Source organism: Tiliqua scincoides, chromosome 1 (assembly GCF_035046505.1).
Source record: "Tiliqua scincoides isolate rTilSci1 chromosome 1, rTilSci1.hap2, whole genome shotgun sequence".
NCBI classification, from domain to species: Eukaryota; Metazoa; Chordata; class Lepidosauria; order Squamata; family Scincidae; genus Tiliqua; species Tiliqua scincoides.
In genome coordinates this window covers 210661106-210733194 of record NC_089821.1, presented here as the reverse complement: position 1 = coordinate 210733194, position 72089 = coordinate 210661106, and positions in this window count along the sequence as shown.

The window sequence follows — 72089 nt, the reverse complement described above, 5'->3', positions numbered from 1 at the left end:
AAAAGTGGTGATAAGTTTAGACTTTTGAATTTTTTTATCATTGGAAGAAAATGAATTAAAAGATTGAGTTTTGGTAATGGCTTGTAATTTCTTTTGCACGATTGAGCCGATCCCCTACACACGCACAGCCTTCACACGAGCACAGTATACTAAGGAAAGGACTTGGCATAGGGCAGCGGTTTTCAAACTCTCAGGGAGAATTTGAGCCGTAGTGTTTGCAGGGGTGGGGGGGAGCCAGCGACGCAATCCCCAGGATCGTGTTGCTAAGGGAGCTGCAGGGACTGGGATGCACTCACCAGTCCCTGCAGCAGCCAGTCGGGGGTGTGGGGAGCCCTGCGTGAGTGTCTGCAGGGCTCCCCACAGCTTAAAACGAGAAAGCGCAGCGATCGTGCTCCACTTCTGCAAAACTGGAAGTGGAGCGCAATTGCTGCGCTTTCACTTTTTAAGCCCCGGGCAGCCCTGCAGAAGGTCACACAGGGCTCACCGCACCCCCGACAAGCTGCTGCAGGGACTGGTGAGTGCATCCCAGTCCCTGCAGCTCCCTTAGCCTCCCCCTGCCCCCGCCCCTTAAGTGGCCAGGGCTCTCTGGTCGGGGTGTCGCAATACACTAGTTTGAAAAACACTGGCATAGGAGAATTATGGTGCATGGAACTTGGGGGGAAGAAGGAAGGGAAAAAAAAATGACTGGATCAGCCAGCTAGACAGTGTGCTATTGCACTGAGTTATGGCCCTATACGGTTGCCATGAATGGGAGTATACAGTCCCATGTAATTGTTTGTAACATCCGCTTAGTGTGTAGAACCAGTATGGAAGATAAAGTTGTAGGTTATCTTGGGAAATAATCATATCATATCTGAAACATGGTAATGGGACTGCCAGTCTGCCCCCAAGAATCAGTTATCAATTCCATGGGCAGGTCTATCATGGACTACTTTAGTCAAGATGGTTTATAATTGAGGCAGGAGAGGGTCGCCTCTTAATCATGGGGATCTCCTTTTCATCTCCCCACAAAAGGAGTTCTACCTCCAAAGGATTACAAAGTGACTTACTGCCCAATCCTATGCAGACGTAAATCCCATTAAAGTGGCTTACTCTCAGGTAAGTGTAAATAGCATTGCAGCCTTACTCAGGGCCGAGAAAAGGGATATAAAACAGGCAGGATGTAGGAGTTGATGCTTCTACTGTCTTCTATTCAGGGACAAGTTAATATATCATAAACCAGGGTGGCATTCCACCTTTGAGCAAATCCCCTCTGCATTCCAGAGTTCAATAATATTCTTTATTAACTTCATGAAAGATGTTATTCCTGAGAAATGTTTTGACTTAGTGTTAAATGGTAGCAGCAAAGCTCATTTCTGCTAAGTATTGGAAAGCATTTAAAAAAAACAACAACCCTCCTAACAAGTGTTGTTTTATAGAGCAATAGAGTTCATTGTACTTGTGAAAACAGCAGCATATCAAAGACCTGTCCCCAAATTTTAAGAATTAAGTGAAGTATGTTAGCCTGTGATATAGTATATATAATGAACTCATTATCTATATCAGATCGTAACCCGACCAACCTGGATCTGTTCGAATGCTTAATTCAAAGCAATAGCACTCAAGTGGTGTTGTTTATAGGCAACTATTCTTGAAGTCTGTCCTCTTTATATTTGCAACTATTTGTATTTATAGTTGTTGCATTTATTATGTGTTTGTTTAAACTTTGTGGTTAATTGAGAAGAAGAGCATGAGGATCAAGCCGTTTCATGTTCACTTTTTTTTTTTTTAGTCAAATAGGGTAAAAAGCTGAAGCTCAGGAAACAGGCTACTTTATTTTATTAAATTATGGTTCCAAAACTGAAATAATTGCTCTCCAGAGTAGATTAGAGTGAAAAATGTACAGACCTTGGCAGGATACTGTGTTTCATGAAATTAGAACTTTCTCTAAAGAAGAAAAAACAAGAGAGAAAGGAAAGGGACGTGGTCTAGAAGTGCTAGACTGCAAGAGTCAACCATGAAGAAAGATTTCTAAAAGGATCCAGATCCACAATTTTTCATGTAGTATAGACGTCTCAGTGGATGGATGATACAGTCTACATAAAAGAATTCTGAAAAACTGTCCGTTATTGAGGTAAGAGAAAAAGAGGAGGAGGAAGTGGGAAAACAGGAAATGGGACATGATGTTCCCCTGAACAGAAGTGGTATGGCATTCCACCCCACTTAAAGCCCTAATGATTGTTTGCCAGAAGATATGTAAGCACAGTATCATTTGAAGTATCTCTACAACCAGCAGCCCAAACCTATCTGTGAGTTATGACAGCAAAAGTCACTTCTGCCATTGTAAAACAGCTGTTGGTGTCCATTTTGCATGCACTGCCACAAGGAGCTCCATCATCAGAGCCTACTGTGGTGGGGGCAGGGAATAGGCAAGAAGGGAGAGGGAATGGGTAGAAAGGGGCATAACTGGTTGGGGAGGGAGAAGGAACTGGGGGTGGGAAGCAGGCTGGAGTGGGTGGCTCCAGAAGCAAAGGTGCACCCTGTATCTTATCCCACTGTTCTGATGCTCCCCACCTCTTCTTCTCCTTGGACATATGCCACCAAAAGTGGAGACCCGTAAGCAACCCCAGGGCTTACTGGGAGATGAGTATAAATCATTTATACTTGCTTCCTGTTTGCCCTTGGGTCGCCCTCCCCACCACTGGATGCAGCATGTGCCTTTTTGGCATTGCTGGCAAGGAATAGGATTGGGTCCCCAAGTGTATCAAACCAGGAAGTATAGGGTTGAAATGAGGTTCCACTGAAAATTCTCAACATAGAACTTGTTTGAGTTGGGAGGCTTGTTGGGGGAGAAGATCAAGGAAGTAAAAGGGGAAAATCCACCCATCTTTTTAGCTAGGTCACTCTCATCAGTTTCATAGTGGCAGCAGTCCTCTCAGCAGCCACTCGCCTCCCATTTTCCCCTTAGAATGCCCCGGGCGTGGTGCTATGCCATTATGTAGAATAATTCACAGGAATTTCCAGTGGTGTAGCGAGCAGGGGTGAGGGGGGTGGTCGGGGTGGCGGTCCACCCAGTGTACCAGGCCAGAAGGGGGTGCTTTGTGAGAGCTAGCCAAAATTGCAGCAGCACCAGCAGAAGCTTCAAAATGACTCAGCGGAGCTCTGCTCAAACTTGGCCATCCTTGGTCACACTGAGCTGCTTCCTGTTCTCGCAAGTTAGGCTTGTGAGAGCAGAAAGAAGAGACTCAGCTGAGTTGGTTGAATCAGCCCTGCCGCTGTAGAACTCAGTGCTCTGCTCAGCCTGGGCCATCTTCCACTGTGCTGAGCTGCTTCCTGTTCTCGTGAACTATGCTCTTGAGAAGAAGAAGAAGAAGAAGCAACTTGACCAAGTCAGGTGAGTCACTTCTTCATTCTGATCCCATCCTCTGCAGGAGTGGAGTGAAGAGACAAGTTGGCCAAGCTCCGAGCCTGGCTAAGTTGCTCCTTGTTTTGAGCCTAGCCTATGTGGAGAGAAGTGAGTTGACACCACTCCAAGTTTTACAGTGCATGCAGACATGGAAGTAAGTGCCTCCCTTTCACTTCTCTTTTGCTGCACTCCATGAAAAATCCTGAAATCCTGTCAGATTGGGCTTGGAAGGGGGCAGGATCTGCAAAGATCTCATCTCCCATATCCCAATCCCTTTCCCAGGCCAGGCAGCCCTACATGGCGCTTCCTGGATTTGTGCCAGGTAAATAACTGGCATGGATCTTAGAAGCTCCAAGGGGTGGCTGGGGTATTACTCCAAGTAAGGGAAAAAATAATCCTTTACCCCAAAGAGACATCCAGCTGCCTCCTAACCTGGCTGGATACAGCACAGGCCATATGGCCTTGCTATACTGGCGCAGGTTAGGATTGCGCTGCTCTAGTCCCATGTACGACATGGAGTGGTTCTGTGGGTGAAAGGGGGCTATTCCAGTGCATGCTTCTTGAATGGAACAAATTAAATACATATTGAAATAAAACAAAATAGGGAGAGAAAAAAAACCCAGAAATTCTAATTAAAAGGAGGAAATAAGCATACTTTTTTGATTCCTACATTGCTGTAATAAATCAGGGCACACTTTGGGGTTGATTATGTGAACTAGACCTTTGGTTTTCCCATCATAAACTTTCATAGCTTGTCTATAATAAATCCATTAAACTATCAACTGGCCATCTGTCTATCATCCCAGAGTACACTGAGTGAAAAAAGGATGTCTGATGCTATAATGGATGACATGACAATACCACCAGTAAAAAAAGAATAAATGAGGCACAGACCCAGGCAAATCTTATAAGGGGGAATGAACTACCTTGCAGTTGCATCTGCCCTGACAGCCTGTACACCAAGTTCCCAGCTAATGCAATTTAAAATGCTTGACATATTGTAATGTCACTGGTAAGGAAGTTTTTACAATGCAGATGCTGCAGAGACTGGGTACATCTAACTATAGTCATGGGTCTGGGCCAATAACACTGGCGATGATGAAAGAAAGTTCTGCTGAACAGCTGAGCGGCTGCGCTGCATTTGGATGTAATTACAAAACAGCTGTGAAGGGGAAAAAAATCAATTGTTTCTGGTAGTCAATGACTAATTTGCTGCAGTCAGAATCAAGAATGCAATATAAGATGTTTGAAATGAGCAAGTAATTGTTTCCTTTCTGTATATTGTGTTTAATACCACTCGATCTCTTTGCATAAGCTGTCACTTTTTCATACTTCTCGGTATCTCTTCATGCTACTTCAGTACAAGTGAAGCCCTCCACCAGCATTATACCAGTGAACTGTCGTTGTGATCCATTGAAAGAAGTCAGATCCAACAAAAAGTGCTGCGGAACTAGGTAAAGCGGACAGAATTTTCAGAAGAATGTTCAGGTAGTTCAAACATTGATATTCAGCCCAAATAGCATTTCCCACGAGAGGTGCCATCAGGGATTGTTGAGGCTAGGGTATTGGCTGAGGGCCTCCGTCCAGCAGAAGGTCCATTTGGACAGGCAAATTCCTGAAACTTCAGTACTGGGGGGGTAATAGTAGTGCTCAACATGCCACCCAGGAGGGGTGTCATTAAGGGCTCAGAGACAGGCTTTGCCCAGAGCCCCCTGCACTACATCTCATGGATCAAATTAGCTGGTGTGTCCCATGGTTTTCACTTCCCAACAGCCCAATCCTATGCTTCCCCTCTGCTTATGTAGCCATGCCAGAATGACTTGCGCTGCATCCTGGGAGTGGAGACAGTTCCTGAAGTTTCCTCTAGATAAGGGAACATTTGTTCCCTTACTGGGGGTAAGCCTCAGAAGCATGGATGCTAGCATAGGTCCATATGGACCTGTGGGGGGTTGGATTCAGTGGATGCCGCTGTCGCCGAACCTGGTCCCTTCATGGACTCAGTCTGCCCTCCTTCCTTCCCCACTGACCTCTTCACCTGCTTACCTGGGTCAGCGGGCCTTCTCTGAACTGTCGCCACACACTGGGCTGCTGCAGTCTCCCTGCCGGTGCACTGGCAGCATGTGGCTTTGCATATTGCCAGAGACCTATTTTAAGACTGCCATAAGGCAGTCTCCACAGGTGGAACGCTCATTCCATCAGTGGATTTGTCCAATAGGATTGGGTCACAAGTATGGAACACTTTCTATTGTGTGGCACATCCCATTTATTTTCACTTTTTGTTTTCATATTTATTTTACCAAAAAACGCTTTTAGCATGGTGCACATACACAGTTTGCTCTTCTGTTCTTTGCTTATGGCACATTAGAATATGGATCATATGATTTAATATAATAGGTGCAGACACAGAAGTCATGCTCTCATGTTTTCCTCCAAAGGTCATTTCTCTGCTTTTAGCTTTTCAAAACAGTGACCTTAAACAGAAGAAAACCACATTTCCTCAGCTGCATGCTGGCAAGCAAAGGCCCACCTTTCCGTTTCAAGTGACAAGCTGTTGCATCTTCCCAGGAGGAAATTTACTTGTGAGTAAGTGCTCCGCCCCCATCAATTTTTGCTGTTAAGATTTTTGGTCTCAATTATTTTGTATGGCTCTTTGCACATTTTCAGAGAGGATTTGTAGGAATAAATAAAATTGTTTCACATAGTTTCAGCAGCTTTAGAAAAATTCTAACACATGCAAGGAAACACTGAATGGAATTCATTTCTTTACACTTGTGGACATTGACCAGATTGCCCTGATAAATGCTGACTTGTAGCAGGACATGGTAGCAATGAAAGTGAAAATGGGTCATTGATTGACCACCCTTTGTGGTTCTTGAATTTGCTAGTCCTTGACTGGTGGATGTCAGAAACATACTGAGTTATGATGCTTTATAAAGTTCCACATTTCACCTACAGGCCATTTTACATGTTGTCTTCTACCTGTTAATGATGGACGTGAGGGTGAAATGTCATCTATTTGACTATCCATAAGATTTATTGATAAAAATCGTGACACTAAGACAATGGTATCTCCTTCCTCCCTCAAAATGGAAGTACTGTAGCCAGTGGCTATCCTGGCCTCAGTACTGCCCAGGGCCACGGCCATGGCTGCTGCCTCCCCCCCACTGGCAGGCCGCCACCTCCTGCCTCCATTCTGGAGGCCCAGGGAGGCCATGCACACCCTCCCCGACCCCCCCCCCCCAAAAAAAAAGGCCTTGTAAATGCCTTGGAGGGCTGAAAAAAATCACTTCTGATTTCACAGAGGAAAGTGGAAGTGACATTTTTTCCACCCTTAGAAGGCATTCTGAGGGCCAGGGAAGCCTCCCCAGTCCTCAGAAGGCCTTCTAAGGGGTGAAAAACACCACTTCCTGCTTCCTCCATGAAACTGGATCTGGGTTTTTTTGGCCCTCCAAGGCATTTACAAGGCCTTTGGAGGGTCGGGGAGGCAGTGTACTGCTTTCCCAGCCCTCATATCACCTCTGGGCGAAATAATAATAATAGTAGTAGTAGTAGTAGTAGTAGTAGTAGTAGTAGTAGTAGTAGTACAGGTGTTTATATACCGCCTTTCTTGGTTGTCAGATTTCTCCTCAGACTTTAATTCAAGGCGGTTTACATAGGCAGGCTATACTAAATCCCAATAGGGATTTTTACAATTGAAGAAGGTTCTGTCTTTCAAGAACCACAACATTTCAGATGGATCTTTTCTGATCTGGTATCACATTCTGGCCTCCATTTTCCTCCCACACAGGCTGACAGCGGCCAAAGAGCAGGTGGAATAACTCGGCATAACTCGGCTAGGCTTGTCAGCTGCTTCAAGGTCTCGCTGTTCACGGTGCCGGTGGCCTCGAACTGGCAACCTTCAGATGTTATCTTCAGGCAAACGGAGGCTCTACCCTCTAGACCAGACCTCCTGCCCAGAATGTGGCAGAGAGGGCAATGGTGAGGCGCTGCCCACCCAGGCTGGTCCCCAGGGCATTTGTCCCCCTTGTCCCACCTAAGGTATGTCACTGACTATAGCTTAGGGTAGAGCACATGCTCTGAATATGGAATGTGCCCAAGGTCCATTACTGGTATGTCCAGGTAAGATGGGGAAAGATTCCTCTTTGAAACCCTGGGGAGAATCAGTGCAGCCAAGCTGTGCAGGTATTACTAAACTAGATTGACCAGTAATCTTATTCAAGATAGAGCAACACCCTACATTCCTAAGAGGCTCAGGGTGCAATCCTAGAATGTTCTTGGGCTGACGCAAGTCCCTTGCGCTGGCCAAAGACAGTTTCAAAAATGCCATAATGCCATAAAGCACTTTCATGGCGACTTAGGAGGAAGAAGGCCAATGTGGGCCCCAATCTGCTGGCGCAACTATATGCCCTTCACCAGCTGAGCTAGGCTGGTGCCGGGGTCTGGGGAGGTGTGGTGAGGGCAGGGAAGAGGCATTCTGCCATAGGGAGGGCAGGCAGCAGGTGGGCCTGTGGGCAGCCGGGAGGTAAGCAAGGGGCAGGGCCAGGATCCAACACTTATGCTGGATGCTAACCCTGGTCCCAGGCAGCCTGGGCCAGTCCCAGGTTGCTCGGATCTGTGCTATCTCTTTAGGTGGGTACAGCTTCAAGTAGACCCATTACAGCTGCTGCAGTGCGACACAGAGTAAGAGGAAGTGATTTCCCTTGCCGCAAGTTGTGCAGCTTTCAGTACGAATCCTGCCTTGGATGCAGTGCAGGCCCACGGGTCTGCCTGCTCCAGGGCAAGTTAGGATTGGGCTGCACATTGCACATCTCCCACCTTTTTATTTTTAAAAATAAAAATTGTAGCATAAGTTTTTTTTATTTGATTTGAGAAGGAACTGGTGGGTGGTTAGAAATAGTTGCACTGATATGCGTTCATTGCTTTTCAGTTCTGTTTTTCATGTTGGATGTAAACCATCTTGAAGTTTTGAAATTGCAAAGTAAACTATTTTAAATTGTTAAAAATAAATGTCAGAAAATGTTGTCAGGTAAAGTCTATTTCATACATTTACAAATCAGCAATGGTGAAAGTTGCTCTTTCCTGGTAAATGATGGCCCTAAGGGTGAAATGTGGTTATTTTTTGAGAGCTTTTGATTGGCCTTTAAATTTACCATGAAATCTCAGAAATGGCCTCACCTTTTCCTACTAGCCTCCTAAAAAACTACCAACATCCTCATTCACTGGGTTTCCATTTGCCATGACATATGTGTCCTGTGTGACCCCACCCTACACATTATTTAACATTTAGATTGTAAGCTCCTTGGGGCAAGGACATCTTTTCTGTTATTTATGTTACTCTGAAAAGTTCTGTATATGCTGGTGGCATGATGACAATAATAACAATGTTTTGAATAAAATTGCTGCCCACCTTGAGTTCTTACGAAAAGTATGAATTGGAAATCAAAATAAGGAATTGAAAACATGTGCAAGCAACAAAATAGATCTAGTGATGGCCTGTATTTATCTGAGTTAATCTAATCAATTTTTAATCTGTATTTGTTTGCAACTTCTATGCCTTCCCCCTCCCCCTTTGCAGGTGATGGAAATGCTCAGGAGAGCATTGCGATTCTTTGCTGGGAATGAGTGGCAGCCCATTGATTTGGGTGTTATTTCACAGTGCAGTCATGCAAAACTGTTACATGCCAGCAACGGATCATGGAGACCTGAGAACAGTCTCTTATGATTGGGGGAATATGTAAATGTTATATACCCCTTTATTATGGGTCAGGGAGGTTTGGTAACCTAACATTGTGCTGTTTGTGGTTAGAAAAGCTGGTGAAAAACCTCGCCTTCAGCTGTCAGGCACTGAGCCAAGCCACTGACTCATCTGTAGAATTTTAAAGTGAGGGAGATGCAACGTCTGACTATAAACACTGAAAACTGATGTCAACGGAAGAAGGAGAAGAAGAAGAAGAGAGAAAAGCAGACACTTGAGAAATTTTTCAACCATGATTCTTTGTCTTCTTGAACTCTGATTTCCAGGTTGCCTAGCAACTGAAGCAATAACAGCTGGGACACCCTTGATCTTGTTGTGTAAACTATTAAAAATAGGTGATGGAGACTGGCACCATGGAAACAATGACAATTCCAATGCAGGTGTCTGCAGTGCTTGTTTGCAGGTTAATGTCAGAGGTGAAAATTACAAACACCTCTTTCCCTCTCTTATCTGAGGCTTTGGGGAGGGGGGATCATGTCTTTAATCTTAGTGCAATAACGTTCCCTCATTTGTGGCACTAATTTCTGATGTATTCTTTGACATAAAGGTGGCAGGGACTGAAAGGGAAGCCTTGCAGGTTCTTAGATCACTTTTGCCATGGTGGGCATTTGCCATGAATCTGCTTAATATTCCCATTGGGAACTGGTTCATAATGTGGTTTTCAAAAGGACAGCATCGTTTAACCCTTAATTCCAGATTATTGCTGTTATAGTGGTAACTTGAGGGTGCTTCCATTTATGGAGTAATAATAACCATATCCGTGGCTGAATGAGCAGAGAAAATAAAGACTGAATTGCTTATTGCAAATGATGGCAGAGACCTTTAAACCGGGTAATAGGAAGGGCTAATTGTTTTGTGTGCTCCAGATCTTCATTTATTTTTGTTCCCAAATATTTGCTGAGAAAATCTTGGCCCCGAAGGCACCAGTCTTGACAGTGATTGGCACTCATCCCTGCAGAGACCAAGGCAGAAGCCTAGTTTGTCTAAAGTCATTTTCTACTGGGGAACTCCACATTGCTGGTGCAGCAAGAGATCAGACATCCCACTCACTCATAGAATTGCAACCCTTAGCTTTACCATCGACCTGCGGATCTCAGGTTAGTCTGGCTGCTGCATTTGAACCAGCTGAAGCTTCCCAAATACACTTCAAAGGCAGCTCCACACATACCACATTGACATAGAGTAACTAGGGCCTCAATTATATCCTTGCCCTCTCATGCTGATGTAGCCGTGTTGCCAGAGCACATGCTGCATCCTGTGGGATAGACAGTCCTAAAGATCTCCTCCAGGTAAGGGAATATTTAGTTCCTTACCTGAGGGTAAGCCTATGACCCTGGAACGAGTCTACTCAGACTGGCCAAGTCCACATGGACTCAGGAAGGCAGACTGAGGCCTGGAAGGTAGAATAGGATATCAGTGGCACTGCTTCTGCCAATACCACCCCCTTCCAGCTCTCATCCCACCCACCCCCCATTCCATTCCAGTCCCCACCCCTTCCTCTCCCTCCCCTCCCCTCCATGCCTTCCCCTGTGCTGACTTACCAGTGTTTGGAACCGTGGAGATTCCACTGTTGTAATGCCATGGTTGCCAATGGCAGCTCAGCTCTGTGCTACAGCGTGTCACATTTTGCAACCTCTGTAAAAGACCTTACACCACCAGAATGCTAGTTCAGGCAGCATAAGATCCACAAAGGATTGTGCTATAGGGTATGAATAACAGTGGTTGATTTTTCTAAAAAGGAATGCCATTCCCACACCATCTGAAGCTGCTGAATGTTGGGACCTCAGTCTCTAGTAAGCATATAGTAAGTTTCTGAATAGAGCAGTGGTTCTCACATTTTGAGGGAGCTTTACTCCCTCAGTAAATCTTTGCAGGGGAGGGGAAAGGCAGGGAAGCAATCCCCAGAAATATTACGCATTAGTCAACTTTCCTAAAGCAGTATTTAAGAATTAAAATGAAACACACTATTAGATATCCGTAACTTTGACCACAGTTAAGTCTAGATGTCATCCTTACTTTCTCCATATGATGAGGTGAATGGCTTACCTGTTGACAATTTCCAGGTTAGACAGAGTAGAAATCATATTGCTCTAGCGTCAGGCCCAGTTCAGATGCTACAAGCACACAACAGGCTTGTAACCTGGCAGGGATAGCACAGAAGAGCTGATTGCAATATACATAGGCTCTGTTCATGTACTGCTTTCACACAGTCTCCCAGAGGGATGCAATCTTGATGGCATTTTTATGTGGTTTCACAGGTGATTATTTATCCTACTTTATTATCACAACAACACTGTTAGATGAAGCAGATCCTACCTGTAAGATGGCTCAGGTTGATCTAATAAGAAACATGACTGAGCATGGGTTTCAATCCATGCCAGTTCTCCCTTCTCTAAGTCTGACACTCGCTCCACCATGCCGGACATACTGGCATCCAAATCACCAAAACTGTTTAATCATAAAGAGAAATATTCAGAATAAACTCAAACCATATGGTTCAGTTTTACAAATGAAGGCAAAGGTGCCTGCAAGCTTTATCCCAACATGATGAATAAACATTTGACCGCTCTTGTTCTACATCTCATATAAAAACAAGACTGCTCTAGATATACTATTTAAATGAAACCAAGATCAGGATGGGCAAGATGTGTTCCGTTTTAAATTATTCAGTGTCTGCCTTGGCAACAACATTGTTACTAATTCACAAAGGAGATTTCTTAAATAGAAATTGCATCAGGTAATGGTGTTCATTTGAAAGCAGTTGCAGTTCTAAAGAAACTGTGACTTTGGTGGTAGGCCAATAGGACCTGGCATTTGGGCAATGAGCAGTCATTTCTGAGATTCAATTCTTCAGTGCAACAATTCCATGGATTGCTAACCTATAAATGTTCCCACTGAGTTCACTAGTACAAAATGTTGTTACAGATGAATCATCAGTTGTCATTGTTTAAACAGAGATGCACTAAGACATGTGGGCCCATGGCCCACCCAATTTTGGGTGGTTCATGAAACTGACAAGGCAGATTAGGCTATGAGCATTAAGGGATAAGCAACCTGCTGTTTGGTGGGGGGGCACTGCTGCCCACTCACTATTATAGCCACAAAGGCTTGAGCAGCTGCTAAAGTGAAACTGTTTTTTAGGTGGGTCCTGGTGCTAAACAGTTTGGGAACCACTGCACTAAACTCTAGTAAAATTCTCAAATATTTCAAATTCATTTCTCAATTATCCTTACACTTCAAAGGAATTTTGTTCTTGTATATGCACAGGGACTACTCTGATACAAATGAGAATGGCTTGGTCCAGGAGTAAGTGTAGAACCCCAAATAATTGCTGCACTATTCTGCCTCAGGCAGTTGGACAGGCTTATAGCTACATCCTCACATTCCTTACACAGAACTACTTCTGTGTCTGTGTCTAACTTAAAGCTCAGAGTTAGATAACTAGACATGATGCTATTTGTGTCGCTGGCACGAGAGAGAGAGAGAGAGAGAGAGAGAGAGAGAGAGAGAGAGTTTTCAGGTAGAAATAGGAATCACTAGAGTTCCTATTCACTAGAGACTGAGAGCAAAATCCAAAGTCCTGCTGAAATATCTGCGTGACTTCCTCTTTGCTGACGATGCAGCTGTCACTACCCACTCTGCCAAAGATCTCCAGCAGCTCATGGATCGTTTTAGCAAGGCCTGCCAAGATTTTGGACAATCAGCCTGAAGAAAACACAGGTCATGGTTCAGGATGTGGACTCACCTCCCTGCATTACAATCTCTGAGCATGAACTGGAGGTTGTCCATGACTTTGTGTACCTTGGCTCAACGATCTCCGACACTCTTTCTCTCGATACCGAGCTAAACAAGCGCATCGGTAAAGCAGCTACCACGTTTTCCAGACTCACAAAGAGAGTCTGGTCCAACAAGAAGCTGACGGAACATACCAAGATCCAGGTCTACAGAGCTTGCGTCCTGAGTACACTTCTGTACTGCAGCGAGTCATGGACTCTTCGCTCACAACAGGAGAGGAAACTGAGCGCTTTCCACATGCGCTGCCTCCGACGCATCCTCGGCATCACCTGGCAGGACAAAGTTCCAAACAACACAGTCCTGGAACGTGCTGGAATCCCTAGCATGTATTCACTGCTGAAACAGAGACGCCTGCGTTGGCTTGGTCATGTCGTGAGAATGGATGATGGCCGGATCCCAAAGGATCTCCTCTATGGAGAACTCGTGCAAGGAAAGCGCCCTACAGGTAGACCACAGCTTCGATACAAGGACATCTGCAAGAGGGATCTGAAGGCCTTAGCGATGGACCTCAACAAGTGGGAAACCCTGGCCTCTGAGCGGCCCGCTTGGAGGCAGGCTGTGCAGCATGGCCTTTCCCAGTTTGAAGAGACACTTTGCCAACAGTCTGAGGCTAAGAGGCAAAGAAGGAAGGCCCATAGCCAGGGAGACAGACCAGGGACAGACTGCACTTGCTCCCGGTGTGGAAGGGATTGTCACTCCTGGATTGGCCTTTTCAGCCACACTAGACGCTGTGCCAGAACCACCTTTCAGAGCGCGATACCATAGTCTTTCGAGACTGAAGGTTGCCAATACAATAAAAAAAGAGTTCCCCATCTGGATATGGCAAGGAGGGAAAGGACTTTAAGTGGCATGGAAGTTTACATGGAAGTAAATATTAAGTGGCATGGAAGTTTACATGGAAGTTTACATGGAAGTAAATATTATTGAAACCAATGGGGCTTACTTCTGAGTAAGTAAGGATTGCACAGGATTGCACTGTTAATCTCTTTATTCTCATTTTGAGGTCCCAATGAAAATATTCCCCATTGATTCCATTCGCCTCTGGAAGGAAGCTAAAATTGGCATCAATGGCAGCTTCCCTCCTAAGGCAAAAAACAGTCACAAAGGAAAAAGTTGGATTCGACTATAGTACATGGACAGAACTGGACTGTGGCAGAAAGGAGGCAAAGCACTAAGTTTTGCAAGGCGCCACGTCACGCTCTGTAAACTGCCCCTCCTTCTTGCCATTGGAACCATTCCGTTGTTCTCCCTGTTCCAGCCGTGAAGGGGAGGGGCAGCTTATAGGGCAGGATGAGGCAACCTAGGGCAAATGTGCTGAAAAGCACATTGTGACACCCAGAGGGTAAGCAGCATCAGTGGTAAGGCCTGCGCCATCCTGCCAGTGTGCGGTCCAAACGAGCAACTGACAGAGCAGGTAAGCTGTGCAGGAGCTGGGGGAGTGCAGAGGAGAGTAGAATGGGGCGGGGAGGAGTGTAACAGGGCAGGAGAGGACATATGGGATGTGGATCAGGCCTGGCAGATGGATGGGATTGGCAGTGCTTGCACACACCGAATCCTATTCCCTTTCCAGGGCTTAAAAGTCTGTCACAGTCCATTTGGCAGGCACAAATCCAAGTAGCCCCACTGTGCAGGCTGAGGTTTTACATTTATCCTTACCACAAGAAGACTTCCAGTCTGCTCCTTTCCATCGCTGGGTACAGCAGTGGCTGCATGGCTCTGCTGCATCAGCTCTGGGTAGGATTGGGCTGTAAGGTTGCCGTTTCCTCTGGGAAAAATCCAAATGCAAGGACCAATGATATGATTGATGTCATGTCTAGATCGACTCTATGGCTGCAATCCTATACTCTCCTGGGAGTAAGTCCCATTGAAATAAATGGGACTTACTTCTGAGTAGACATGCATAGGATTGCGTTGTCAGTCCCACCAAACTCCACACACATCTTCTGACAGTTACTGGATTTTTTAAGGGAAAGCCCAATCATTCCGTTTTATACAAAAGACGTACCACTGACTCGGTAAATCTCTATGCAACTTCCTGGTGTCAACAGGCTTCCAGTGATGCCTACAATCCAATCCTGCTCTCAGATGGGCAGTCCAATCCTGAGCTGCCCAGAGCATGGGATTGCCACGGCACCAACGCACAATTGGGTACACAATTTCTTCCCCTTCCCCAAGTAAGGGACGTAGCCCCGCTATGGGGCTACTCAATTCTGTGGCGGCTCTGGCGCTGGCCTGACATGGGGTTCAGGATCTGGTGGATTCGAGCTCCACTGGTCCTGCCCTCCTTCTGCCCTGCTCCCTCCCTGCCATGCCTCCCTCCTGCCCTCTCCACGCCCTCCCCCACCTCCCCCTGTCCTGGAATGCCTCCTCCCCCTTCCCCTTGCTCACCTCTCCACCACCCAGTGGTCCAGGTGACTACTGGATGGCAGAACATAGTCCCAGCGCTGGAGCTGGTCCAGTGTGGGTTTGTAGTGGGGTAGCTCCAGCGCTGGACCCGCAGTAAGGGCTAGCAAACATGCTTTATAGCATGTTTACAACAGTGCATGCCAGTGGTAAGCCAGTGTGCGCTGCTCAGGATCGGGCCCTGCATCGGTCTTCCAAAAGTGTTTCACTTCAACATTCATAGAGCATTCGGTGCGTTCATTGTTCCCTTCATTTAAAGGTGGGGGGGGGGGAAACCACAGTTCCCATTTGCAGGACGCTTCCCTCTCATTTTGTAGTCCTGAGTTGGGAAGGTTTTTCCCCCAAGAGTTCAACCTTTCTATTAAAAAACTCCTTCCTGTTTTTCCCTACCCTGAAACGGATCCATTTTCTTCCTGCTGAGTTCTGCAGTCTCCATCCCCCACCGCTTCTCAGTTACATTTGCTGCATTCAGCATTTTCACGAGCTGTGTGTGTTGCTGTTTTCTGTGCATGCTGGCAAATAAACATATGGAGCAACCCAACAAGCCCATGCTCTTGCTGATTTCTCTGCCTGCTGGGCAACATAATGAATCACCAAATAAACTGCTTGCCTCTAATATTTGAGTTTTATTTTTATATTGAAGACGACAAAATAAAGCTGTAAACACTTGCCAAGAGAGGCTTAAAACCCACCCTAGCCTTCTATCCTGCTCTTTTATGGAAAGGTGCTTTAAAAAAAATATTCTGTATTATGAAAACAGTCATCATTTCCTTCTTGCTGTTTCTCGACAGCTGTCTCCCCACCAGGACTGGGAATTGCACTCCAGAAATTAATCAAATGTGCTGGATAAATTTAGAAAAATGTTTCTTTTCAAGTGTTTGTGTGACTCTTGCTTGGATTTTTCCAATGCTTGGGGAAATAGTCTTTCCGTATTCCAAACATAGGAAAGCCTCAACTATCTTAATATTGATTTTGAAACAAGGAGGAAAAAAATGCTAAACAAAAGTAAACTTGTACTTCTAGGTCCATGATTATAGTGACATTTTGTCTAAGCTAACATTTGTACTTTTTTCTCTTTTTTCAGCAATACTTTATTGGGAAGTACTGGACAAAAAAATGAGGACAGAAAAGATATAAAGCAAGAGTGGAAGATCTGATACTAGGTTGATTTCTCATGAAATGTAGAAGCTGCTCCCAGCAACAGAGGGAAGACTTCTGGGCTGCCATCTTCTGGAATAATTCCATCACCCAATCTTATGGACCTTTTATGACAATGTATCTCCTGATAAAGGCTGAAAGGGTCATAAAAGGCCCACAGATGGCACAATAATTACAGCACTGCCAGGCCAATCACAGCTACCATCGGTAAGTCGGTGGTGAGGGAGTGTCATGGACAGGCAGACAGAGTTTGGGGCCAGGGAAGGGGAGGGGTTGTTTTGGGGGAGGGCAAGCATGCGAGTTGCACCAGGATCTTATCCTCCCTTTACCAGTCTGTCCCACCCATTTCCTCTCCTCAGACTTATGCCAGCATGGCGTGGGTCTGAAGAGACCCACAGGCAGCCAGAAGGCCTGCATGGTGGTAAGTAGAAATGTTTTTACTTAGCTTCATTTTGCCTTCTGGTCACCCTCCCCCCCAACATGCAGCTCAGCCTTTATTGACCATTGGTATAGACTGGTTGTGAACAACCAGCAGGCTGCCAGGAAACACAATATGAGATGGCAACAGGCTCTAGCAGTCAACATGTCTCTGGTTTCAGGAAATGGTAAGGTAGTTACAAACCTTACACTATAGCTTTACTTTCATAGGCTGAAAGAACGAAGCTGCCTTATATCAGACCTATTGCTTCAATGTTATCTATTCTGACTATGAGATGGCAACAGGCTCTAGCAGTCAACATGTCTCTGGTTTCAGGAAATGGTAAGGTAGTCACAAACCTTACACTATAGCTTTACTTTCATAGGCTGAAAGCATGAAGCTGCCTTATATCATCAGACCTATTGCTTCAATGTTATCTATTCTGACTTGCAGTAGGACTCCAAAGCTTTGGGCAAAGTTCTTTGGCAGCCCTGCTACCTGACAGCTTTGAATCCTAGTTTCAAGAGATTCAACCTGGGGGCTCAAATGCATGGAAAGGTGTGCTCTGCTCTGAACTAACCCCCCCCCCCATCAATAATCATATTTTGTAATCATATTAGGGATAGGAGAGGATGCTAAATTACCCATGTGTTCTTGCATATCTGACTGGGCTGCACTGTTAAGAAGTAGGATTGAGCTTCCTGAAAAGGCCCTTCTAGCTTCTGCCTAGTACTTCTTACAAGATTCCTGCTTTCCACCATGCCAAAAGTCCAATCAGAGTGGCTGCTGTAGCTAAGCTTTAATACCAGCCTTGTAGGAGTGTTTCTTGCTAGTTTTGCCTTCTTTCAAAAGGGAAGTATGTTTGAAAATGTTGGCGTATCAGTTTGTCCAGATACCCAATACAAAAGACACAAGACTACATAAGTTGGATTAAAACAGGCCACATTTATTTATCTATAGCAATTGATCCATTTCCAACTGCAGCATGTCCTATTTACACAATCCGCTCCCTTCTTAGGTGCAGGCACCTACCCTGAAGATGTTAGCTAACTTGTCCAAAATCCTTTGTTCCTAACTAAGACCATCACCACCCTCACCCCAAACTAAGGTTACCTCTCGGCAATTCAACACCAACCTCTGGAAAGCAGGATCAAGGAAGCCAAATTGCTCCACCTACCCTAAGCCAGGCTGTCTTTTGAGACAGACATCATAATTCAAGCTCAAGGGATCACAAGCCTGCATCTCTAGATAGCCCCATGGGACAGGTTCTGGTTCTTCCCCTGACTTTCATTTACCTAAAAGTAAATACCAAATCCCTATCTCATAACCATCCTAACTAAACACACACCTTAAGGACATAGTCTGGCATAGGTGAAAAAAATTCCACATCAATAGACATATCAGGTATGAAGCAAAAAGTTCCTACCCAGCTGTAAACTGTGACCAGCTAATCTCAGACTATTGTGATGGGTGGATGGGCTGGGTAATGAGCACCTCCACTCTCGGAATGCCAAGGGACAGAGGCCACATGGAAGCTGCACTTCTCTGGCCCAACCCTTGTCTTGCTCAGACACCAGTCAGGTGCCCAGCTTAATCCCATGCCTCCCGCAGGGCTGAGTCTGGGCAAAGGACGTCCCGGACCATTTGGGCGGGGTAGCAGCAATCTTAGCAAACACTGTATTTTGTACATAGTCTGTAATGACATCACTGAAGTTCATAATTACTTGCTTTGGAATATGAATTTGTCCAGCTTGTAACAATTGGCTATATTAACTGAGCCTCAGAATTTCTTCTCCAGCCTGAACTGAAAACAAGTTTCTGTATGTGCTCGGTCAGTGCTTGGGCTGACCCAGCTGTTTTTGTAGGTGCACGCACAAAAGCCTCTTATTCTTGGTGAAACACTCATTGTTTTGTGTGAAATGGCATGAGCGACAAAGCCATTTGCTTTGCAGACCCTTGTGCAAAAGTTCTTGAATGGCAGCCCCTTACTCCTCAGTGAAGCTCTTGTCGTATGCTATAAATTAGGTGATCGGGCCAAGCCATCTTTTGTTTTTAGTGAGTATGTTTCATTTTGATGAATTCTCCACATGGTTTCTTGCAAATATCTTATATGGTGGTTGTCCCACATCTGGATCTAAAATTCTGTGTTTTGGGGCACTGGGTAGAGAGGGGGAAAAATCTCCACTACATCTCCACCAGGGCTAGTGCTAGGACTACAATCATGAAAAAATCAACCTGGACTATAATGGCCCAGTCCTACCCAGGACCAGATATGTGATGTTGGGTCACTGAAACATCTTCTGCTGCATCCTACAGACCAGCTGGGGTCAAGGCCAGCTGGAAAAGGTAAATACAGAAAATGTTTACTTTCCTCCTCCACAGCTCCTTGGTCCCCTATGGGCCTACTCAGAACAATGCCAGCTCTTTTGCTGGGATGATTCTAAACCACCACGTGAGGCCTGTCAGGCCCAGGACAAGGGGTTCAAGATCTTGTGAATGCTACTGCCACCAATATCTGCCTCTGTCTTGCCCCAATCCACTCCTGGCCTGGACCGATCCCTGCCCCAATTTGCCCTGCTGTTCCTTACTGACAGCTGGTCTGCAGCCTGCTGCTGCCAGCGCAGGGCTTATCGGTTACTATACTGTCAGTAGTGAGCTGCAGACTGTTGGAGCAGCTGCAGCAATGGCAGCCCATGCAATGGGCTGGCAGATCCTGAGCATCCAGATTCAGCTGTAAGTATCACAAACAGATCCCTTACAGCCCAATCCTATTTGTGACACTCACAAGGAAGTGTCTTTATTCAATGGACCCTCATCATCATCATCATTCGCCATCCAGTGGAGCCTCAAATGTAAGTTTACCTGGAAGTAAATGTATAATGAAGTAATGTATAAAATTGGGTAGTTAAGCATATTTACCTCCTGGTGATTTCAGTGGGAAAGTTTTCTCTTGGATTCTAAAATAGCAAAATAGGAAGTAAGTGCCATTGAATTCAGTGAATTTATTTATGAGAGCCTAAGTTAGAACTGCTTATGATATGACTAATACTCACTTAACTCTCTCACTAAATCAATGATAAATAAAAGTTTTGAACAGAGGCTAGATTGGGCCCCAAAGTATCAGCAGCGAAACTCCCCAGCCCGATGCCCAGAGCAAAGGTCCGTTATGCCAACCCCACACAAAAAGCTGCCCCCCCCACACCTGAGGCTCACAGAACTTCGCGCAACCTCCACCTGCATCGGGGAAGCCTCTCTGAGGTTCCCTGATTATTTAAACTGTGCTTCCGGAAAACCAGAAGCACAGTTTTTGCCCCTGTTGGGCACCTCAGAGAGGCTTCCGCGGGGTCCTAGCAGCTCGTGCCCAGGGCTTTTGCCCCACCCGAGCTTATGGCAGGTCCACAAGTGCAAAGTATTTTTTAAAATACAATGAAAAATAAAGTTCAAAATATGTCAAAAACTATGCAAGAAAACAGAAGCAAGCCAGTCCACTTCACCACCTGCTACCTTCATAAGTGGTCCCTAAAAATGGGTTAAAAGAACCTTTTCCTAATGCAAAAAATGAACAAACAGCAACAAAAAACTAGTGTTCATAGATATTTTATAAGCGTGAAGATGAAAAGATGGCTGAATATAATAGATTTGCTGTTGTGATACAGTGTTTATTGGAGTCCTCAATTGTCAAAATTAATTTTTAGAGAAATAATCCTGTAAAAGTATCTATTACTTCCAGTTAAATCGAGTTTGTCCATCAAATCATTTCTTTTAAAGTATCCTGTCAGTTCTTGTATCTCAGAACAGCAAATCTGTTTTTCTGTGTATGTATGTAAGTGCTGGAAAGTATTTCATAGAGATTTTATGAGTACACTGTTGGAGAGATGGGATATGGATTCCTTTTTTTAAAAAAATGAACTAATTTCAGTTTTGGTTGTGAAGTTGGTAGCCTTTCAAGGGTGGGGACTGATGAGAAAGTTTGCTTGGCAGATATTTACCCAACCTCACAGCTGTGAAAAATTAATCCAAAAAGTCAGGGAAGCAGAAGATTAAGGATCTAAAGACAGTTTGGTTCTGTACCATATTCTGTTTTTTCACACAGTGAAGCTATCTGAGGGAATCTGTCCATAACACAGTGTGTCCTGTCAAGCAAAGTGTTCTTTAGAAAACAAACGTCTCCTTCACTTGGATCAGAAAGATACTGGCAAGAGCTGTGCTCTCTCTCTCTCTTTGTATGGAGTATCAAACTTCGCCATAAGATACACTCTACTTACTACATGTAACCTACCATGTAATCATTAAAGTCTGAATACGAGACATTTTCTATCTAACAGTAAAACGCTTGGACATGATATTCATTTGGCGATAAGAGACCAGCTCAGAGCATGCCAGCTCATGCAAAGGCAGTGATGTCACTAGGGTTTGTGTCACCCAGTACAGGAGGCCAGCATGCCCCCTCCCATGATGGACCTCCTCCCATGCAGTGGGTAGGGCAACAACATGGGTGGTGGACATGGTGGACATTACCCCATCCCGCTGTTTTTTTGGCCATACCTTTAGATAGAATAGAGATATCTCAAAGTGGTTTATTTCATTGCATTCTGCTGTAAATTACACATCGAATGATATATAACATGATGGTATTATTCCTACAAACCTAAATTTTAGCGATTTTGGTCACTAGTGGACCACACCACAATGCATGTCACCCCTCTGTGCTTGTCACCCGGAGTGGGCTGCACCCCCCGCACCCTGCTAACAATGCCACAGCACATAGGGAAACGGGCTCTGGAAATTCTGTGGCCGGTTTGATGTGGGGAAGAGGCACTTACAGTAGGAGCAGGAGATATAGATCTATGCTTATGATCTAGTTTCATGAAATCATATGTGTTTGGGTTTTACTGTCTGATTGATTTGACTCACTTGTTCACTTACTGAGGTATTGGAATTTCAGTTCTTTATACGTCTTATAAAGAGCAGGTTTACTACACACATAATCCAGTACACCCTGATTCCAAGGGCTAGATTAAATGTGCCATGAAATGCGTAAACATCTAGGTTGTTTTTTTTTTAATCTTTAATAGCTACGCAAGTGCCTGATCCAGATTAGGACTATGTTATAGAATATATGTTATAGGCTATGGGCGCAATCCAAACTTGTGCTGGAACAGGCAAGCCACCTCCTGAAGTGGCACAAGTCTGAGGAGAGTGGACCGGTTTGAAGCCGCTCCGTTCTCCCTGGGGATGGGGATTGGGATCCTGCATAACTGCTGGATCCCAGCCCCGCCTCCTGCTCCTTGTATGCCCGCCCCCAAGGCTGCCCATCACCCTCCCTTCCCCCACCTAGGAATGCCTCCCTCCCTCCCTCCCCCTCCCTGCCTCCCCCATGCCTACCTGTCACCCATCATCCGAGCCAACGCAAGGAGCCGGGAAGTAGCCTCCACAGGCTGGCGCTTCTTGGAGCACTGGCCTGGCTTCCTCCCACAGAGGCACAAACATGCTTTATGGCATGTTTGTGACCCTCCCAGGCTGAACCCTGGGACTTGGGCCAGCTGATATCTATCTATCTATCTATCTATCTATCTATCTATCTATCTATCTATCTATCTATCTATCTATCTATCTATCTATCTATCTATCTATCTATATATATATATATGTTGATCTATCTATCTATCTATCTATCTATCTATCTATCTATCTATCTATCTATCTATCTATCTATATATATATATATATATATATATATGTTGATCTATCTATCTATCTATCTATCTATCTATCTATCTATCTATCTATCTATCTATATATATATATCTGATATATATATGTTGATATATATATGTTACATATAATTAAACACCAATCACCTGAGATCATACGGGCCCTTTGGGATACCATTTACTATAATTGCATTGGATGCATTGGATGTGGGGAGGATAGCAGTAGGGATGGGAACTTGAGTCGCATGGCTCAAGTCCAAGTTGCAAAAACATGTGTGTTTTGCTGATTAGAATCACACAAGTCAAGCATGTCACTGACTTGGGCTCTAACTCAAGCTTGAGCCAATGACTCGAAAATGAGTCCCCAAGTGTGTAGACTTGAGACTGTCTGGGTATGCTTGCTTACTTTTCTCCAGCATGTGAAACACCTCATGGGGCCATAATTTAGACCAGGCGAGCAGCAGCAGGAAAGTTCTAGTCAGGAGGCAGGGAAGGGTTAATTAGCATGATGTGGGAGGAAGGCAAGAGTGGGCTCTCTTGTTCATCTCTGAAGGAACTGATGATCATTGGACGAAGGATGGATGGGGTTTTTTTCCCCCTCTGGATGAGAGAGGGCAGAAGCCGAAAGAGTCTCTTGCCTTAGGTTTGGCTGTAAAAGTCCAGGGAATGGGGAAAGGAGGCAGGGAAGTCAGGAAGTGGTTCCTCATGACTCTGGCCAGTTCCTCATGGCTCTAGCCGTTGTCTCCGAAAGGAAGAAGCTGCCTCACTGAGTGACAGGCAATGGGACTATTTCTGAATAGAGTAGCAAAGGATTGGGTCATATTCTTAATTTAAGCCAGCTTCTGCCATGCGACCCTTCTCCCGCTTGCCACTTCAGTCCCCTCACACTGTCCATCCTGCTGCCTCACACCTTGCTCAGCTCGGGCACTTCCCAGTCCCTTTTGGTCCATGCGTGGTGTGCGTGACCCTGATATGCCTGACCCAAAAGACTCTGACTTGAATCAAAATGACTCAGGAATTTAGTCTGCAAAGGCCACCCACTAGGACTTGAGTCAAGTTGTGGGGGGCAGAGACTCACTGCTGTGTCAAGTTCACATCCCTGGATAGCAGCCATGATGGGTGAATTATTGGTGGGAAAATAATATAGAATTAAATAGTATAGAATTAGAATTAAAGGATTAAAAACCTTCTACTTTCCACGCTGGGTACCTGACTTAGATCGTGCCCCATCCTGCTGTTATTTTTAGATTCAAAAACCTCAGAAACTAGTTGATGCACTTGGATGGGGTGGATGCACTCAACATTGCATCTAATTTGACCGCAAGGTCATTTTTACAAAGGATTTTTGTATGTCTCTCCCTCTTATGAAGGACTCGTCACAATCTCAAATGATAAACAGATATTTCCAGCCATTCAGAAAACTGGAAATCTGGCAGAAATGCAGTCCAAGACCTCTGATTGCCAGGAAAGTCCTAAAATTGGACATATTTTTACCTGGCAATCAAAGCTTGGGGCATGGTGTACTTTACGTTAGAGGCCAGCATTGGCAATCATACTCCATTCTCTCTTCTCTTGACTATCAGTGTCAATAGACATTGGGCAAAATGTCTCTTCAAGTCAATAATAAATCACAAGTGTTCTTTCATTAGTGTCCCCCATATGTTTGCTTCTGAGTTTTGTGAACAGTTTTGAAACAAGGAGTAGACAAAGGTTGACAAATAAAAACAACATACGTAAATTTGCCATCAAAGTAAAATAGTCCTGGGCAAAACTAGAAAACATTCCATTTCCCAATGATGTGAGGGGTGTTTGAACCTATTAGCAGGGAAAGGCCTTCAGGTGTGGTTTTCAGTAATGTTTTCTACCTCTACAAACACAGACATGGAGAATGGATATTGTTAGGCCACAGGCTTGATGGTGTATCAGAAAGGATCCTGAAGGAAGCAGGTTGCATTTTGTCAAATACCTGGGCCTCCATCAAGCTGTGCAATGGCTTCAGAAAACTGCAGGGATGCTCTTAGAGGTGTTTAACAGTTTAATAAAGAATCAGAACTTTGACAGAGCAGTGGCTTCTGTCACAAAGGATAGGATAGGCATCACAATGACTTTGAGAAAAATCTCTTCTCTGGCGTAATAAATGTCTTATTTCAGGAAAACCGTTCTTGGAAAGCTTGGTAGATTGATAAATGCTATATAGCAGGTATACGTTAAAGATTTTCTCTTCTTTTTTTAGAATTCCCCAAGAGAGTTTTATTATACAACTATATTGAATAAGCAAGGTTTTTTTCACTTTGCTGTTGTCTCTTTGTTTTCCTTGCCTCTGAATATTTTAATAAGGCAGTATCTTTGAAGGTTAACAGCAGAATGAGAGCAAACAAAGCCCGAAACGTGAAATGGATTATTGTGAACTCTAGAAATATGGTTTGTGGAGTTATGTTCCTCTAAATTAGACAGAGAAAATCTAGTAAGTGCCCTCTATCCTCAGTCATAACAACTGAAAGATTATACTGTGCAATAGTAAAAAAAAAAATGACTTATGGTGAAAAATCATATTCAGGTAAAGACTGACTATAAAAAATCTTTATATATTTATGTTCTACTTTACAGCCCAAATGTCCCTAAAGCAGCTAACAAGCAGCTAAATCCAAAGAACAAACACTATAAAGAATGATAAAATTACAGCATGGAAACATAAAATCAAAGCAGTAGATATACCAGGATCTGATTTAAAAAACCAAAGAGAAGCCTTCACAGCAATGCTGAAATAACATCAGAAGAGTGCCAGGTGAGTTTCCCTGAGGTTAGGAAAGTGTATTCCTAAGATAAGACGCCACAGCAAATTGAAGTTTGTTCTCCAGTCATCATTCACTCTGTCTTCCCCCTGGAAGACAGACGTCTGGAGACGGGCTTCCCACAAAGATTATGATGATGATACAGTATTTCTGTACTGCCTTTCTCACTGACTCTCCCAATGAGTAAGAGTCTTAGGACCCAATCCTATCCAATTTTCCAGTGCCGGTGCAGCCATGCCAATGGGGTGTGTGTGCTGCATCCTATGGTGGGGAAGCAGTCACAGAGGCTTCCTCAAGGTATGGGAACATTTGTTCCCTTTCCTCAGGGCTGCATTGCAGTTGTGCCGGTTTTGGAATGTTGGATAGGATTGGGCCCTCAGGCTGCAATCCTAATCTCACTTTCCTGGGAGCAAGTCCCATTAAGGATTGTGCCCTTACAGTCTAAGGATCTTACAGGCTGTTTACGTATCAACAAACTTTAAAAAAATGGAGTTTTTACAATTAATGTTCTATGAGAAACTCATAGAGCTCCTCATTTCCAGATGTCTTCCTTCACAGTGTGGTCATTCTTTTTCCTGACACATGTCATCCAAGCTTCCAGCAGAAGCAGGCACAAATCAGCCATGTTTTATTCAATCTTGGAAGCTGACCTGTATATTCCTTCACCTCATAGCTTATTATTCCTTGCCCTCTCACAGCCCGGTAATCAGCACCAGTAACTCCTTTGTGGGTCTGTACTCTCACCGTGGCGTATCAGCTGCATCGGTCTCTCTTCCAAACCACAACCAGGGTTATTCCCACTTAGCTTCTTTGGGCAAGGCAGCAGCTTAATCACCAAACCACACCTCCTGCTATCTTCCTATCTTGGCGGGCTCATATGGGAGAAGCTGCTTGTTCATGTTCCCAGGGCCCAACTAGGCAAATATATTCTGGGAAATGAATGACATAGAAAAGTTTGTTTGGCTTGCAAGATATATCCCTGAAACATCTAGAAGGCATGTTCAATTTTTATTTAGCTACTGTTAGCGTTACTGTTGCCAGATGCCTTTCATTATTAGGGTGACAGGATGACAGAGATGGACCTAGTTCTTAAAGTGAATTTTATTTGCTCCATGGTGGTGATTTAGGATCTGCAGTGCAAAGGTGCTAACCTTGATGGGCTTCTTGTCAGTCAGTTAAGGCTGTACAGAAAGTAAGACCCCAATCCAGTTCTCTTGTTCTGCCAGTGAGTGCAACAAGGCCATCAGCGCAATGACTGGTAGCCATACTTGTGAGAAGGGAAGCCTTAGTAGGCAGATGTGGCTACGTAGCTGCAGAAAAAAACAATTGAAGACAGCAATGTGGATGTGCATGAGGAAATGAAACAAGGCTGATCCACACAATCTGTGAGTGCATCACATCCACTTGCTTACGCTGCATCTCGTTGGTCATTTTGCTCCCCATTCCCCAATGTTGGAGAGATTCTTGCAGATGTCTTCGACAGCTTGGGTTTCCGCCATTGAGAATAACTAGGTAACTTGGGGACATAGAATCTCTTGGATTTTCAAGCACATGTCAAGGATGAGCAACATTTCACTCAGGATATCAGAGAGCAATCGTGCTAGTATTGATTTTTTTTAAAAACCATGGAAATCAGAGCCCCACACAGGCTGTGTATCCAAAAAAAGCCTTAACCCAGGAAACATGGATGTTTTCTTATCGGTGAAGCCCTCAAAAGTAAGGCAATGGGCAGCCCAATCCTAACTTGCACTGGAGCTGGCAGGCCAGTGGGCCTGCGCTGCATCCAGTGCAAATTTGGGGTCAAAAGCAGCGCGACCTGAGGCAAGGGGAAAATTTTCCCCTAATCCTGTGTCGCACTGCAATGGTCCCATTGGGTCTACTTGGATCTCCACCACCTGATGAGAGGCCACGCCATGCTGCCCCGGAACGGGGTCAGCATCTGGCATAACCGTCGGATTCTGGTTCCACCTCCCACTCCCTCACACCTGCCCCTGGGAATGCCTGCCGCCCCCTCCCCCTATCTGCGCCCTGCCCCGTCCTGAAAACTTACCTGTCAGGCCTGGGTCCAGTGCGGGGAGGCCAGCGCAACTCCTTGTGCTGGCTTCCCCAATTCCTAAGTTGGCGCAAACATGCCTTATGGCACATTTGCAATACTCCCAGGTCAGCGCAAGTAACTTATGTTGGCCTAACCTGGGGGTTAGGAATGCACCCTAAAGGAACAAAGAATTAATTACTGCTGTTAAAAAAGGTTTAATTGGTTCTGATTAGTATCAAAAATATGCTTCTACTGAAAATACTATTAAATTGCTGTTGTTATTGTTAGTATTATTATTCAAAAACGTTTCCATTCTGCCAGAACTGAAGGAGGTTTGCAATATCAGCTAAAAATACTACTGCAGTTTATAACCCAAAGCTATGACCTCATGATTCATCCACGTAAGGCATCAGCCGCCATCATGTGAGCTGCTCCAGCAGTGGGTGAATTGCTAATGATGGCACAGGTGGAATGCTGTTCCAGAGCAGGGAGGTTGGTGGTGGTGGTGGTTTGGGGGAGGAAGCTCTGGAAGTTCAGCCATTGTTTAGGGCAGGGGTCTCTAAACTTTTCAGCCAAAGGGCTGCATCAAATAACTGGCACAATGTTGAGGGCTGGAAAAAAAAATTAAATAGAAAATTCAAATAAATACATTGGAGATGGAACTTAGATGAATGAATAAATGAATGAATGGGCTCAAATATCCAGGATTTCTTCAAGCACCAACACAGCCCAAGACATAAAGCACACACTTAAATGGACCCCCCATTCTCCTACCCCACAAGCACAATCAGTTATGCTTGGTCAACTGGGCGAGAGGCTCTTAGGGGATCAGAGGCTGGCTGCGGGCCAGCTAGAGGCTCACTGCGGGCCGCACCTAGCCCCCAGGCTGGGGTTTGGAGACCCCTGGTTTAAGGAAGGCACTCTGAGCAGAAGCTTGGAGAAATTCACCAATGACTCTAATCCTAATTGTAATTCCTAATCCTAATCTTAATCCTAATTCCAAAAATGGTCATCCAGATGCCTCCAAAAAGTCCACAAGGCAGACAGAAAAGTAATAGCCCCTCCTTGTTTTTACAGTGCAATAACACAATATAAAAAAAAATCATTTTAAAAGGCATATATTACATTATAATCTAATAGGAAAAATGCCAGCTCTTTCTGACCTAGACATTTAAACATTTTCACAGTAATACCGCTGTGTAAAATCAGGCTAATTGCCACCTGCCTACCGTTCTGCACAATATACTCCCTCTCTTTTTAAAATTACTCTTTAATTACCTTGACGTTACAGGAAAGGAGATTTCCTAATTTTCATTCAACATTAAAGAGAAGTAAACATTCAAGCCCTTGATGATGAGTCGGAGACTCACCCTGAGCTATCTTTAAGACCACCCAACTGTCAGCCTGGCAACAGCCACAATTACCAGGTACAACAATGCAGTGTTATGAAAATCCATTGCTGGCTCAGGAATTGAATGAAGATGGAGTAAAACAGCAGGACAAGACTGAGAATGTGTCACTTACGCGGCACCTTGAATGCCGCCCTATGCCACTTCTACTGAAGGGTAAATTACTGATGGGGCTTTCAGTTGGCAGTCGGCCTAGCAGGATGGAATTTGTATACTTGTCAAACATCACATGTGACCGTAACAATGCCTACATAAAGTGCTCTGTGTATCACCGCAACAAATGCATATCCATATGCTCAAGACGTGGGATATGGGATTTTGCCCATGGCTTCAGATGTGCATATATGTCCTCTTATAGACTTCGTTAGATCTGCCATGTAGTTTCAGAAGAAGTGAAATTAAAACTTGAGTTGTTTTTTTTTCCCCATTCAGGCAAAATAGCTGCAGAACAGAGAGGAAAGATAAAGGACTTCAGATAAGAGTAATGATATACTGCAGTGGAATCCAGTTGCTAAGTTTAACTATCTTTTTTTTGACATTTTTAATTGCTGAGGCCAAACCCTCTCCTCCTGGAAAGAGCCACCTGACGTTTGTCATATTTTTGGAACGCACAATGAAGGGAGAATGATAATAAGTGATTAATCAAATATAAGTTTCTTGTCAAATCATCAAACTTCTGTCTTTCAATCTGACAGTTGAAAAAATTGATATTTGATATGCCAACCTTTTCAAATGTTTTAAATGGTTGGACTTCTTTTTAAAGTTTTCCATGCCGCAATCAACATTAGCTGTTAAGAATTTATGCTTAATAAAAAAGCTAAATAAACATATGAGCAAGAAGCTCTAACTACTCAAAGGTCAACATATTGGATAGATTTAATCAGCAGCCTTGGAGAAGCGGGTTTGTTCACCATATGAAGTCTGCAGACGGTCATTGTTTTGCCTTTCCTCATTAGATTTTTAGGACTCTGAAATGAGGTCCAGTTACAATCCGCAAAAAAAATTATTTGAATAGTCCACTGAGGTAGACTAAGAATGATTAGTTAAATGATGGTGATGATGTGAAAATTATGTTGCTGACCCTATGAGCATGGTAGCTCTTGTTTCATGCGTTCACATAACAAACACTGACCCAACTTCAAGGTAATCCTTTCCATTGTTACGTACAAGCTAATCTGACGTGAGTTCCATAGCTCAATGGTAAATGATGTGCATTGTTTGCAGAAGTTGCCCAGGTATCCCCCCACAAAAACACACTGAATTTTGGTAAAAGTTAAGGCCATACTTATTGATTATAAAGCAAGTCAACAAGCAATAAATGCATTGGGCCCTGTTTAGGACACTCCACCTCTAAGTGTAAGCACATAACTTGCAGCAGACGGCTATCCCCTTCCTACCAAAGCCCTCCTTTGGGTGAAAGCATTTTGGCTCTGAACCCAGGATCACTTTTTGGCTCCCCCAGCTTCATCACCTCCAAGGAAGCGGAATACTTCATCTACCCCAAGCCAGGCAGTCCCTAAGGGAGGCATCCCAGTTCAAGCCTGAGGGTTCACCAGCCTGAGGAACCGTATGAGTGCAGTAGCTTTTGTTTCACCTGTTCACACTACAAACACTGGCCCACCGTAGAGTTAATCCAGTGCTTTCCATTGAAACTTACAAGCTAAACTGATATGAGTACCGTAGCAAAGTAGTAAATCATGTGCATCGTATGCAGAAGTTCTCAGGTTCAGTTTCCAGTATCTCCCTAAAAGGATTGCACAGAGAGATATGAAAAGTGCCTATCTGAGAATGCTCTGCTCACTGTATTGGTCCAGATGAACCAAAGGTTTAACCCAGGATATGGCAGCCCTACAGAAATATTGGAAAAATTTGAATACCCACAACCAAGCCAGATCCCATTTTGCTACATTTTCACGCAGGTTGGACTGCCTTGGGACCATTTCCCAAAGAAAATAAGAAAAAAACAAAAAAAAGCATTTCCTAATTCCTTTCTGGATGGAAAGAGTGCAACACATAACAAACAGATTCCCATTGGGAGAGGAGGCAGGGAGGTGACACTGCTTTGTCTCTCTCTTCTTCCATTTCTGGTAATAATTATGAAAACATAAAACATAATACGGTATGCAGTCATCCTGCTGTGCCTTCTCCCACCCCAAAGAGCCAATGAAATGAGATGGGAGTGGGGAAAACATACGCTGTCATGACATCATGTCACACAGAGGGCTCAATTGCATGTGATGCGATATACAGGCTTGGCAATTGTGTACTTCTTCTTTCCCCCTAAAGCCATGGGCGATCTAATCTGGATTTGGACCACAAGGGGAGGAGAGATGGTCTTAAATTCTTTGCCCTCACCGCAGTCTCAATCCAGATTGGGGCTGCCCATGTGGCTGCTTTGAGGAAGGAAGCTCAATGGGAGCTGATCTTTAAACCCAATCTTATAATTAATATTGGATCCCTCCATGGTTATTATTGAGGGTGAAACAACAAGCATGCAATTGCTAAGCATGTGTTGCTAGATGTTACCAGGTAGATGTTACCAGGTAGAAAGAAAGAGTGTCCCTTTAACATTTGGCCATGCCCAATTCACCATAATGCATGGTTCTGTGCATTGCTGCATAGGTGGAAACATGACCTTCAAGAGGAATTTTATCAGGGGGTACAAAGTTTCTTTTGGGCCCCTTCCCAAAGGGGAAGGTGTGAAACAGGGTGAGGAAAGGGTTGTGACAGGGGTGGGTGGAATATGGATAGGGAGGGGGAAAAACAGGATGGATAGAGGGTGGCAACAACCAGAAATGTCTCTGGAGCCCAGAGCTACTCAGCTTCCCAATGTGGAGCTCAGGTCTACCTGCCTGGTAGACCTGGTCTCCCTGTCAACCCTGGCTTCCATCTTTTGCTCTCCATGAGGCCCGATGAGATCCCAGGAAATTTCTGGGCCCTTTTCTTTGGTTCTTGGGCCTCCTTTTTGACCCCACGCCCGGGGAAAATTTGCCCCCTGTACTCTCCTCTCATGGGTCCTGGGTGGATATACAATGTTGGTAAATATCAAGAAAGCAAGGGACTGCAGTAGATGGCAACTGTAGAAGTGAGCTATAGTAAAATGGTTCTCAGCTGTGAGCAAATGACAAATGGCAATTTTAATTATTCACTATGTTAAGCAACTAACATCCCTTAATGTCTGACTGAGTGGCTGGATACAATTACTACATAACAAAAGATCCTTACAATACTATATCTTCCAGCACAGGGAGTTTATGAAGACAGTTGTCATCCATTATTTGTACATTCCTCATTTGTTTAGAGTAATTAGGAAGGCATTTAGGAGATGAGCAAAAATCAGTTTGGTTTTTTTTCTTTTCTAACAAATGTATTCAGTTATTATAATGGTGCAGAGAGGACAACTGAGACAATATGCTGAGAGGAAGTAACCGGACAGATGAAACCTTTTTTCCAACAAATGCAAAATATTTGAACACAATTCAACTGAGAGCATTGATGAGTGGCTAACAGCACAAGCCTATGCATGTCTGCTCAGACACAATTCCCATTGTAGTCAGTGAGCTTGCTCCCAGGAAAGCTTGCATAAGATTGCTGCCTAGCTTGGTTATTTATTACCTAATTTCTGGAGATTATAGCAAACACTTCAGTGTCAAACTGATATTGTTAGTGATTTAAAATTCAATTGCCAAGTCAACGGAATTGATATAGTGTCTATTCCTTTGAATGGGGCTTATGCTAGAGATCTTCCCAATGGTCCACTTTGCTCCACTTTGTGCAATTTTTTAATAGCCCTGTAAAACAGTATTGCAGTAAATATAATTGAATGGTCGTAGGTTTTTGCCAAACAGTATCATTTACTCCAAAGAAAGAAGGGAAACAAGTAATAGATTATGAGATGACAACTAAAAATGCTAATTCTGCACTTTGTATTTCAAATGAAAAGAAAAGCTGCTCACACAGCTTGGAGCTAAGTACAGAGAAATCTTGAGAACTGAAGGATTCTGCATCAAATGTGATTGTATATGCTTGGAGGCAGGCTGTGCAGCATGGCCTTTCCCAGTTTGAAGAGACACTTGGCCAACAGTCTGAGGCAAAGAGGCAAAGAAGGAAGGCCCACAGCCAGGGAGACAGACCAGGGACAGACTGCACTTGCTCCCTGTGTGGAAGGGATTGTCACTCCCGGATTGGCCTTTTCAGCCACACTAGACGCTGTGCCAGAACCACCTTTCAGAGCGCGATACCATAGTCTTTCGAGACTGAAGGTTGCCAATATATAAATTCATAAATGTGAGTGAGACACACTAGAACAGTGGTTTTCACACTTCGGCACCAGGACCCACTATTTATAATGAGAATCTGTCAGGACCCACCGGAAGTAACGTCATGATCTGAAGTGACCTCATCAAGCAGGAATAGTTTTAACAATCCTAGGTTGCAGTCCTACCCAGACTTACCCAGGAGTAAGTCCCATTGACTATCATATACACAATATCCTGTTAAAAGAACAGATCGGTAACATAGTCCTAAATGCAGTCACATACTATGGTAGCATCAAGTCTAATATATTAACAATAAAATATTGAAGTGAATGGGGACCCACCTGAAATGGGCTCATGACCCACCTAGTAGGTCCTGATCCACAGTTTGAGAAACACTGCACTGGAAGTTAGGCTGCTCATGCCCAATCATAGAGACAAGGAGGACACTCAAACAGGAAGGTGTTGGCTTAACTGGTGTGAACTGTATGAGTATATATTACAAAATACCATTGCCAAAATGGCATCTACGTCATTATTATACCTGCATCTTAAAGCCAAGTAGAATAAGTTTTATTAATGCCCCTTCATGAGACATGACACTTTTTAAAAATGTTCAACGCGTGTCCTTTTCAAAACAGAGTTGGCGAATTTTCGTGTCTTCATATATCGTGTGGCCAAACTTGCTGAACATAAGAGCCACATAGGAGAAACTTCAGATTTGGGAGCCACAATATTTAAGAAGCATTTAAATTCTTAAATATACTTATTCACCTTTAACATTAAACTTGTTTTAATCCATGCACTCTCAGTTTATACCCAGTAAAAAAGTATAATGTTCGAACATTTCTTATTTACTTTTTATATTAATTGTGATGCCAAAAAGGGCTCAGCCAACATGCTTCCATGCTTCCATTATATGTTACATTAACTATATGCCACTCACGAGTCGCAGTTTGGCCACCCCTGTCATATACTATATTTTCCCAGTATGCATCCGGGGGTAGAGTCAGGGCCAGATTGTACACTGACCAAGGATCCATGCTATCAGAGAGCCCAGCAGGCCAAGGCTGCCTTGATTCTTCAGTTTTGTGGAAGAACCCAATGAGCCACTGGGATGGGGGCAGATGAGGGCTCTATAAGAACCCCAGAGCAAGGTTTTCCCCAAGGGCTCTAGCAACTCAGAGCCATCACTGATATATCCTGTTCTGCCTGACATGTGAACCTTGAATTCAGGGGTGGCTAACCTTTCAACTTCAGGGCTCTTGGACCTATAACAATTGTGTATATAAGGGAATTTCAGCAGTTGCAGCTTGTCGTATCACAAATGACACCACTACACAATTATTAAAGGTCAAGAGCCCTAAAGTTGAAAGGTTGGCCATTCGTGCTCTATCTGGATTGCCTTGGTGTCTCTTTACATTGAATGACATGAACACAGTACAAGGAGAGAGGAAGAGAGTGTGATTGTCTTAGAAAATGCATTCTGAATGAAGAAGAGAAGGATAAAGCGTAGAGGAGCATCTGCAAGGAGGAGATTATGGAAGCTGAGATAAGAAACTTCTAGGGCACTGGCAAGGTTTTTAAATAGTAGATTGTTTTGTGTTTATTTGCAGAAAAGGATTTTGAAGATGTGGCAACAAATAGAGGCTACAAGTAAGCAATAAGGCATGGCAACAACAAACATGGCAAAAGAAGAAAAGGAAGCAGACTGAGGGCCCAATCCTAAGAGGTCATAGTGCGAGGGCTGGAGTTCGGCACCAATGCTGGGTGTCACAAATGTGCTGAAAGGGGAGGAGAGGCTGCCGGCACTGGACCTCAACACAGAGTGGAGACACCGTGGGAGTGCCCGGGAGTAAGTTGTGCTACCAGACTGTGGCACAGGTTTTGGGGGCCAGGGGAGGCACTCTGGGGTGGTGGGAGGAAGGTGGGAGAGAGGTGTGGGGGAGGGACTGGCCCAGGAGACGCTGGGACCAGCTGAGCCCTCCTCTGCTGGATCCTATTCTCCATGCTCAGCTTCGAAGCCCTACACGAAGGTTCTCCAGCTTGCGTTAGCAAAACAACTGGCACAGACCCAAGCAGCCCCATTGTGGCACCTGCACCTCTGCAAGGAGGAAGGAGACAAATGTCCCAGTGACAGCCTCTGTGGGGCAGTAGGATACAGCAGTTGCCATTTTGGACCACCATTTTGGCCCCGCCAGGGTTAGGATTGGGCAGCCTGACAACTCTAAATACTTGCAATAGGGAGAAAGGGAAATTAAGGGTAAGTTTAAAAGTGATGGGGAAGTTGGAAGGAAGGAATGGAATGATGTACTGTACCTTCAACATATTCCATATTCTATTTGAAATGGCAGAGAGACCCGGAGGAATGATTGCTAGCATGGCATTTCAAGTCATGAGACGGAATGAAACGACTCATAAAATAATATACAGGCCTCCATCATCCTAGAGGAACCAAGGCCATCTCAGTGCCCAAATTAAATCAGAAACTAGAGGGGTATTTTATTTTTGTGTTAAACTTATTTGTAAGTCAGTTTTGATATTATTTTAGAAAATAAACTCCTGGCTATTTATAACCTGTCTATCGGGAATTGAGCATTTATCTGTTGATATTATGCTGTACAATTACTGTTTGACAAAATATGTTTAGAAAAAAGCATAAATTTTTTCATGAAACAGAATATGCCTAAATTTCTGAAGTAACTACTGTTTTTGAATACCTCTGCTCTTTCTGAAATTCAGGCCCCCAAAGGAATTTTCAAACTGGTCTTCCAGCAATCATCATATTTGATATTTGAATAATCAGTATGTCTGGAACATTCAACAGAACTCTACATTTAAGTGCTATGTGTGGGCTCATAAATGGGGGAAGAAAGATCTTTTAATGTAAATTGCAGATAGAGGAAAAGCAATTCTTCCTTTATATGGTTGCTCCCACCAAGGCAGCAGTTTTAGGCTGGGTGCAGTGTTTGTTGACTGTTTGGAGCTGTTATTCAGAAACTTCCTATTTGCTGAAGACATCCCCTCCCCACACACTTAGCTGTCGAGTTTAATGTGTGTACTGAATTACTTTTTTTAAAAAAGAAAGAAAACTAATGGAGTGTCATAAGGAAAGGAAATTTAAAAGCACGTAGCAATGCGTATAAAAGGCATGTGTTGTATGAAACTGTCTCTATTTAATCCACTAAACTTTGAATGTGGATGAAGTTTTGAACATTTTGAAAGCATCTGGGTTTTTTTTCTATCTTGGATGTTAATTGCTTGGTGAGTAAACTGCTTAAAAGATTTCTTTTTTTAATTTCTGTTATAGTTGCTTTGTCTGCTGGCTTCCGTGACTATATACATCTGTGCAGCATATTTGGTGTTAATTTTATGTTTTACATATGACCTCTTATGCCCCATGATATCATTGGTAATGTAATGACTTTGAAGGAAAGAAGGTAAAAATGAAAAGGAATTGTTCAATGAGTGCTTAATCTTGGTTTAGCTTCTCGGTCTGAATACAAGTGAAGAAGAGGTCACAAACATTGTTAATATGAAAACTGCACAAAGCAATTTAAAACTGGATAAAACTGAGTAAAGTTAAAGACCAATAGCAACTTTTATCCAAATCAAACTTTTCTTGATACTGGAAAATATTTGGATAACTTTTTTGTTCCTTTCTTTTGTATCTCCACTTGTTCTTCAGCTTCTGAGTTTTGGCCAGGTTTAACACTATGGGCTGGACTGAGATTGTGCAGATTATAAACATCCATGTTCAATACTGACACATGTTTCCAATGCAGTTTCATTGTTTACTGCTGTAGTGAGCCATAGTTAATAGCAGGTGAGTTTAGTTAACCTCTTCTGCTAGTTTATTCTAACCTGAAATATTGCCTGGGAAAAAAGAAGATAGTATAAAAAAGGGGGAATAAAGAAGACGTTAACTAAATAAGACCCAGACTGAATGGCATGAAATGGATTCTGTTAGAACATCATGTGATAGCTTAGTGTTAAAGACTATCAACCACATTCCAGTTAAGAGCAGGTTTGTATATCATAGCCGCTATATATATATATATATATATATATATATATATATATATATATATATATATATATATATAGAGAGAGAGAGAGAGAGAGAGAGAGAGAGAGAGAGAGAGAGAGATCTTCATCAAAAATAAAGTTGCCTATTTATTCAGGATAAACATAATTTTAATAATGCACATTTCAGGGGTATCCATGAGTGAGAAAACAGTTACAAGATGGGGAGCCATTTACCCCTGTTGGTGGAATGGCTTTTGCCAATGTCTTTGGATGGAAGCAGCACTTCAAATACAGCCTGTTCACAGCTAGTTCCACCCACCGTTTTCTTTCCCAGAATGCACCTTTCTTTCCCAAAAGAAAATGGTTCATAGCAGATACCAGGGACACAGCTATGCTTGAAATACTGTTGCTGCCATTGTGTGCAGAGCTGATGGTGTTTCCCAATTTTAGAAGACAGGGGAAAAAATAATCCTTCCATTGCTTGTAAGCCAGTCCCCAACCCCAAAATTTTTCATAAATTTTGGTCACTCACAAAAGCTGCATGGCCTTTATTTGTTTTATTATGGATTTTTTTTTTGTTTTGCTTCCTATCCCCCCCTCCCAATGAAAACCCTAGGCCCCAAAAGGTCAGCCCAGTATGAACACATATGAAGGCCTAAGAAGTGTGGCTACAATCCTATGCACACTTATCCGGGAGCAAGACCCATTTAAAACAATGGGACATGTGTAAGATTGTACTGTGTGAGAGCTACCCCCCCGGGGTGCAGCTGGACCACACTTCTGTTTGCCCAACTTCCCCAAACACTCTATATACTATAGAGTCCATAGGATCTGTTGAGACTGTGACTTCTGTCATAAACTGAGCCAAGACCAGTTTTTCATTTTAAGTTTTGCTTTCAGTAATGTCCAAAAGCACATCAGTACTTTGGGTGTGCTTTTAACAGGATCCAGAAACATATCATCTATTTTTAATTCAGGTTCTGGACACTAAAAGGAAATGAGAAAAGGATGTTTTTTAAGGCTCCAGGGCTCAGTAAGTGCAGTTCCTGAACGAGTCTACACGAGGCTTTGTTCAGAGAACATCTTGAGTTATGAGAGGAAAGGTGCAGTGGAATATCTAAGCTTATCTAACAAAGCTCAAGAAAGTGGGTAGTTGTTAGCTACCATGTGCAATTCTGGAAGCATCTGGACAGCCTGTGAGGGCCTACTCAGGAGGAGTGTGACAGGACAACAATGTTTCATACTCCAGACTTGGGTACTAGAGGAGGAGGTAAACTTCCCATATGCATGTGTGGGCTGCCACAAATCCATATGCATTTGATAAAGCAGTGGCGGCCAGGTTGAGAACTGGCTGAGGGACCTTGTCCATTACAGAGCCCATCTGGTAGGCCCAGCCCTTTAACCCTCAGTATTAGTGGTTGCTTTTTATGAATCCGGGGCTCTGTGGAATCCAAAGTGTCACATGGGGGAAGGTGAGGGCATGGTGGGGTCCCAGGCATGTTCCCCCCCCCAAGTCTTGGTCAGAGAGCCTGTCGAAAGGGGCATCAAGAGCTGATGTGTACTCCTGCCTATCCAGGCCCTTATCACCCAAACAGTAGGATCCACCCAACTAGAACAAGCCCAGGCGATGTCATAGCCTACATGGGGGTGCACTTGTCCTGCCCTCTCTTCACTAGAGGTTTTCATTACTCTCAGTTGGCCCAGGAAGGGAACCTACAGTACTGGCAGGATGCAGTATTTCCCTGCTCTCAGGCACCTATTTTGGCAAAAAACCTGTTTTGCCTACCACTGAACTGTGCTGAGTAGAGATTATCAATGAATGAGCTGTTGCTGGTTCAGTTTTAAGCCAGAATAGCAGAGAGAGAGAGAGAGAGAGAGAGAGAGAGAGAGAGAGAGCGCACATTTGGAAGAACTTGCCAATGCGCTAACAGCAGCAAAGATAAAAGACATCATTGGTGCTGGAGGTGTCACCAAGGTGTTGGAAAGTTTTTCTATTTCTGGCCACAGTGTGACTGTACTCACTTTTCACTCTAATCAGTCAAATTGGGTTTTATTTATATATTCAATTGTGCTCATTAGAATCCTCGTACAGAATGTTTCCGAGATCCGTGTTTGTAACTGGTACTTAAAAGTCGAGTAAAGACTTAGCATACAACGTGAAGTATAATCACAAGTATAAAATGCAGCATTAAATTTCCCTTCACTTGTTTGGTAGGATAATGACAGCATTGGCAATGCAGCTTCATTCTGATCTGCCTTCCCCCTAGTGCGAACAGTATGCAAAGTTGTTTTAAAAGATCAGAGCACAGAGACTCAAATACCTGTGATTGCTGAACAAAATGGCTTATCGTGCCTGATTTTAACTCTTGGAGACAGTTTTGAAATGGCTGAATATTTAGGAATGTGAGATATACCTATTGTCATTATAATAACAATTCTGTCTCTTTTGATAAACAGGTTCAAACACTCCTGCTTCCCCTCAGACTACGCCTTTTGGAGCAATTGGTTCATATTTTATTTCTCCTTAAACATCACTGAGAGCATTCAGTGAAGGCAAGATTTAGGAAACTTTAGATTCAAGGGTGTGGTTTTCCAATCATTATGTTCACCATAAGAAAATGCATGATTCCAAAGGCTCTTTCAGTGAGGATATTATAGCACAAAGCAACAGAAAGAATGGAAGGACATGTCTTACTATTCTGTTATATCTGGAAGGGTTGAGATAAATTTTCATGAGTTTGATTTTGACATTTTATGTCAAAATGTTCAATAGGGGAGGTTTTGTTTTTTTATTGAACAGGTATGCAAATTGTGAAAACATCAGAACAGTTCTGCAATTTTTCATCCAAGTTCTGGACACAAAACACTGCATATAGAGAGCTATAGAGAAAGCCCCAAAGCATTAGGGAAAGTATTAGACTTCTGGGGCACTGTATATGTTCTGGGGTGCTGTATATGTTCACGTCAAGACTTTAGAGGGCTTCTGATGTAGTAGTAGGCAACCTTCCGTCTCGAAAGACTATGGTATCGCACTCTGAATGGTGGTTCTGGAACAGCGTCTAGTGTGGCTGAAAAGGCCAATTCGGGAGTGACAATCCCTTCCACACTGGGAGCAAGTGCAGTCTGTCCCTGGTCTGTCTCCCTGGCTATGGGCCTTCCTTCTTTGCCTCTTAGCCTCAGACTGTTGGCAAAGTATCTCTTCAAACTGGGAAAGGCCATGCTGCACAGCCTGCCTCCAAGCGGGCCGCTCAGAGGCCAGGGTTTCCCACTTGTTGAGGTCCACTCCTAAGGCCTTCAGATCCCTCTTGCAGATGTCCTTGTATCGCGGCTGTGGTCTACCTGTAGGGCGCTTTCCTTGCACGAGTTCTCCATAGAGGAGATCCTTTGGGATCCGGCCATCATCCATTCTCACGACATGACCGAGCCAACGCCGGCGTCTCTGTTTCAGCAGAGCTTCTGATGTATCTGTGCGTGTAAGTTCAGAACAAATCAAGTAGCAAAGCAAGCAACATGCCTACTTGACAAACAGCCCATTTTTTCATATACTCCAGAAAGTATAAGTGGAACATGCAACTGTTCATCACAGTTCTCATGCTGGCATAGAAGGTTTTACAGAGCTCAGTGAGAGCAGCTCTGCTACACCTTTCTGAGAATAGCAACCCCAGCCAGTGCAATTCCCCAGCACCAATGCAGCCACACCAATGATGTGTGCTGCATCCCATAGGGGTGCAGGGAACTTTGAGTCACAAAGGTCTTGGTAAGGGAACATTTGTTACTTTGCCCTGAGGTAAGACTCCAAGTAAAAGCTGGCACATGTCCAAATGGACCCAGGTAGGTGGATCCAGACTGGGAAGGGAGATAGGACTTTGGCGGAGCTGCTTCCACCAATACAAACCCCTTCCCAGCCTTGTCACACATCCCTCTTTGCCTCAGTCTCCACCCCACTACTCCCACCTCCTGAGCAGGTGGTGGTGACCCAGCTCCAAGCATTACTGGATGAAACTGATTATTATCAATTGGGTTGATTATTATCAATTATCAACTGAATCAATTGATTCAGTTTTGGAAATGGAACCATCTTTTTTGCATGGGCAGACAACCTTCACAGGAAACAAGCTAGGGGGAATGCACCCCTGTTTGTTCTGCTGATCCTTTCAGTGACCATCGACCTTCTTATCCTTTCAGACTGCCTTTTTGAGTTGGGCTTGGAAGGCACCACTTTGTGGTGCCTCCGCTCCTTCTTAGAGGATAGGTCTCAAGATTTCAAGATTTCATCTTGTCTTCCACGCTGTTTAACAGTTACATGAAATGGCAGAAATCAAATCTAGGGATTTGGTTGTCAGCCACCTCAGGAGGTGACGCAAGTCCGAGAAGAATGGAGTGGCTTGGAGCCGGTCTGCGCTGCTTGAGGAACGGGGTTGGGATCTGGAATAACAGCTGGTTCCCAACCCTGCCTCCTGCTCCCCACCCACGCACCCTCAGGACTGCCTATCTTCCCCCACTGAAATGCCTCCCTCCTACCTCCTCCCCGCCCTCCCCAGACCCCTGTGCTGGCCAAACTCGGCCTGCGCAAACTCATAGTCCCCAGGGCCCAGGACAGTGCAGTTAGGCTAGTGCCAGCCAAACTGTCTCTAGGGTGGTGTGAAAGTGCTTTATGGCACTTTTGCGACACTCCTTGCACTGGCATAACTCCTACTTAGGATTGCGCTATTAGTTACACTGAGACTGAACTTCTGCAGTGGTCTCTGTGGTGTTCTGAAGAATGCCCAGCAGCTACAGCTGGGACAAAGTGCTGCAGCATGGGTTCTAGTGGAGCTGATACATGAGTTCATGAGCAGGGTTGATGGTTGTAAAGCACAGGCACTTTCACATTAATTTTGTAAAGTCCATATGAGTCAAGCCTGACTCAGATTTGTGATTCTGAGGTATTTTCAGTATATATTACTTTGCAAAGGGATAAAGGATACATGTGTATGATCCTTAAGATCTTAAAAATCTTAATAGAACTAGAATGAAACCCTAAGCCATGCTACTTTGTTTCAAGAGGCCTATTTTCAGGAATGTTATATGAAGAGAAGATAGTGCTGTCAGTGGCGTCGCTAGAGGGGTATGGGGGGTGCGGCTGCACCAGGTGATCTGGTTTAAACAAAAGTTCTTAAATTGAACTAGTCACTGGGTAGGGCTGAAAACTGTACTGATTTTAGAGGGGGGGTGTTATTGCAGGCAGGCTACAAAGGAAATTCACTTGCTGGAACAGGGCTGGCTTCTGCTTATTTAATTATTTGTTTTACTTTAATTCTTTATACTTATTTATTTTAATTTGCCTGATGATGTCACTTCCACCATGGCATCACTTCTGGTAGGTCTTGGACAGATTGTTATTCTAGAAAGTGGGTCCCAGTGCTAAAATTTTGAGAACTGCTGCAATAAGATGTTAGTAAGTTGACACCCGGGGTGTGTGTGTGTGTGTGTGACACCACTAGTGACCAAAATCACTAAAATCACAGTTTGGAGGAATAATACCATCTTGTTATATATCAATCAATGCGTAAATTCATGCAGAATGTGTTCTATTTTTGTTCTATCAAAAGGTACAGCAAAAAACCAGTGGGGGTGGAGTGATGGTACATCACCATGCCCACCACCTGGGGTATTGCCCCGCCCACTGCGTGGGGGGGTGACGCGAAACCTAGTGACGCCACTGAGTGCTGTTGTTATAAGCAGAGAGTGACAGGGTGTGAGAGCAGAGAAGTTCTCTATTCAAGTCACATGCCAGCCACAAGCTCATTAGATGGTCAAAGGCATGTCTCTGTTCCTGCACATTGAGAATATGTGAATATTGACCTCTGTTATACGGTATTCTATAAAGCTAATGAAAGTAGCAATATGTGAAATCCTCAATTAATATAAAAACACCAGAAAATCTATTCACAGTGAAGGCAATGCATTTTGCCTTCAGTCTGATTTGGCTTGCTGTGATTTGGCAACCTAATCCACCACAACTCCCCACACTGTGGCGATGCTCCCAGCATCACCAATGTGGCACCTGCTGTGTCCTGCAGTGGTGGTGGGGAGTTTTTGCCTCCCAAGTCCTCCTTGGGTTAAAGGAATATTTGTTCCCTTGACTTGGGGTAAGCCCGTGTCAGCACGCCAGCTTTACTCAGAGCTGTGCCAGCAATATTGCTGGTGTAAGTCCGTATGGACAGGTGTTGGGTAATCAAGGCTGGAATGGGGTTTGGGTTTTGGTGTGCTCTGCTACACTTGCGCTTCCCCCCTGTGAGGAACAACTGGACAGTAAGTCTCCTGCCAAATGGCAGGAAGGTGTTTTAGAGTGGGGGAGGATGGGGGAAGGCAGGGAGGGACAAAAGTGGGCAAGGGAGAAAGGGCCAAAGGGTGTTTTAAGCCAGTAGGGGATGGGGTTGATGGCAGAAGCTGCTGCCAAATTCTATCTCCCTTTCTGAGTGTCGAAGCCCAACATGGGTTTCCTTGGTTCTGCATCAGCTAAATAGCTGGTGCATCTCTGAGCAGACCCATTGGGTCTGCCAGGGCTCTACACAGGGTGAGAGACCTGATAATTCCTTCCCCCAAGGAGACCTTCAGGGACTTCTCTGGCCCCGCAGGATATAGCAGCTGCCTTCGGTGCCACTGTACTGTGTGACCAGCAGAGCATAGAATTGTGCCCTTCTTCTGGCAGTGTTCAGCTCAAGTAGGATTAGACCAACAATACTGTCAGTTCTGATTGGCTGCATGAAGTTGTGACATGAACATGGTGCCTCAGTGCATCTTTAGGTCTACCAATAGATTACAGGTAGCTTTGAACCAAAGATTTGTAAAGGAGATTGTTTAACATCTTTGCCTAGAATTAATTTATGTATGTAATATATTATTGAAGCACCTAAACCTGCTGAAGAATAAATGTGCCTTTGGATGTTAGCATAATTAGAGTACACTGAGAAATTGAGTGACCTGGGAAAGGGGGAGTGGGCAGTGAAAAAATTAACTGTGAGTGCCCATGCTACGATCATTTTATCTGACGAATGCTCGTAATGAAATCAAATCTTTATGGGAATTCATTAAGCTCCATTTCCTATTAGGACATGTTCATCGGGATCATGAGGAATCCCTCTCTTTCTCTCACTCTCGTTCTCCGCGGTCTCTGTCTTTTGAGCACCAATTTAACCAAATGAATGGAAAGGTGGGATAAAATAACACACCCAAATAATAAATAATAGAAACCATTTCCCTCTCCTTGGAGCCAAGACATTCACTCTGGTGCTTCCTGACAGGGTAAAACAGCAGGAGCCGGCTAATGAGGCAAGTCATCCATTATCATTGCAGTGCTTAGCTTGATTTAGTTATCTGAATCAAAATGACACATTCAGGAGGAAAGCTCCTGGGAACTTGACTGAAAATATTATGTTGATGTAGCCACGCATTGATCTGTCAGTAAGTGCCTCTTGGTTACCATGCCAACAATGAAAAGGAACAACAACATCAAAAACCCACCCAGGGGTGAAAGGGCATGCTTTAAGGACACTATTAATGGTGAGTGATTGTTTTTTTGTTATCAACAAGTTTAGTTAAATATTGAAATAACTCTGGTGGGCCAAACACTGATGCCATCCTCAACATATAAAAGGTTTCGTAATGTAATTTTTTTTTTCTTGTCAGGAACAATTTTCCTCTTCCTCTCTAAGGATTATTTATAACTTTAGCATCTGCAGCTCCAGCCTGTGTTACAGGTTGCTTATTAACTTTACTTCAATGGGAAGCGAAAAACAAAATTTAGCTATTCTAACGCTAGCTTGGTCATAACAGCCACCAAAGAATACTAGGTGGACTTCGACACCCCTGGATCTCAGAAAGATCTTAGCCGTCTTACAGTCCAATCCTGAGCTGCCCATTGCGCCGGGACTGCCGTGGCACCGAAATGGCTGCAACCTCGCAATGTGGCTACTTGATTCTGTGGCAGTCCTTGGGGGAGCCACACAGGCCCTGGATGCCAAGGAGCAGAGCTCCTCCAGTCCCGCCTCCCTCCCTCCCTGCTCCATCCCCCTGGCACGCCTTCTCCTCCCTCTCTCCACCTTCCCCTGCCTCCCCCCACCCCGGAACACCCTCCCCTCCTCACCCCATTCCCCCACCTACCTCTCTGCTGCCCGGCAGTGCGTGTGACCGCCAAGCCGCGGAGCACCAGTGATCCACTGGCGCTGAGCTAGCACCAGTGCTGGACCAGTGCTGAGCACCACAAACGAGCTTTACAGCATGTTTGCAAAACTCACTGCTGGCAAAGCACTGGTGGTTTGAGCTCAGGGTTGGGCTCTTATATTGTCCATGACTTACATGTAGTGTCACCACAGTCTGGCAGTTGCCTTTACTGTGCGTGGGAGAGAAGATGGACAAAAATGGTGGGCTCAGACCTCTCTTGCCTAAACTGTCCTCTTTGGCTGTTCTTTATATGGCTGCCTCCACTGGAGCAGCACACTGGGAAACTTTCTACTTTTGATCCAGCCACTTTACCCATACTATGTAGAGCAGGATTGGCTATTAGGCATTGGAAGGGAAACCCCCAATACTCAGAAACTGAATCAGCTGCGCAACAAGAATAAATGATTACCAGAGATTTTGGGGGTGACAAAAAGATTTCAGTTACAAGGAAACTCAGCCAATGGGGAAAACTCCTTAAGAAAACATGGGGCATGAAAATAACCAGAAATAAATGAATTCTGCAAACCCTAATTAATAACATAATAATAACAACAACAACAACAACAACAACAGGTATTTATATACCTCCTTTCTTGGTCTTTATTCAAGACTTTATTCAAGGCGGTTTACATAGGCAGGCTTTATTTAAATCCCTTATTAAATAGGGATTTTTACAATTGAAAGAAGGTACTTTCTTTCAAGAACCACTACATTCAGGTGTTTCATTCTGATCTGGCTTCAGATTCTGGCCTCCATCCTCCCACCCACAGAGCAGATGGAATAGCTCGGCTTCAGCTTGTCAGCTGCTTCAAGGTCGCACGGTGCCGGTGGCCTCGAACTGGCGACCTTGTGGATGTTATCTTCAGGCAGACGGAGGCTCTACCCTCTAGACCAGACCTCCTGCCCAATTAGACTAGTTCTGTCCTGTAGCCAGATTCCAAATGAAAGCAATATCCACACTGTACATGACTCTGCTTTTCAGGTCAGTTTCTTTCAGATTTTCTCCATTCTAAGCGGAAGCTTCCATTGGCTTCCCAGGCTTCCCAAGTTTCTTCATGGCTTAGCTCAGCCCAGCTTAGGCCCCAATAGGCCATGCTCTTCGAGAACTAACATCACAGCAGTGCAAGGTCCTTTACAGTGATGCAAAAGCCAAGCCACTGTTGTGTACTATTGAGATGCTGGTGCAAATGGTGACAGGCACCGTGTGTGCGGCAGCAGCTCTGCAGGCTGGCCACATGAGCTGCAAAATCTCTCCCTCCCTCCCTCCCTCCCTTTAGGTAACCATCTGCAACAAAACACAGAACATTATGCAAAGACAAAATGGAGCAAGTCAATTTTTCACAGACATATACTGTAATGCTTTCTCTTCTGCCTGTATTTATGAAACATATAGACCCTATAACAGGGGTGTCAAACATAAGGCCCGGGGGCTAGATGTGGCCCTCAGAAGCTTTTTATCTGGTGCTCGGGCTCTCAGCTGCTGAGCAATGCTGAGGTGACACTACTGAAAGGGTGACCCACATGATAATTGGGCTCTCCCATATCTTGAAATATGATCAAGATTTCTCTCCTGTCATTAGCAGCTAATGAGTTCCTACATGAGAAAAGGGTGTTTATTTCTGGTTTTGACCTGTTCAATGACATCACTTCCTGTGTAATGACATCACCTCCGGCCCTCAGCAGGCATCATGAATGCTTTTCGGCCCTCTGTATGACATGAGTTTGACACCCCTGCCCTATAACCTATATTTCTAGATTTAGGGCGCAAATATGTTAAATGATTCAGTAAATGGCTCAGCGGAACCGATACTTTCCCTTCCTGTAATGATACAACAGTTGACATTAGCTCTTTTTGTGTCCCTACGTTTAGCGGACATGAAAGGAAGAAGGAAAGCATAGAAAAACTCTTTGTAGCCACGCCCCTGGTTCTTGGAAGGTAACTTTTGTTTCTGTGGTTATTCTGTTTGGTTTTGCTTCCTGGTTTTCCTAATTAAACATTTACAGTATTTCCCTTTTATAAATATTTATCGAAGGGACCTCCAACCTTGGCAAAGTCCAACTTGAAATTCAAATCAAAAGACTCTTGAAAACATGATCCTTGCCCTTGTCTGAAGAAGCTACAATCCTAGTTTACATGACTAGTCATGATTTTCCCCCCTTTCTAAACCCAAGGTGAATGGGTTCAGAGATACTTTCTGAACAGGGCTCCAGAGACGACAAGATTTTTGTTCAATTCTTTTTGAAAATGCTGCTGCACAGTTTTTACACTGGCTGACACAAGTGATTCATGAAGTAACCTTGAATCTATTCAGTGTCCTTCCAAGATGAAGTGGAGAGCAAGTAAGATTGAAAGTTGTACTTCTCAATGGACATTAGTTAAGAGAAAGTATCACATACAGTATGCCACATGTGTGAGGATTCTTTTCCCTTTGAAGGGGAATTTTAATACTAGGGTTGAATTATAATAATAAAAGCAAGGTGATTCTGTTCTGCGGACTCAGTATTAGACATGTCTGCGTGTCACTGTTCAAAGCAAAAACCCTTGGGCTGTGTAGATTTTGCATTCAAAGCTTATTTAAAAACTTCTACAGCTCCTTTGTGAGTCTGGCATTCAAACCACCTTTCACAATAATTCTTTGCCTTCTAGGAGCCATTTACTGCAGCACCGAAGCTGTTCACCATTGAGCAGTTTTGGGGTCTTCTCAATTCATTGGTGCCAAGCCATGCAAATGGATTCTATTTTACAATATAGATCCCGGGACTCTCCAAATCACACTCAGCCACAAATTCTCTTACCTTCCTGTGCCATTTTAGCTCCACCTGGAGTTTTCAGTGGCCCATCCTGGAAGGCTTCCAACAAATCCTTATGTGGGCACCAATATAGAAAGTAAAGGGATAAAGAAGCGTAGAACTGAGCTGAGGTAAAGGAGCGTATTGCAGAAGGGCTGAGGAGCTGGAAAGGAGGTGAAATGTGGGCAGTTGAGGTGGCAAGTGACTAACAAAGCAAAAAGAAAAAGACTAGCATGCACATTTAAGGACATTATTGTCAATTATTAATGCACATTATTGTTATTTTGAACAAGCACAGAAGCATTTTTGTGTCTATATTTTTTAAGCTGCATCAAAACAGGTTGCACTACCTTCTATGGAGGGGGCGTTGATTGGGAGTCTTGGTTGAGGTAAAGGAAAATACTTCCCATAAGGCACATTTGCAAACCTTACCAAGGGCCCAGCATCAGAGCTAGTCCAGCGCAAAGCTGCGCTGGACCCGCTCTGGCACTGGGTCCGCGAACTGCCATCTGGAGGCTTGCCTGAACCACCTAGTGGCAGAGAGGTGTGGGGGGGGGAGGCATTCCAGGATGGGGGGAGGGCAGGGAGTAGGTGTGACAGGAGAGGGAATGGAGCGGAAAGGGGTGGGACTGGTGGAGTTCATTCCACCAGATCCTGAGCCCCAGGTCAGGCCACTTGGCCTGACATGGAACTCCTTGACTCTGCACTGGCTCAAGAGCCACTGCAGTCAAGTAGCCCCATTGTGAAACGACTTCCCTTACCCAGGGGAAGGAGACAAATGTCCCAATCCCGCGAGAAGCCACCATGAGCTGCCCAGCGCACATTGGTAGCCATGGTAGCAGGCAGTTCAGGATTGTCATTAGCTGTAAAAAGCCTCATGATCTTACACCTTGTGCCTTGCAAAGTGGAAAGATGATTGCAGTAGAGAAAATTAAGAGCTATCCGTTCTAAGTAGTTCTGATCTAGCCAACTATACTCAAAAAAGTGTGTCATAGACATCTCCAGTTGTGCCTGGAAGTTCATATTCCCCTTGTAGTCTCACATCTGTCTCACATCTATATTCTCTGTTGCTTTCTCACTTCTTAACATATTGCTGGATAGTGTCTTGACGTGAAATGTATGCAGCATATTTGTTGCTGATTTTGCAGTTTACTCGACATTCTAAACACTTCCTTTTCTAGTTTAGGTTTTCTTTGTGTTGTTAATTACATACCAGCTAAATTCATCCCTCCAAATTTGAGGTTTCTGTATGAAGCACGATAGTACATAAAGAAATGACTTGAACTCAGCCTGTTCCTTTCCTCTCAGGAATGCCTGTGTAGCATGGATTAAGTATAAATATTTATACACAAAGTATGCCAGATTAATGACAGCTGAAGCATTTCTGTGGCTGCAGGTCCAGTCTTTGGTGCAGGGAGCTGCAAAGATGGTATCTTCTACATTACATATTCTTCTTGATTCTCTGTGTGAATTCAGACTGCAGAGTCCCATAACTGAAACCCTGAAGTGAACAGAGACCCCTGCTATTTTTGCCTCTGTAGACAGGTAAATTAAACTGGCCTAAACTAGATTGTTGCCATAAACCCATATCTGATAACAGCTCTCCATCACAGCCATTAAGATACATTGTGAGACAGATTGCTTAGGGGTATATTGAGAGTATATCATAAAATGAGACTTATCTTCGTTCCAGTTGTGGAAGTTGTAATGGTGACACCAGAAGAAGTACATTAGCATTGGGGGAGTGGTAATTACCTGGGGGAATACAGCAGTCTTTCAAATTTACAGAACCATGAAAAAAATCACAACTTGTTCTGGAAAACAAGTCTTCTGGAGGAAAAAAAGCTATAGTGATACTGACACTTTTCATTAAATAGTAAGTTAATAATTGTCACTCATGCCAAATACAAGGCTAGATAATTGAAATTCCACTTAAGAGGAACGAAATCTGATAACCATCCCTACCCTATGCGGGACTTACAGTCTTATTGCAGTGGATCTTGCGGTCTTACATTCCCTTGCAACAAATTTTGTACCACCATCACAAGCAACTGAGCCATCAATGGAAATGGCCAGAGGCTCCATACACACTCCAGAACCATCAGAACCAGGGCTTTTTTTGTAATGGAAGGCACCGGCACCTTTTTTTCCCCCTCCTCTCTGCCCCCACCTTTTTTCCCCCCTGCCTGCACCACCCCGCCCCCTTTTTTCCCCTCCTCCTTGCCCCCACCTTTTTTTTCCCTGCCTGCACCACCCGCTCTGCTCTGCTGGCTAGGGAGGGATTCGAATCTCCAACCTTGTGCTCCACAGCCCAGCACTCTCTCCATTAGGCTATAGGAAAGCCTGTTGTCAAAGTGTTCAGAACTAATATATAAGGTCTTCAGCCCAGCTGGTGGCTATCAGTGCCTCAAGTATTAGTTCCAAACACTTTGAATCTAAGACCTCTGGTGGCTCAGTGGTTAAATTATAGGTCTTTGGAGCCAGAGGCTTGGGGTTCAAATCCCACTGAGGAGTAATTTTTTTTTTTTTTTTTTAAGGTGGGAAGGTGCTCCATGGCTGCAAAATATAAAGGTTGGTTGCTAGTTGCCAAAAGGGGGGCTGGTTGAGGCTGCAAAACTCCTCAAAGTTCAGTCCCAGGCAGGCTCTTTTTTTAACTTTTTTTTTTTTTAAGTTCCAGTTAGGACTTAACCCACAGTTAAGCTCCTGGAGTGAGCCCCCTGCTGGAGGCTGTGGAGAGGCTCCACATATCTATAATTTAACCACTGAGCCACCAGAGGTCTTAAGTTCAAAGTGTTTGGAACTAACACTTGAGGCACTGATGGCCACCAGCTGGGCTGAAGACCTTATATATTTGTTCTGAACACTTTAACTACTGTATAGGCTTTCCTATAGCCCAATGGAGAGAGTTTCCTATAGCCCAATGGAGCACCTCCCCACCTAAAAAAAAATGGGGTGATTCACTCCAGCTGTGGCAGGAGTGCTTTTGCTACCAGGGATCTCACACAGGATGGACGTGTGTGTGTGTGTGTGTGTGTGTGCGCGCGCGCATGTATAAAAAATGGTTTAAAAATAAATAAATAAATAAAAAGTTGTGAGTTCCTGCACCTATTTTTTTTTACAAAAAAAGCACTGATCAGAACCATTCCACCATCAGTAAAGTGGTAGAGGGGTGGTGGCTCATGGGTGGTTTGGGGGAGGATTGGGGTGGGAAGTGGGCTGGACTGGGGTGGATTCAGGTGTTGAAGGGAGTGGACCTTGGTGGCAGTCATGCATGTCAGTTCCTATCCCCTTTCCCAATGTGGACCCACCACTGAAGCTCCTTGGGCTTATGCTAGCAAAAAAAAAGAAAAAAGAGTTTTGCCTACCTTTTGTGGGTGGTCTAGTCACACCCCCACTGATACATGCAGCATGCACTCCATTGACATAGCTCCATGGCATAAAATGATAGGGTCTAGGACTGGGCCACGAGTGTTATACAAACTATGACACCAGTGGCATACCTCCAGAAAATGGGTTGGCCACCATCAGCATTTCAGATCATTGTTTCGGAATACTATGTGGCTTCATTTTGCCTTCTGAGCATCAGCCATAATTCCTGTGTTACTCCTGAGCTTCTTTTAGACCTGTTACCTTACAACCTCTAATAACAACCACACCTTTCTCAATGTGTGCTCCTTTGAGCCCATGAAGATTCCCTAGATGATTGTTAGGAGAAAGAGGGACTCCAGAGACCAAAAAGTTTGAGAACTGCCACTTTAGCACATTATAAGAAGTGCCAAAAAATAAAGGCACAACTCAATTATGCAGTAATTTTCACAGTTTCAGATTAACAGGGAGAACCCGTGCATCTTCTTCATGGGATGTGCTCAAACTCCCGGGGAGGGGACAGTTCATATTTGAATTTCCCTTTTAGATACAATTTGTCTGCTCTAGAAGGGGGAAAAAAAGACACAGGCACTTGTGAAAACACTTTTGCCTCCCGAGTGCCACATTCAGCACTATGGCAAGCACATTATTTTAATAATACATCTGCATCTCATGAGGGGATTGTGAAATGTTCTCATTTATTTTGAGGAAAATTTTCTGACTTTTCTAACAAAAGCCTTCATGTTTGGGACAGTTAAATGCAAAAAGAGATATATAATGTTTGCAGTGGTAGGATTTTCCAAGATGTTAATTGCCCATCATTCTGCATTTAAAAGCACCATCAATTACCATCTGATTACCTTGTAAAAGCAGCTTTTGTTATTCTCTTTGCATTTTTTTTTCCAGTGGAGAAGATCAGCAGGGCTCAGATTCCTAGTCAGAGTTAACTCCTTCTCTTCTCAAACCCAGAACAACCTGGACATTGCAGGGCATTGAGTCACAGCAGTGCTCTCTGTCTCTTGAGTTGGACAGCAAAGAAATTGTGTGGGGCAGCTCCACCATTCCCCACATCTGCCCTGAAGAGGAAACTGAGTCTGGCTGGTTTTAGCACCAGGTAAAGAAAAATAGAAGAAAAGTCCTCTCTGCATGGTAATGAGAATTGGAAATATTAGAACAAGCTTCCTAGAGAGAGTTAAGGGCAAATTTGCAACTCTAAAGACCTGGCTTAACTACAGTATTGTTCCCCATTGAAATGCACAGAGCTAATGCTTATCACACTTGGCTTAATTGCATACCTTCTTGCCAGTCAAGCAGCTTTTTTCCCCATGGATCTTCAGAATCTGTTTGCAACCCTGCTGCCTGTTCAGGGCACTTTTTCGCATATGCAAATATGCAATTTCCACTGTAGGACATTTCTTACATCCAGAGTGCTACCTTCACTCAGCAAGGACAAATAAAGAGCTTCCTCAGTATCTGCACTATAGCTGTAAAACTCCCCCTGCCCCAAGAAATATTTTCTCTGGACCCAGTGAGAAATGAGTAAGCTGGTTCACCTCTAAATAATACAAGCTCTCCTTTAAGTTCACCTCTAAATGATACAATCCTTTCTATAAAATTTGTTTTTGGGGAGGGAAGAATCACATCCTTTACTGAGTGTTTCCAAGCAGCGGTATCACTCGCCCATTGTAGGGGCAAGGGGAGGGCAATCACAGGGATGAGTAGAACAGGGGCGTGGAGGGGCAGAAGAGGCAGGGGAGGGCAGTGATGACTGGAAAAGTCTCCTAAGCCCAGGTCTGCCAGGCTTCTTGATGCAGAGGCCAGGTCTACCTGCTGGTCAGCACAGCCAGGAAATTTCTGGCTTCCTATTTTGTTGTCACTTGATGTGGTCCACATTCCTCTACTGATGCCACTGTTACCAGTGAGATTCAAGTGACCTGAACAAGCCTTCTTTCTTTCTTTTTTTTCTAAACAGGAAGAAAGGCAAAGCAACCCCTGGAATTGTAATGCACTACAACTCCCATAAGCTTGTTCCTCAATCTCTTCCTTCCTATTTGAAGAAAACCCTCTTGCGACATACCTTAATCATGCTGTGTTGCTTCTGCAGCCACATGTGGGCAATGCTGCTGTGCACATGATGGTGACAGGACTGTTCTTTTCCCCCCACTCCCCATGATAGGGAAGCATGGTGGCCACCAGCCGTTGGCTGGCTTGACCTGGGAGGTAGGACTCTAAGCCTATTGGAGCTTACTGCCCTCAGTTTGGCAACAGAGTTAAGAGCTGGTGCAGGTCTGAATTAGCCCACCTGGCCCATGGGGGCTTATCCTGTGGCAAGGGAACAAATGTTCCTTTGCCCCAAAGGGACCTCCTAAGGCCAAAACTCCCCTGCGGGATTCAGCGGGTTGCACACCAGCACCACTGCTTCACCACACAAGGAGTTGTGGTGTATTGAGCCTCCAGTTTCTTATTCTACAAGTTCCAGAATTTTCTGAACAAATCTTTTTCCAGGCAGCCAGCTGCTTTTTGCTTATTTCTCATAACACTGCTTCAGCAAATCTCACTGGATATGGAAACCCCATAGAAAAATGGGGTAAACAACCTCAAGCAAAATCTTCCTTTGCCCTAAGTTCTCCTCAAGCTAAACTGCTTGCATCATAGGCCAAATTCCCTTGGCCTGCCAGACAGGAAAAAGTGTTCCCTCTTCCCCATGCCTATTGCACATGCTTAGAGCCCATTTCCTTCTGCACAGACTTAAAGATACCTAGCTGGAGTATTTATCAGAAGCGTTGCATTTTCAAAGGCAGATTGCCTCAGTATGTGATTTCTGTAATTTGTACAAGAAGATATTTAATCAACCAGAAATGGGAATGCAGGTAGACCTAAGAATCACTGAGAGTCACAGTGTGTGTTGGTCAAGAAACTGATTGACTAGTTATTTGTTGAAAACGGATCAGTTCTATGAACCTCAGTTCACATTAGTTTTTCTTCTGCTGGTTGAAAAGCCTGAACAAAATTAAATAGCTAATGAAGACAAACTATCAATTGTGTCAGATGCATGTAATAGTGCTGATTGAAAACAAGCTGTTGTCTTAGTGATTTGCCCAGCTTGACAGAAAATTACATGGAAGATGAGTACCCATATCGCAAAATGATTGCAGGGACAGTGGTTTATAACTGAATGTCATTCCTTTCTTTCTTTCAAACTATATAATCAAGACCCGAAAAAAGTCTCTGTTACATCTTAGTACTCTTATTTGTATTGGCAACCTTCAGTCTCGAAAGACTATGGTATCGCGCTCTGAAAGGTGGTTCTGGCACAGCGTCTAGTGTGGCTGAAAAGGCCAATCCGGGAGTGACAATCCCTTCCACACAGGGAGCAAGTGCAGTCTGTCCCTGGTCTGTCTCCCTGGCTATGGGCCTTCCTTCTTTGCCTCTTAGCCTCAGACTGTTGGCAAAGTGTCTCTTCAAACTGGGAAAGGCCATGCTGCACAGCCTGCCTCCAAGCGGGCCGCTCAGAGGCCAGGGTTTCCCACTTGTTGAGATCCATCCCTAAGGCCTTCAGATCCCTCTTTCACTAGTACTCTTAGTACATCTTAATACAGGGCACATATTGTCTGGAGTTGAAATCCAGCCTTGTCTGGAATTATGCTTTGGGTTTCATGGAAGCCCATCTATTCTCCCTACATCCCTTCTCCCCCTACATTCTACTCTGCTCCTTCTAAGGAGTTCATCTCTCTTCCCCCTCCATCTTTCCATCTTCTACTTTCCCCAGAGCTGCATTTGGTATCACTATTAGCAGTAGAATTTCTAGATTAAGTGCATGTGAGCTACTTCAGTTAGGCCCAATTTGAATCCCCCCTTTTTTCTTATTGTATTTGAGCACTTTTGAAAACAATTGTGCACCTTTACCCTCATCTCTTTTTCCTTTCACCTCTGAATTAGGCAATCGTGCCATTGGCCATGATACTGGGTACATGCACATGATTCCCCCTCCATCTGTGCATGTTAAAAAGCATTACCTTGGAGGCAGTTGGATGGTTAGCTAATGAGGAAACAAAACTAAAACTTACAGAGGATATAGAGATGGCAGGGAAGCTGAACAAATGATTTGCATTTGTCTTCACAACCCATACCTGACATCCCCTTCTTATAGGAGTATATCTAAGGTGTGGCAAGTTGAGGCATTTGCCCGGGGAGCTACTTAGGGGGGGACGCCAGACTTGGACTTACCATGGCAGTGAGCAGTTGTTGCAGTGCACTTCCCCACCCATGGCTCTCCAGGTGCTTCCTGGCCTCTCTGTGGGGGTGTACCCGTTGCCTGAATTTGTGCCCACCTGCCCTCCCAATGGTCTGTTTGGCTGCAAAATGGAGGGGTAGCGCACAGGCATGGGGCAATGTGATGACTCAGGAAGGTCATGTCACTGCATCACCACGTTGCCCTGCTCCGGGCATGTTAGGCTGCCTTCTCAGGGAAAATTCTTAAAGAACTCAGATGTGCCCTTGCTGATCTTATAACAATTCCATCAGGTTCCATGTCAGAGGATTGGAAAGTAGCCAATGTAACAGTGATATGTTAAAAAGAGATCTAAAGGTAACCAAGAAATTACTAACTGGTCAGTTTATGCCTGTTCCAGGTAAACTGGTGGAAAACATAAGGTAAACTGGTAAAAAACATAATAAAAGAACAATGATGCATACAAGAATAAGCCTTACTGATGGCATCATTTCTGCAAAGTCCTGCCTCACTAGCCTTCTAGAGCTTTTGGTGAGTGTCAACAGGCATGTAGACAGAGATGGTCCAGTCAACATTATATACTTGTATTTTTTAAAAACTTTAGACAAAGTCCCTCACAAAAGGCCCTTGAGTAAACTTAGCAGTGACAGGATAAGAGGACATGTTTTTCATGAACTGGTTACTAGTTATAAAAGAGGAAGCAATGAGTAGAAATAATTGACAATTTCCATAGTGGAGTGAAGGAGCAATCTGGGTCCCATAAAGATCTGTCTTGGAACTTGTGCTTTTTAACTTGAAGATAAGTTATCTGGAGTTAGGCGTAAACAGTGAGGTGGCTAAAATTTAGATGACGCTATTCAGGGTGGTACAAATGAGTGCAGATTGTGAATATCTCCAGAAAGATCTCTAAGGCCTCAAAAGGTCTCCCAGAGGCCTTAGAAAGTCACTTTCGGTTTTTGCAAAAACTGGAAGCGCCTTTCTAAGACCTCTGGAAGGTCTTCTGAGGCCTTGTGAGGCTCGGGGAGGCTGCAAACAACTTCCTCGGGTCTCATAAAGCCTCCTGGAAGAAACCAGTAGGTGCCTCTGGTTACATCTGGGAGATCAGGTGATGCACTCCAGTGCAGACTCAGAACCCACGCTGAGTCAGATCCACAGATTCGGAACCTGCAGTTAAAGAGGGCTCCCCTTATAGTGTATGTGTGAATTATACCATAGTAAATTTGATTCTATAAAGTGCGTTTACTTTTTCTTGAGACTACTGTATATATCATTTATAATAAACAGACAAATCTGAGAGCATTAAACTCACATTAAATTAATGGAAAACAAACTTGAGTTAGACAAAATACTGTCCCTGATATTTAGAAAGCACGAGATTAGGCTGCATTAATAGCACGGGGTGGTAATTTTATCTATCCCAAGCTTATTTTCCATTAATTTACTGTGAGTTGAACGTACTCAGACTTTTTAAAACCAGATGTCTTAAAGATCAATTTGTAGTTTTTCTTTTTGAATTTACACCATTTGTTTACAAATATATGACACACTAAATTACTCAGGCACCATCTGCCTGCATTGTTTCTACCTTCAATTTCTTATCACTTTTCTCTTTAGCATCTTTCCGAGAATATGACACACGGCCCAGAATGTGCATTTAAATACCTCAGAGGCTGCTATTCTATGGCAGAATCCTCCAGCTACCTATTACTTGCTCCAAGATGATAGAGCTACTCTGAATAAGTGAACCATGGCCTCTTACTCATTCTGCACAGCATCGCCACCAAAGTTAATCTGAATTTTAATCAGCATTTAATGCGAGGCTGACTTGAAGAGTCATACCTGAACTTAACATTTGTACAAATTGCAAAAGAAGACCAAAAAATGTTGATTCTACTTCACACATTGACCTTCAAGTGTACATGTAATATATTTTAAGAGTGCAATTGTACCGACCCCACCCCCCACCATTGATACAACCACACAGCAGGAGTGTGTGCTGCATGGGGGGGGGGGGTCTCGAAGGTCTCCTTCAGGTAAGGGAACAAATTTGTTCCCTTGCTTTGGGGTAAGCCTCTACTGCCCTGATGGATCCACCCCAGTTTTTCTCAACCAGTGGTTCAGTTACCACCAGTGGTACTTGAGGTGCTATCTGGTGGTACTTGCAGGACTCCTGGACACCTGCCACCTGGCAGGAAACACAACAAAACACAGCATACAGTAGTAGGAGGCTTCAAAGCATGCTTTTCCACGCTCAAAAAACCCTCTTACTGGTGTTTGTCATGTCACACCTGGCCTCCCAACCTAGAAGTAACTGGCAATGATGTCATCACCAGTTACTTCTGATGGTAATTTGAATAGGTGGACCATGTGAAGTACAGCAGAGGACAAGTGTTGAGAAACACTGGTCTACCCAGACCATCACCAGTAATTTTGCTGGTACAAATCCAGGTGGATCCAGATAGGTGGATCAAGACCTGGAAGGGGGGTAGGATAAGTGAATAATCAGAACTGCCGCCACCAATATCTACCCCTTCCTACTCTTGACCAACTCCCATCCCCACTCTGGTCACCATCCCGCTCTGCCCACCCTCAGCCCATCCCACCCACTCCCATACCAGGCTTCCCACAGAAGCAATTGTTGCCTGGCTGCCGCCCATTACTCTTGGCAGTGGTGGCCAGGCTCCACTCTATATTGCATTGCATTTTGCGACTGCTGTAAACCGCACTGCACCTCCAGAACATGAGTTCCAGCAGTACAGCTGACCCATGTGTACAAGTAAAAATATGAAGTGTGAATTCAACATACATGTCTCATGCACATACATTCATCAGGGAACTGCACTTGGCTGCAATTCCATATTGAAAGGGTAACCAGAACCAAGAGACACACACTAAAATTGAGTGTTGGGAGAGTTAGGACAAAAGAAAATATTTATTTACTCAGTGTGTGGTTGGTCTGTGGAATCCTTGCCACAGGATGTGCTGATGGCATCTCGCCTAGATGCCTTTAAAAGGAGATTGGACCAATTTCTGGAGGAAAAGTCCATCACAGGTTATAAGCCGTGAGGGGTATGTACAACCTCCTGATTTTAGAGGTGGGTTACCTCAGAATGCCAGATGTGAGGGAGGGCTCCAGGACGCATGTCTCCAGTTGTCTTGTGTGCTCCCTCAGGCATCTGGTGGGCCACTGTGAGATACAGGAGGCTGGACTAGATGAGCTTTTGGCCTGATCCAGCTGGGCTTTTCTTATGTTCTTATGTTGTATCTTCCATGTGCAGCAGGGGTGCCCAAACCCCAGCCGCGGGGCCACTTGTGGCTCCTGAGGACTCCCAATCCAGCCCATGGGGAGCCCCCAGACTTCAATGAGCCTCTGGTCCTCCGGAGACTTGCTGGAGCCCACACTGGCCTGACGCAACTGCTCTCAGAGTGACAGTCAACTATTTTACCTCTCGCATGAGCTGTGGTATGAGGGCTCCTTCCATTGCTTGCTGTTTCAAGTCTGTGTTGCAGCAGTGGCAGCAAAGGAAAGCCTGGCCTTGCTTTGTGCAAGGCCTTTTATAGGCCTTGAGCTATTGCAAGACCTTTATTCATTCATGTAAATTCCATCTGTAATATATTCATTTATGTAAATTTATTCAAATTTGAAATGTAAATTAATTTTTTTCCCCAGCCCTCCACACAGTGTCAGAGAGATGATATGGCCCTCCTCTTAAATAGTATGGACACCTCTGATGTGCAGGATTTCAGGCAATGGCACTGACCCAGTGCTTGTAAAACAATTTCATGTACACACCCGGTCTATTTCTCTCTTGTTGAAGTGAATAGGAACCCTTTTCATGGACACAGATAGTCGTCACTGTTTTCAATTCTACGCATTATTCCCATGGGTGATGATGCTGGGGGACATTCGGAAGTCCTTCTCCAGACTTTGTGATGACTCTGAAACCGAAGCAAGGGTTCAGAGGTGAAATCATCCATTATTCTTTGAACACACCAGCTTTCAATCTGCAAGAGAATAAACAACAAGGTAAATCTTCCACATCTTGGTAAAACAGAGCAGCAGATGTGAACGTTAATGAGTAGTAAATCAACAGCTTATAAATGGCAGAACTGAAAATCAACTGCCCATTACTTTCCCTTTTTAACAAAAAAATCTTTGGAAACAAGAAAATGTTCTTCCTTCATCGAGACGTCATTAGTCTTCTTGACTATAAACAGGCTGCCTCTGGAAACGGTGCCCATTTGTCTCGCATTCTGCAGGATAACTTTGTCTATGGTGAAATCCATCACTTCTCCCTGTAGCCGTGAGTCAAGCAGTGCTTCAATTGATCCAAAATCCTTTATTCTTTCGTTCTGCCAGCAACATACCCTAAATGATCAGTTCCGAGGAGTTGCAATTTTTGGCAATACTCGTAGGGGTGTTTTGATGAGTGGGCTCTTTTCTTCGCGTGTGCAATGTTAAATGCATGGTATCATTACAGTTAGCTGTGGGTAATTGCCAGTGTTGTGAAGCATGGTGTACCAACCAAAGAGATAAAGCAGTGGTGATGATTCATTTTTCCTTGAAGAGGATACCTGCTGAGCTTCTTGAATTTGGGGGGGGGGGGGGATACTGACTTTGAAGAATAGATTCACCTTCCTGTAAATGATACTTTGCAGGTGAGGTGATGCACCTTAACAACTTAGAACATGGCTATGCCATCAGAATGACTTAAGTGCTTGTCACTGTGAGATAATGAATGGCCATGCTCTTGTTATTCAGATATTCCGCCCTGTGGAAAGCGTCTTAGCAAAGCTGAACACTGGGAGAAACGTAGCCAAAGTTCACAATTACCTTGATTGGATGAGGAATTTGTCAAGCTCATGATGCTTAGCGGAAATCCACTTCTCCCAGAAGGTCTTCTCCAGTTCAGAATATACAACATGATTCTGCACCTATGTAGACCGTTTGCAGGTTGCTTTGTAGTTGCGTGCAGGCCTGTCTTTTATTCTTACAGCCCAATCCTATTCTTTCCTGCAGTGGTGCTGAAATGGCTACTGTTGCATCCAGTGGGGGGTGGGGGTGGGATAGTTGTAGAGATCTCCTCTAGGTAAAGGAACAGACATTTCCTTACCCATGGGTAAACCTCTGCAGAGCAGGGAGTCTACTTGGGCCTGTGCCAGTGAAAGCACTGGCTCAAGTCTGCTGCTACTGAACCCACCCCCTTCCCAGACCTGATCCACCCATCCCCTGCCCCTGTCACCCCCCATTCTGGCACCTCATTCAGCTTTCCACCACTCATTCTGCCCTCTTGCCACCCTGTCCAACCTCCTCCACCACCACCTTATATCCATCAGTGGCTTCTTCCAGCTGCTCCAGAGTGTGCAGAAAGGCTCCAGCCTTCCAGCTGGCACTCCAGCAGCAGATGGGTTTGTGCATTGCCAGAGTGCCTTTTAATGGCACTTTATGGCAGTCAGCACCAGAGGAAAACACACATTCCACTGTTGCCCAGCCTGGAAAGGATTGAGCCATTAGTGTCAAACTAGACGTGCTTGCAGATGAGTGCTTCTCATCTTTGTGATTATCAGTCCAATCCCGTGCTTATGCCAAGCTGATGCAGTTGCGTCAAACAATTCACAGCGCATCCTGCAGGGTGGGGGTGGCCTGATCCCTTGGCATGGAGGAGTGTACTTGGATCTGTGGCAGAGAAATCGTGCGGACCCTGACTGGGTCGAGTAAGGGCAGTGGTGGGATTCAGCAGGTTCTCACCTATTCTATAGAACCCCTACCTAATCCAGCTGTTGGTTCTAAGAACCGTTTGCTGGCCAGGGAGCTTGCACCTTGAAATGTCAGGGCTAACCCTCCTGGGGGCAGCAGCCATGCGGGGCCAACCCATCCTGGGGGAAAGCGGGTCGCTCCCAGCGGGTGCCGAGGCTGCTGGGGCTGAAGGGGCGAGCCAGACGCGGCCAACTGGAGTCTTCCGTGACGCGGCTGCCACTCACCAGCCCTTGCGAGCTCGCTTTCACAGCTCCTGCAAAAGGGCGCGAACGGCAGGCGCGCCCGCAGATGCAGCCTGCTGACGAGGGCGAGAGAAGCAACCCAGCTGCCCGCCCCGTGCCTCCTCTCCCTGGCTGAGCTGGCCGACTGGCGAGTAGACTGCTCCTCCGCCTGGAGGCTCCTTGGGCTCAGCTCTCCCGGTGGGTCGGGGGCACAGGCGGGACAAAGAGGAGGGCGCCGGAGCAGTTCCCACCTAAAGAGTTCAATTGGTCTTACTCCCAGGAAAGTGTGGATAGGATTGCAGCCTTTGACCATAAGAACATAAGAACAGCCCCGCTGGATCAGGCCATAGGCCCATCTAGTCCAGCTTCCTGTATCTCACAGCGGCCCACCAAATGCCCCAGGGAGCACACCAGATAACAAGAGACCTCATCCTGGTGTCCTCCCTTGCATCTGGCATTCTGACATAACCCATTTCTAAAATCAGGAGGTTGCACATACACATCATGGCTTGTAACCCATAATGGATTTTTCCTCCAGAAACTTGTCCAATCCCCTTTTAAAGGCGTCCAGGCTAGACGCCAGCACCACATCCTGTGGCAAGGAGTTCCACAGACCAACCACACGCTGAGTAAAGAAATATTTTCTTTTGTCTGTTCTAACCCTCCCAACACTCAATTTTAGCGGATGTCCCCTGGTTCTGGTGTTATGTGAGAATGTAAAGAGCATCTCTCTATCCACTCTGTCCATCCCCTGCATAATTTTGTATATCTCAATCATGTCCCCCCTCAGGCGTCTCTTTTCTAGGCTGAAGAGGCCCAAACGCCGTAGCCTTTCCTCATAAGGAAGGTGCCCCAGCCCCGTAATCATCTTAGTCACTCTCTTTTGCACCTTTTCCATTTCCACTATGTCTTTTTTGAGATGCGGCGACCAGATAATATTAGCCATTTTGTTCTCAATACCCTTCCTAATGATCCCAAGCATAGAATTGGCCTTCTTCACTGCCACCGCACATTGGGTCGACACTTTCATCGACCTGTCCACCACCACCCCAAAATCTCTCTCCTGATCTGTCACAGACAGCTCAGAACCCATCAGCCTATAGGTGAAGTTTTGATTTTTTGCCCCAATGTGCATGACTTTACACTTACTGACATTGAAGCGCATCTGCCATTTTGCTGCCCATTCTGCCAGTCTGGAGAGATCTTCCTGGAGCTCCTCACAATCACTTCTGGTCGTCACCACTCGGAAAAGTTTGGTGTCAACTGCAAACATTGCCACCTCACTGCTCAACCCTGTCTCCAGGTCATTTATGAAAAGGTTGAAAAGCACCGGTCCCAGAGCAGATCCTTGGGGCACACCGCTTTTCACCTCTCTCCATTGAGAAAATTGCCCATTGACACCCACTCTCTGCTTCCTGGCCTCCAACCAGTTCTCAATCCATGAGAGGACCTGTCCTCTAATTCCCTGACTGTGGACTTTTTTCAGTAGCCTTTGGTGAGGGACCGTGTCAAACGCCTTCTGAAAGTCCAGATATATAATGTCCACGGGTTCTCCCACATCCACATGCCTGTTGACCTTTTCAAAGAATTCTATAATGTTCGTGAGGCAAGACTTACCCTTACAGAAGCCATGCTGACTCTCCCTCAGCAAGGCCTGTTTGTCTATGTGTTTTGAGATCCTATCTTTGATGAGGCATTCCACCATCTTACATGGTATGGATGTTAGGCTGACCGGCCTATAGTTTCCCGGGTCCCCCCTCTTTCCCTTTTTAAAGATAGGCGTGACATTTGCTATCCTCCAGAATCCTATGCATATCTACTCAGAAGTAAATCTCATTATAGCCAATGGGGCTTATTCCCAGGAAAGTGGAAGTAGGATTGCAGCCTTAGGGGACAAGCCTATGCATGTCTACTCAGAAGTAAGTCCTATTGTGCTCAGTGAGGCTTTCTTCTAGCATCTGTGCAGTCACAATGGAGCCCTGAGGTAAGGGAACAAATGTTCCCTGCCCCCCACCACAGGATGCAGTTCATGCCCTATTGGTACAGCTGCACTGGCACTGGAAAATTGGATAGGATTGGGTCCTCTTAACTGTAACTTTCCAGCACCAAGTCCTGGAGGTCTCCTTGTGACAAGGGAATGTTTGTTCCCTTACCTCGGGACTGCAGTGTGGCTGCATTGGCTCTGGAAAGTTGGATAGCCCTTAGGCTGCAGTCCTACTCACACCTGAGAAGCAAGCCCAATTGACTATATAATGTGATTTACTCCTGTGTAGGCTTGCATAGGATTGGGCTGCTATTCCCAGGTAAGTGTGCTGAGGATGGTACAGTTAGCATTTGCTCCTTCTCTAGCAGAAAAGTTCCTTTAGGTTATTCTCAACCAGTAGTACTCATACCACCAGTGGTACTTGAGGTGGTGTCCAGTGGTACTCATGGCAGGACCCTCCCACCTCCACTGCCTGACAGTGAGACCAGCAGTGCGATGCAACAAACAGTGGTAGGAGGCTCAGTTCTGCTTTTCTTGCACTCAAAAAAGCCCTCCCATCTACCCTGGGAGCCCAATCCTAGGCATGTCTACTCAGAAGTAAGTTCCATTATAGTCAATGGGACTTACTACCAGGAAAAAGTGGATAGGATTGTAGCCTGAGCCTCTTACTGTGGTTTCTTGCATCATGTCTGGCCTCTTAGTATGGAAATAACTGGTGATAAAGTCATTCCAGTTACTTCCAGTTGTACTTCCCAGAGGTGGGCCATGCAAAATGGTACAGCAGGCAAGAGGCAGATGCTGAGGAATGCTGTAATAGAACAAAAAAAGAAGGGGAGATGTAAAGATGTTACTATGCTGTTGTTGCTTTTGGTTGATGATGAGGTGTCAGACTATGTGCTCAGTGCACTTTTGCTGACCAGATGTTCACCACTAAAAGTGAACCAGATCCTTGAGAGGATTGACTGCTCTGGTAAAAATCACCAAGTTCCCACTGAGAAGGAAGGTGGCCCAGCTCAAAGCCCAGTGCAGCAAGTTGGCTTGTGCAGATGTGAAGGTGCTATGCTGCTGTGGTGTCTCCAGAGGTTGGTAACCTGGAGCCCTGGCAGTTCCCACCTCCCTTCTTGGTGCCTTCCTGATTTCATTATACAACTGCCTTGAGAATTCAAGAAAAAATGTCCATTTGAAGTGTGCATTTCAGCCGCATGTTTATCCTCCTTGGAAACTAGTGGCCAGAGGCCTGTAAGTATGACTATAGAGGAAAGAATTGCAGCCTTGCAATTTGGATTTAAACATTGGGTTAAAGTTACAGTAACTTGGTTAAAGTTACAGTGCAAACCTATGACTGTCTACTCAGAAGTAAGTCCCATGTTCAATGGGACTTACTCCCAGGAAAGTGTGTACTGTACAGTACAGTATAGGAGTGCAGCCATAGTCTTTCAACTTCCTTTGCTGCAGACAATTGAAGCTGAGTTGCTAATTGCTCATTAGGACATAGAACCTGTTAATTTATTTGAATCCCATCACTGAGTAAGGGGGTTAGTATTTGTCAGATGCTGCTGTTGCCGAAACTGCCCTCTTCCAGAATCCAATCTGCCCTTGTCCTGCCCTATCCTGACTCCTCCCCTGACTTACCTGGGTGAGGGGGCTGGTCTCAGGTTGCTACTGTGGGTGAGGCCACTGCAGCCTCCCTATTTGTGCTCCAACAGCAAACTGCTTTGTGCAGTGTAGGCTGTTTTGCAACTGCCATACCACAGTCGCCCCTAGAAGAATGCTTGCTCCACCGTCTGCAGATCCTGTTAGGTTTGGGCTGTTAGGGCCCAATCCTATCCAATTTTCCAGTGCCAGTGCAGCTGTGCCAATGGGTGTACGCTGCATCCTGTGGTGGTTGGGCAGTCACAGAAGCCTCCTCAGGGTATGGAAACCATTGTTTCCTTACCTTGGGTCTGCACTGAGGCTGCACCAGTGTTGGAAAGTTGGATAGGATTGGGCCCTTGTTGGATAGGATTGGGTCTTGTTTAACCAACAGTGTGGGGGAAGGGATGTGAAATGGCTCAACACTGCAGCAGGACCATAATGGGGCTCTTTGACCTAGCCTCTGCTGTGGTGAGTATTCCAATTTCCCATGTCCTATAGTTCTGAAAATATTTCAACTGACTTTATGTTGAAGCTTACAAAAAAACTATAAATAACCGGGGAAGGGGGTGTGATCACAGGGGGGCATTTTGTGCTCTCCCCATACAATTACTCACACTAAAATGCATCAGTCAAAAGCACTCATTTGAATGCATATCTCTTATCCTTACCCTCATCTCCATACTCTTGATGAAACTCTCATGAAGCTCTCCACTCTTGCCAGGAAGCTATCATTTATTTACTTAAAATATTTGAATGCTGCCCTTCCATCCCACTGCAGGGACTATCAGGGTAGCTAACAACAAGCCATCTGCTTTTAGAAGCACATGCAGAAATATGCAATGTAATCCTGACTCAAGATGATACTCCCATCATTGCTGCAAAGAACTGTGTGACCAGACCATTTGAGCAAACATCCTTTATTTGTTGAGTATCTTCTCTCTATTTGAGTCAATTTTCTAGATGAATTCTTGCAGACATGGCATTATATGTTTGCTATAACAAATCTCTTCTCCCTGCCTGGGTACGTTTGTTTTAGTTGAGGGGGTATATTGAATTTCAAATCTGTTCCCTGTCACGGCTAGTGTAGGAAACTACAGTTTCCAGGGGACAATAGGATAAGGGGCACAGATGTGACGTGATCAGTGTGAGGGCATCCACTGACATTACAAGCCTCTTGGGAACAGACGTGTTTATATTCTATTTGCTCAGTGAGAATGCTCATAATTGCCATACAGATTCCTAACTTAGTTTGAGAAGTCTTTGCAACATACAGGCAAGGACATTAGCAGTGAAATATGTCAATTTGTGAAGGACAAGACAGGCAGATATATGACATGTGATTGAATCTAATGGGCAGTTTTTGTGCTGCACTGTTAAGCAGGGAATAGGAAAAGAGGTCCCTTAAAAGAGATATTAAATGTGTATGAAGAGGTACCTATAAGTGATAGATACAGTAAAACTCCAATTGTCCAGCACCTTCGGGATCTTGGAATTTAGAGGCAATGTTGCCTGCAGGATTCTGGAGGGCATCCAGTCACCTGTGACCATCTACCTGTCCTCTCCATAGTTCTTGCAGGAAGTGTGGTCCTTAACTATTTCCTTCCTCCCCTCCTTCTCACACTCCTTTTTTCTCTTGAGACACCAAAGGAGAAGGCCGCTGAAGGCGTAGTCCCACTAAGACGCCAGCCTTGGGCAGACAGCCAAGCCAGTAATGCACCTGTGAGAGTGGCCCTAGGTGGCCATGCCAATGGCCTGGGGTTTGCCCCTTGCACTGGGATGACCTGACCCAGGGAGCAGGGCAGCCTGAGGCACAACCCCATTGGAGACCCGGCCTTGGGGGATCAGTCTGAGCCTGGAGAACAGCCGCTCAAGCTGCAGGTGTCAGGAGCAGGCCAGGACAAGGCAATGGGGGATGGGAGGGGGCAGAGTCCCGTGACCAGCCTCAGAGGGCTTAAGAAGGGGAAGAAGTGGGGCTGGGGCCTGGTTTCTCACATATAAGGCCCAGCCCAGCCAATGATGAGGGGCAGTGGTGGAACTCTGGTGAGAAAGCCAGCAAGCTCGTGAGTCACAGCCACAATTAGGGAGAAGGATTGGGGTGGTGAAACCCCCTTTGCCCAACAACCTAGCTGAGGCCTGTGGGCTGGGTCTGACTGGCAGGGGCTGACCTCAGCAGAGCCCGTTGCTACACCTTGTGGATCCCTCAGAACTCAGCAACCCTGAGGTACCCAGGACCACCTCTGGGCTGCTGGCACTGCTTATGATTCATCCTTACGTGTACAAGTATTCTATATGTACATGACATCTGCATTCTCTAATATTTTCATCAGCTTCTTCAAAACCTTCTGTATTCTTGCAAGTAAGTATGTATGAAAGCTAAACCATCTATGTCCTCATGTGTGTTTTTTAAATCATTCTGCATCAAACCACCTTATTTTTGCAATTGAAAGGCACAGGTACAAAAATGATGGCGTATGCGGCTTTAACAGTATTTCATAAAAGCCATGATTCCGTTTGATTGGGAGTGTAATATGAATGCATATACATACTCTTTAATCAGAGTCCGCTATTCAAAGTACTGGAAGAAAACCCCCAGAATTGTCTAAAATTGAAAAGGACAGTTAGCTTGAAAAGAACAGTTAGATATCTCCTGCTCAAGGCCAGGAAAATGGAACCAAAACTGAAATGCCCCCTGTGGGTCTTGTGTATACTTACTTTAGACTGAAGTAAGATGCTGTGAGGCAATTGTAACAGTTTGAATCATGAGGAGAAACCATACCTCATGCTTTGCATGCAGAAAAGCCAATTTCAGTCCTTGGGAACCCATGAACACTGCTTTGAGCTTCAACATGGAAGAAAAGCAGGATATAAATGTAATTAAAAATTAATGTCCATGTTACATTGGGGAAGACCCTTGTCTGAAACCTTGGCGAGCCAGCGTGCATAATCATGACTTAGAGAGACCAATGCCCTCGCCCGCGGAGACCATCACTAAGCATGTTGTTGATTTGACTTTGCACGAGACAAACAGTGTAATTGACTGTAAGTCCTCGTGCGGTGATACAGTGTCACCAATGTGGCACCCACTGCATCCCATGGGGGAGTTTTGGCCTCTGGAGTCCGCCTTGGGGTAAAGAAACATTTGTTCCCTTGCCCTGGGGAAAGCCTGTGCTGGCATGCTGGGTATACTTGGATCTGCACCAGCGATATCGCTGGTGCAAGTCCATGTGGACTTGCTTAGGGTTCTGAAGCTACAGACAACACATCCTCCATTTCAGTTGCAGAGCAGAGAAGAAGTAATTTCCTCCACCAGTTCAAGCTGCACTTGCCTGATGAATGTGGTATGAAACCTGCAAGAATGAAAGCACGTACAGGTGATGTAAATGTTTCCTTATGATTTAATGTAAGGTTCCCATGCCTGTGTTTGCCACATGCTTTAAACTGACCCTGAGTTACTATTTGGTTCACCAGTGCATTTTCTCAAAAGATGTTTGTTTGCTTTATTTATGATAGAAGGGTATGATCTCCTACTGAGCCTAGCAACCTGGGCTGGCATTTAAGTAAATGCGTTTAATCTTGGGGTGCCAGCCTGATTGTCACATCAGGGTTCAGTGTGATTTGACTTTTCAAAATGTCTTTCATCCTTGCTCCTGGGCAGCAATATTATTAAGAGCATTGCTTCTTCTGACTTGTCTGATCCATGAAATATCCAGCTGTGCTTTGGAAATCGAGTCATTTCAAACGGTTAGCGAATGCTAATCTTTACATACAGATGCCCATTCCCACCTCCTGCCACGCAGGCTGTACATTTATTCCCATTTTGCAGCAACCCTGTTCACAGAAAATGCCCCCTAAGAGAGCCAAGTCACTAAACTGTCTGCATTCGATGGACATCACTCAACCTGTCTCAGAATTAGGCCGGTCTACTTATGGGAGAGCAACTGAAGAGCTCCCAGCTGGGTAGTGGCAGTGGTAAAAAAGGTGACAAACTAATTTTCAATTTGTTTGTGAGCAGAGTCCCATTTATAAAACAAACAGGCAAATCACTTCAAACAGAGAGAACACTCAGAGCTAAGTGGTATATTTCTTCAACTGATACCCTGACCTTTCAAGATGAAAGGATAATAGTCGACACAGAAAAAGGAGGGAAAAATCTCTCCAAGCTGTTTGCAAGGTTTAGAGGTCACTTTGGCTGCACAGACAAAAGGATACAATGAAGACTGTGGTGAGAAGTGAAGTGGCAAACATGGCTCTGTCTGCGCGTGTGTGCGGGTCCAACCATTCAGTACTGACATTCATCATTTATAAAGCTCTTCTGTTCACCAACCTAAGGATGTGTTCTGTTTATTGTGTGCCACTGAAGCTTCCACTTGTGTATTGGCTGACTATCTGCTCGCTTTCCTTTTTTTTTTTTTTTTTTAAGTGAAGGCTGAAATTAATTGGTCTATCCATCTCTAAAGCCAAATGGCATGTCTATCCTATTCAGCTCTGTGGCGATCAGATGACAGAGCGGAGAGAATATGATGGACGTTGGATCAAACAAAGCAGGATATTATGCCCATTGAAATTGGGTGGCGACATGCACCTCTGTTTACTGTTACAATTAGAGCCTTTGTTTTTTCACTCGGGACCCTGGGAGTCAGCTTGCTTCTCCCATTGAGAAATCCCACAGGCATTTCCCACACTTCATTTTGTTTCAAGGCACCACTGGCCACAGAGATGCCTCTGTCTTCCACAGCACAAAGCCTTATTTCTACAGAAATAGGAAGCGTCTTTCAGCTTCTGCTTTGCTTTACTGGTCAAAAAAGTGCTATTTCTGAAAGCTGGTCCTGAATACAATTAATTGTTTTCAGGAATTATTTTCTTGATTAGAACCCGATGGGATGAAGCTGATTCCTTGTGGGTGACCACTAGTAGTACTACTACTAGTAGTAGTTGTTGTACAACAGGCGTTGCCATCAGTAATAAAAGGAACTAAACACCTTCCTCTGCACAACAGAGGAGATAACCTTCATGAGAACTGAGGAAAGGTTACCTTTTGTGATGGTGAATGCTCTAAGTGTAAACTCTAAATTGGTAAACAGTCAATTTGAAAGGCAGACCTCAGCATTCCGAAGTCTCCTTGAACACTTATATAAGAAACTCTCTTTTCCCTTGAGCAATTTTCACATTTTTTTCATGAAGGTGAAGGAAGCGAAGTTGATGAAGCAAGATATATAGTCTGGTGCTGTGTGATGTGCTGGAAATTCCAAGTATTTTTCAAGAGGTTATGAGGTTTTACACTGTACCATAGAGCTTTCCAAATATCTATTTTCTGTATTGCCACTATACAGTAGAGTAGATTATTTGGGAACATTTGGAGGCAGTGAAGGCAATTGTTATAGCTATCTCAGATTTTGCCCCCAGAGCCTCTTTATATCTCCCCCTTTTGATCTAATTGTGTGAAGCCGCTGTGTTAGATTGAATAGGGAGAGATTTCACAGACAAAAAGGCTGGTGGGGGAGCTGACCTCTTGCAATGGATCCTCTTGCTCCAAGGATGCCCTGTGGGTGACGTTCTCCCATTCCAAGTTTTCACAAGTGCAGTCACCTTCCTTCAAATGCTTTGCAGAGTTCGAAGTTCATTCCTTGTCATGTGGCGCTGTCATTTAACAGCTAGAGACCTGAGGAGTTTGCAAGCCATGTGTATATGTGTGGTGTAGTAGTTAGCAGTGATTTTCAATCTTTTTTGTTTCACAGCACACTGACAAGGTACTAATATTGTCACTGGCGTTGCTAGGAGGTGCGGGGGGTGCGGGTCGCACCAGGTGACGGGCTGGGGGTGGTGATGTGCCCTGGGGGAGGACTTTGCGTGGTTAGGAGCTACCGCATCGTGCCATACATTGTTGGATCTGGAATGGCTGGAGGAGTGCAGTGCAAAAAACGGAATTGAAATCACTCCTTTCCTTCAAACGTTATGGCCAAAACACTGGAAGGAAAAATGCATGGAGCCCTGTGGAAAGTTTACTCGTGAGTAGGCATACTTGCCATAGTCCATCAGAAAGGGCAGGCTGAGAGGAATCCAATGACACCAGAATGGTCCCGATCCAATGAATGCAGCCCCCCAAAACACCCGAGAAGCTCCCCCCTCCCATCTGTGAGTCTGAGCCGGAAACGAAGCCACGTGGCTGCGTTTACTCGCAAGTAGGCAGACTTGCCTTAGTCGAGGCAGGCTGAGAGGCTCCAAGGACATCAGAATGGTCCTCATCCAATGAGTGCAGCCCCCAAAAACACTGGAGAAGGAGGTTCCTCCCTCCCAGCTGCCTCCCTCCCAGTCTATGGAGCCTTATGGAAAGCAAAGCAGCCTCACAGTTGTGTTTACTTGCAAGTAGGCAGGCATGCCTTGGCTGTTGGTCAGGCCAGGCAAAGGGGAATGTGAGGACACCAGAAGGGTCCTGATCCTGATGTGCCTGAAACAGAAGAACTTTAAACTGGGCACTGGGAGGGCCAAAGAGCCCACTGATTCTTTTTGGGGGGTTGTTATTGCAGGCAGACTACAGAGTAAGCTCCGTTAACCACTATGGGACTTACTTCAGAGTAGACATGCATAGGAGTGGGCTCACAGTCTGCAATCCTACCCACACTTTCCTAAGAGTAAGCCCCATTGACCGCAATAGGACTTACTTCAGAGCAGACATGCATAGGATTGGGCTCACAGACTGCAATCCTACCCACACTTTCCTAAGAGTAAGCCCCATTGGCCACAATAGGACTT